Source organism: Cyprinodon tularosa, unplaced genomic scaffold, assembly GCF_016077235.1.
Source record: "Cyprinodon tularosa strain WSP-4 unplaced genomic scaffold, ASM1607723v1 ctg869, whole genome shotgun sequence".
Classification (NCBI taxonomy): domain Eukaryota; kingdom Metazoa; phylum Chordata; class Actinopteri; order Cyprinodontiformes; family Cyprinodontidae; genus Cyprinodon; species Cyprinodon tularosa.
Window position 1 is genome coordinate 57,442 of NW_024039639.1, and position 60,948 is coordinate 118,389.

At 42.1% G+C, this 60,948-nt stretch overlaps 3 protein-coding genes across 8 annotated transcripts in view; all 3 read left to right on the plus strand.

The window, feature by feature from the left end:
* LOC119775364 (NLR family CARD domain-containing protein 3-like) overlaps positions 1-5,598 on the plus strand; it is a 14,961-nt gene extending 9,363 nt beyond the window's left edge. Inside the window, exons 5-7 of the mRNA XM_038273312.1 lie at positions 286-459; positions 4,305-4,475; positions 4,619-5,598. Coding sequence (XP_038129240.1) covers positions 286-459; positions 4,305-4,475; positions 4,619-4,634 — 361 coding nt within the window. The 3' untranslated portion in view covers positions 4,635-5,598. The remainder of the gene's footprint in view (positions 1-285; positions 460-4,304; positions 4,476-4,618) is intronic.
* A 5,650-nt stretch (positions 5,599-11,248) lies between these two features.
* Positions 11,249-53,600, plus strand: LOC119775370 (protein NLRC3-like). Of its 6 annotated transcripts, XM_038273326.1 has the most exons (11): positions 11,249-11,382; positions 14,191-14,392; positions 14,491-14,610; positions 16,670-16,731; positions 19,827-21,618; positions 50,097-50,270; positions 50,399-50,569; positions 51,237-51,404; positions 52,911-53,084; positions 53,181-53,354; positions 53,420-53,600. In XM_038273326.1, exons 2-11 carry the CDS (start codon positions 14,265-14,267, stop codon positions 53,496-53,498), a joined length of 3,042 nt encoding a protein of 1,013 aa, XP_038129254.1. In that variant the 5' UTR covers positions 11,249-11,382; positions 14,191-14,264; the 3' UTR covers positions 53,499-53,600. The 6 variants fall into 6 exon arrangements, with proteins under 6 accessions (XP_038129254.1, XP_038129252.1, XP_038129253.1 ...); XM_038273324.1 differs by lacking the exon at positions 11,249-11,382 and having other exon boundaries at positions 14,167-14,392; XM_038273325.1 differs by lacking the exon at positions 11,249-11,382 and having other exon boundaries at positions 14,167-14,392; positions 19,830-21,618; positions 53,420-53,599.
* On the plus strand, positions 38,951-48,843 carry LOC119775371 (protein NLRC3-like). The gene is made up of 4 exons (XM_038273330.1): positions 38,951-39,252; positions 39,775-39,942; positions 44,652-44,725; positions 47,378-48,843. Exons 2-4 carry the CDS (start codon positions 39,824-39,826, stop codon positions 48,727-48,729), a joined length of 1,545 nt encoding a protein of 514 aa, XP_038129258.1. The 5' UTR covers positions 38,951-39,252; positions 39,775-39,823; the 3' UTR covers positions 48,730-48,843.
* Positions 53,601-60,948: the final 7,348 nt, after the last annotated feature.

Genomic DNA, 60,948 nt, shown 5'->3' on the forward strand with positions numbered 1-60,948 from the left:
TACGTTTGGCTCTGAGTTACAAAGGAATGGCCAGATTTGCTTTAGACTAGATATGAGTGATAGTTGAGAATATTTGAACTTATCTAGTGGATGACATTCTACTTTGACTCAGCTGTGCCTCTATAAAATGATATAAACAGCCATATCTCTCTGACGCATCGTCACAACGGTTTTAAAATAGTTTCTTACGTTAAATTCAAACAATTTTTTCTACAGGTTGATTATTTATTTACTGATATTGCAGTTTTAATGTGCAACCTGTGTAATTATTTTTTCTCTGTTCAGATTGCAGGCCTGTCGTTTGTCAGAGAAAGACTGTGTGTCTCTGATCTCAGCTTTGAAGTCCAACCCCTGCTATCTGACAGAACTAGACATAAGGAAGAACGATTTGAAAGATGCTGGAGTGAAGGAGCTCTGTGGCGTTCTCCAGTTGCCTCAATGCAAGCTACAGACATTAAGGTAAGATGTAGCATATTTGTATAAATAATATTACTCTGCTAATGTCAGAGTGAAGGTCAATCAGTGAGCTAGTACTGGTCGACAGGCCGGTTGATCAGAAGAAACACAATATTTCCATTGAAATACAGTAAAAAAGTTTTTCCAAACAACCATTAAGAAATATAGAAAATATAATTTACTTTGATATATATGTATTTAATCTTAGACATATTTTATTTTGTAATATTTTACACACAATTGTAAACAAAAAGAAATGTTGTTAAGAACAGCTCTCTGACTATTTCGATTTTTTAAAGTGCAGACTTGATACAAGCAAGCAACAGTAATAAAAACATTGGGATGGAAAAAGTGACGTAAACATATGACTGTATAGTAACAGTTTCAAAATTCAGGGTTTTTTTTCATAACCCATTTTACAAAACAGTTCTTGAGTGTGATGCAGCGTAACATTCATCAGTGTGATGGAGGTGGGGAAGAAGCTGCTGCAGAACCTGCTGGTCCTGCATTGAATGGTGTGAAGCCTCTTCCCAGAGGGCAGCAGGGAGAACAGTCCATGGTGGGGGGGCCGAGGGGTCATTGATGATGTCACGTGCTCGGGACACGCTGTTGCTTGTATATGTGTATATATATATATATATATGGCTATAATCATTAACGTGGCTATAATCATTAACATCAATAAAGGGATTTTACATAACATAAAACCACAGTAACATTAACCAGAACCATCTATGGCTGCTTATGCACTTTATCATTTATGCACAGCCCTTCAGGAAAGTTTCTCCACATGATGAAGCATGAAACCTGATTGGCAGCTAAATTAGTAAGAAACGACTAATCTGACACAACAACAAAAAAACTGTATGAGCTGGACTGGAAACACCATCTCACTGGTCCAAAGGGCCCAGAAGCGCTTGGACTTCCTACGGAGGATGGGGAGAGCCCACCTGCCCCCCCCCATCCTCACCACCTTCTACAGAAGCACCATAGAGAGCAATCTGACCAGCTGTCTCACTGTGTGGTGTGGTTAAATGCAAAGAGGGAATTTAATTGCGCTGTACTTGTGAGAGCAGGGCCGGTTCTAGCCCTTTGGTTGCCCTAGGCGAGATTGAGTTTTGCCCCCCCCTCACTTTTGCCGTGCGAAATACCACTACTGTTTTCAGCATCTGTTTAGTGCTTCATTGTGTTGTGTTTACAGTTCCACAAAGAGTGCTGTGTGGTGAATTGTGCCTACAGTTGTGCAAAGTGTGTGTTACAAAATTGCAAATTGAGTGCAAAGCAGTGTTTGTTCTTTTAGTTTTGTGAACTCAGTGAGTGGATTTGCTATAAGTATTAATAGTTTTAGAAATTGTGCTACAAGAATCAAGGTTGTGTTTAAGCATTCAGAAAAAAATGTAACTTAGCATGGAGTGATGCATAGACAAATACCAGAATAGGTTTCGGTACCTTTTCTTTTTTATTATTTTAAATAATTTATTACACACTCAAAGTTAGGACTGTGCAAAAACACTTTTAACCATCTGTAAGGACACTTAGGTAAAGTATAACTAAAAAACTGGATTGAATCAATGAATGAATTTATTTCAGACAATTAACAAATTTAACACACATTAAACAAATATTAAATAAATCAATTTCAGAAGTTACCAAATAACAATAAAAAATAATAAATTTAAGAAATTCTTCAACCAAGGACTACATAAAAAAGTAATTGATAAACATTAAATTAAATTTTCTGTTCCAGTTCAATTAAATCATTTGAACATAAATAGAAATGAGATAAACAAAATTTTCCTCTAAATAAAATATATCAGGTATATTTACCCTGATTTCTGACATTGATTAGTGATTAAAGAAAGGATTAACCCTCTACAAACAAAAGTGCTTTTATGAATACCATTACAAAATTAAAAGTTTGAAGTTCTTGTAGTTCTATCTATCAGTTGTTTCAGGTATTTCTATTCACCTTCAAAATTGATGCAGCATTAAAATTTGACTCGTCTGGACTTCCTAATGGCAAATTCGTTGATGGTATCATCAAATGAGATTTTATTTGAGACCTCTTGGTTGATGCTCATCAGTGCAAGCCCATTTTGATGATTATTTGTACATCCCTTTTGAATACTCAATGCAGATAATCACTACAAAATATTTTATTTATATTAGTATCTTCTACCCATTCTCAAGCTAATAATATAGCACATAATTCTGCTGCATATATACTGAGAAAAAAATGATGTCAACATACAAAAAAATTTTTGAACTGTTAAAAGAAAAAACTTGTCCTACCATTCATCTAATCTCCAGGTGTTATGCCCAAATGCGCATCTACACAGCACAGCGTTCACAGACCAGTGAGATGCATAAACAAAAAAAAAAAAAAAATACAATACAGTTCAGTAAAATACAGTTCTGTTTTATGCCTCATTCTTGTAAGTTTGAAATGTTCCAATGCTCCTGAATGCACCATAGCTTTCTGACGCGCAGCGAACGCATCTCACTGGTCTGTGAACGCTGTGCTGTGTAGATGCGCGTTTGATTTTCCACTTAAGAGAAACCTTTGCAAACTCCAAACTCACGTCGGCTATCACGGTTTAGTGTTGTGTGTAAATAACAAGAGACCACAACAAATAAATCAGCCGTACCATGGTCAAAATCTTTGGATTTAATGTTGTTCAAAAAATCCGTACTTTTGTAAATTAATCTGCCAAATAACCACAACTTTTTTCCCACGAGAGGTATTTTTAAACGTTTTTATATCATTAATATAAGAACCTAAGCTCCATTGAACATATTTTAATCCGTTTTCCTCGTCGATATGCAGTTCAACAGAGCGAGGCGCGCTCCCGCGACTGGGGATGCATATTTCGGCAGGCATGCACTTTTGGGCATAACACCTGTTGACTTCCAATCTCCACTCATTGTCCGACTCGCTGTTGTTCGTCCGCTGCCTTCTCTTCATCTGAAACATCTGGGTCGAACATGTGAGGCTCCAGACACAAATATTCTTCCTCCGATACATCAGAATGGTCTCCTGGTAGGAATCGCTCGGTTGAAGTCGAAATTTTGCTTTCAGATTTCTCATTTTGGCTATCGCATTTAGTGCAGTAGATCGCCATGAACGCTCCCGTTCTGACGTCACGACTTCCGGGTTGGAGGGCGCTTGAAAAGTGATCAGAATCTTTTCCGATTTTCTCTTAAATGTGAAAAAATAAATAAAAAAAAACGGTGGTATATTTATTTGTTCATATTTTGCTATTTATATATACGTAAGGTTAAGTCAAACTGACGGACGCTTCATAACCGGTTTAATTCGCTTTTTTTTCTAATTCTATGATTAATGGGAAGTAAGCCTAAGGGCGACGCTAGAGGGCGCCCCCAACACATTTGTCGCCCTAGGCAATTGCCTATCTCGCCTATAGCAATCGCCGGCCCTGTGTGAGAGTGACAATAAAAACACTGAGAAAAAGAAATTTTCTTTCTTAAAATTAGAATTTCCCTCCAAACTTTCAATTTTGCAAAGTTGAGAATTATAGAATGGTCGTTTATAATGCATATTTTGGATTATTGGGCTTCCTGAATGCTGTGATTCTGGTTTTGGATGTATTGAGTAAAATGTAGGAATCAAATTTGCTGTAAGGACCCAGGTGCCACTACCCTTAGTTTTCAAGCAACAATGAACAAATATATTAATGTATGTATTCATAAATATACCTTTTCACATACACATTAATAGAGACATCTGTAGTTATAGAATTACTGCCCGTAGACTACAGTAGCCATTTGCACTAATGAAGAGAAGCCATTGATGTTCCCTTCCATTTCTTATCTTATCCATTATCCAGCTTGTTTTGCTGCGGTTTGTCAGAGATCAGCTGTTCTTATCTGGTCTCAGCTCTGAAGTCCAACCCGTCCCATATGATGGTACTGAAACTTGGAGGGAACAACCTGAAGGAGTCAGACGTTCAGCAGCTGATGGATCTTGTGAAGAGTCCAGACTACAAACTGCAGAATCTGTAAGTAGATGGTTGGAGTGAGTCCAACTGCTCTGAACAGGACTGATGTTCATGCTGCTCCTCATCCTGGATGTGCTGCAGATGATGGAGATATGCTGGAAACACCCACTGATCTGCTCTGCTGCTGTTTCTGATCTCTGCAGGTTGTGGAGCGGATGATGTTTCGAGAAGCTGATGTTTCCTGATGATCCACAGAGGCGGAAGCTGCAGCGGTTTGTGTTTAAAGAGACTCTGACTGGATCCTGATGATGAACTCTGAGATTAGAAATGTTCCTCCTCTTTATTTGACCCTGTCTGTGATTTATTGTCTGACATTGTTTATCTCTTTGGAACAATAAAGGTGAAATTCAAAGTGAGCTCCATTTAGTGACTCCATGGAGGTTTTAGCTGAATTTGATGCAGCTGTGAAGTTGATCATTTATCCTCTCTGATACATTTCCTGAAACCCAGAAATCTGAAATATAATTCTAAAGTTTTCAGGCTGCATGTTTGCTTCATTGTAATGCAGTTTTTGGATTATTTTAATTTTAGTTTAGATGTTTGCTGCAGGTGTTTAGGCAGCTCTGTTCTTTTGATCTTCTTCAGGATTTTACTTCCAATATTTCCATCACCTTCTTTCTGATGTTCAAATATCTGATCTGTAATGTACTGAGTAAAGATCATGTTTCATCTGCTACAGCGTCTCCATTAGTTAGCATTGGAAACACTTTCTAGAGCAGCTCAGATCTTTTTTAGAGGATTTCCTCTGTTTGTCCTGATCTTCTGGTTCTGTTAGGTGTGTTTCCATTACCTTCCTCTGAGTGGTGCTACATGCCATTAAGTTTACCAGGAGACTGAGGAGCAGCTATACTGGGCTCCGTTTAAATAAGCACATTTACTGAAAACTCTAACTTTTGATTAACCTGAAATCAGGGAAACTCTTCAGTTTCCATTTAACAAAGAGAGCTTCCTCATCCTCTGTCTCTGTTGCCATGGTAACATCCTCCCAGAGCTATGCTGGTGAGCAGAAGGTTTTCTTCAGGGAGAGTGTCCTATGTCCTTACAGCCAATCAAGCTGTTTAATTTCCTGACTGATTCAGATTTTTGTCTTATTTTTTATTTTTTTGTATTATTTTTGTCTTTTGTTTTATTTGCATAAAAAAGTCATACCGAAATCATCTTTAAATTTCAAATGTCAAATCATTCTGGCTTAAACATGTATATAAATGTACTCTTTATCAGACCATATTGTCCCAAAAGTTAGAAAATCTGTATAAAAAAAAAATTCCTGTCTTAAAATCAGTGTTTTTTTTCATTATCTTCTGCAGGCCAGTTAGTTCTACGTCAGCCTGAACACCTAAATTCGGACAATCATATATCAACGGTCATCTGTCAATCAAATTTTTTCGGTCATAGCATCTTGATTCATGTGTCGCAGCTAATATACGCAACGGTTGAAACCAGAATCCTTTCCTTTCCCATTGAGTTGCGTCCCAGTGTTCACGGGGATGGACGTCTGTGTCTTCGGCAGGCGTAGAGCTAACAGAACTGGCAGCGTTACGAGGCAAGGGCTCAAACATGTACGGCTGGAAGCCTTCTACACCAAACCAAGCTTCTGCCGCCCTGGCGTCCTCTTCCACAACATCTTCGTCCCCGCTTTCCTCCTCTAAATAAAAAATGGATGACGGAGGAGACTCATCCACGACCTCCGACACTAAACTCTCCTCCTCTTGCATGTTTCCGCTGTCCATAGCGTTCCTTGACAGCGTCGTTTCTAAGTCACCAATTTAGTGCTACTTGGTCCCAATGGAATTTCCCATTGGGAACCTGCTAGCACTAAGATGCTAACCAGTTAGCAATTTAGTGTTACTTGGTCCCAATGGAATTTCCCATTGGGAACCTGCTAGCACTAAGATGCTAACCAGTTAGCAATTTAGTGTTACTTGGTCCCAATGGAATTCCCCATTGCGAACCTACTAGCACTAAGTTGCTAACTGGTTAGCAATTTAGTGCTAGCAGGTTCCCAATGGAATTTCCCATTGGGAACCTGCTAGCATTAAGTTGCTAACTGGTTAGCAGTTTAGTGCTATTTGGTCCCAATGGAATTTCCCATTGGGAACCTGCTAGCATTAAGTTGCTAACTGGTTAGCAGTTTAGTGCTTCTTGGTCCCAATGGAATTTCCCATTGGGAACCTGCTAGCATTAAGTTGCTAACTGGTTAGCAGTTTAGTGCTACTTGGTCCCAATGGAATTTCCCATTGGGAACCTGCTAGCACTAAGATGCTAACCAGTTAGCAATTTAGTGTTACTTGGTCCCAATGGAATTCCCCATTGGGAACCTGCTAGCGCTAAGTTGCTAACTGGTTAGCAAGATGCTTCCTACAAACCGGCCACAACCAAACTTGCTTGCAAACCTTCCGCCACAATGATCCCGCCCCCTTGATAAACGACCAATCACATTCACTTTATTCACTCGTGTAAAATCGGGCACCACTCGGCAGAATTCAGAAATGCAATGTTTGGAACAACCATTTTAACAACTTTAAAGAAGAAAAAAAATAATACTCTCAATGCTTTACTTGTAGCATGGATTCGAACCCTCGGGTCTTACCTGGCAGTTGAGGATGTTCTTCACACCAGAGACATCAATGGGATCAATATTTTCAACCATCAATGGGTTCTTCTTCTCCCTGGCTTTCAATCTAGTCTAAGTGTACATCTGTCAAAAAAAAAAAGATTTTTATTTACATTTTCATTTCAATTTTAACTCATTTTATTCTATTTTATTTTCATTCTATTTTATTGCATTGTGTTTATGTATTTTAGCTTTTATTTTTTTTAGCTTATTTGCTGCAATTGTGATATCTGTGCAACACTCTGGTCAACCCCGGTTGTTTTAAATGTGCTTCATAAGTAAAGTTTGAGTTGAGTCTGTTTGGTCATACAAAGCATCTAACTGTTTGGGGTGTAAAAAGTATTTGCTCTTTAACGCCTTCTGGTTCCTCCAGCCTTGCTTATATCACTGCAGTTTTTGGTGCATCAGAGATGGACAGAACCTGAGGACAGGGAACTCATGAACCAATGTGTGCTGACTGCAGACCTTATAGGAGAATATTTATCTGCAGTTCCAATTAAAAGTTTACACCAACTACATATAATTATTACAGATAATTATTTTCCTTCCTTATAACCAGTTATGAAATCTGAATGTTTTCCACATTTAGATCTTTAAGAATTAGGCTAAGCTTGAGTGTCTGACTTTTTAATCTCTACCGGGGAGTGTTGGCCTAGTGGTCAGAGCAGAGCGCTGTTCTCTGAGAAGGTTGCAAATACCTGGTTTGATTCCCACAGACTGCCACTCTGGGTCCCTGAGCAAGACCCTTAACCCCACACTGCTCCCTGGACGCTGCATGATGGCAGCCCACTGCTTCCCGGGGGGGTTAAATGCAGAGAGGGGATTTCTCCATTGTGGGACAATAAAGTAATAACATTTGCATTCCCCTTTAGTTTTTCCATTTCAGTCTGACTGCAGTGATTATAGAGCCGTCTGCAAGGCAAGGGGAGCAGATCTCAATCTGAGCAGATTAATTTCACTTCTGTCCCAGTTTCCCATAGAATGAAACATTGCCCCGCATCTGACTGGCTCAGATTGTGAAAAGTTAATAATGAAAAAAATGTTCTTTATTTTTTTTCTGACTGCTTAGTAGCCACCTTTGCTGTGTTATTAAAGGGAAACGCAGTTTTTTTTCCATTGCGCCCTTGATTTTACGTTATTACATCATGTTCTACTCCCCTATATGAGTTTTGTGTCATTTGGAGCCGTTCTGAAGATATTCTGTTAGGTTATATCCAAGTAACCTCTTCCTATGGGCAACGACTTGAAGGCACAAACTAAACTGTTCATCATTTATTCTTTAAATTCTGGGGGCGACAGTGGCGTTGGATGTAGGAGTTTGCCCTGAAATCGAAGGATTGACGGTTCAAGCTCCGACTCCGACTTTCAGTGTCGTTGTGTCCTTGGGCAAGACACTTCAACTGTATTGTCTACTGATGGTGGTCAGAGTGCCCGGGGGCGCCAGTGTACGGCAGCCCCGCTTCTGTCAGTGAGCCCCAGGGCAGCTGTGGCTACAATGTAGCTTGCCACCATCAGTGTGTGAGTGTGTGCATGAATGGGTGAATGAATGTAGTGTAAAGCGCATTGGTCAAGTCTCCTGACTTGAATAAAGGCGCTATATAAGTAAATGCCATTTACCATTTATGGTATGCCAGCATTCATAACATGTAGGCCAATCACTGTCCCCCAGACATCCGCTGTTATATTTTTATATTTGTATTTTTTTAAAACAAAGCGGAGTGTGTATGACGTCATCCATGCACCGGACTGGAGTTGTGACAGGCGGCTATGCTTCATTAGGCTAGCTAATCTGAATCGTTCAATTCCATCTGGAGAGCGAGATCATCTGTGGTAGTAGCACTAGGCATCTTCCAGGCATGTGAGGAAAACTAGCAGCAGTTCAGCGGACAGGATGAATGAATGGTAGCCGGCGCGCACTGATGACGTCATATATACTCTGCTTTGTTTTTAAAATATAAATATAAAAAATATAACCGCAGATGTCTGTGTCAATGTCAAAGTTATTTATATAGCACTTTAAAAACAGGTATTAAACTGCACCAAAGTGCTTTACAGGAAAGACAAGAACATCAAATTATCAAAACAGAATGTGAAACACTGCTTCAATTAAAAGCACAACAATAAAAATAAGTTTTAAGAAGCGATTTAAAATGATCCAGGCTGTGGGTGGATTTAATTTGAAGAGGTAATTGGTTCCACAGAATTGGAGCAACAACAGAGAAGACCTGATCTCCTTTCCTCTTAGGTCGAGTCCGAGGAACTGTCAGTAATAGTTGATTATTTGAACATAGACTTCTCGACACAGACTGGAATTTTAAAAGGTCTCTAAGATAAGAAGGATCTAATCCATTTAAGAGTTTATAAGTCAATAAGAGAATCTTAAAATCTATTTGGTAAAAGACAGGCAGCCAATGTAAAGAGGCCAGTATAGGCCTTATATGTTCACGCTTCCTGTTTCCTGTAAAAAGCCGAGCTGTTCTGGACCAATTGAAGTCGCTGCATCTGTGATTTATCCATGCCTCTATATAATGAATGGAAATAATCCAACCGAGATGTAATGAAAGCATGGATAAGTCAAAGTCCTTAAAACAAAAATAGGATTTAATTTTTGCTAAAATCCGCAGGTGATAAAAACTTGATCTAACTTCTTGTTCATCTAGCTTTAAACAGCAGTTGAAAGTTAAACCAAGATTCCTAGCAGAGGTCTGACAAACTTAGCTAAAGAACCAAGAATCAGATCTGGATTTGTAGTATGAAGATTCTGACCAAATAATATAACTTGAGTTTTACTTTGATTTAGGAGAAGAAAGCTTTGTTCCATCCAAGATTTGACTACAGCTAGACAATCTATCAATAGCTAAAGAGATTCATTTTTCCCATTTTGTAGTTTAGGGGGCATATAAATCTGAACATCATCTGCAAAGAAATAAAAAGAAACACCAAACTTATGGAAAATCTGACCTATCATCTGAGGAATATTGTAAAAATGAGCAATCTCCTGTCCAGGGGTGATACTAAGAAACTAGTCCATGCATTTGTTACTTCAAGGCTGGACTATTGTAATTCTTTACTATCAGGAAGTCCACAAACTGTAGTTAAAAGCCTTCAGCTGATCCAAAATGCTGCAGCCAGAGTTCTGATGAAAATGAAAAAGAGAGATCATATCTCTCCTATCCTGGCTTCTCTTCATTGGCTTCCTGTTAAATCCAGAATAGAATTTAAAATCCTCCTTCTCACATATAAAGCCTTAAATGGCCAAGCACCATCTGATATCAGAGATCTGATTGTTCCTGATGTTCCTAACAGAGCACTTCGCTCTCAATCTGCAGGTTTACTAGTGGTTCCTAGAACTTCTAAAAGTAGAATGGGAGGCAGATCTTTTAGTTCTCAGGCTCCTCTCCTGTGGAACCAACTACCAGTTTTAGTCCGTGAGGCAGACACCCTGTCTACTTTTAAGGCTAGGCTTAAAACTTTCCTTTTTGATAAAGCTTCTAGTTAGAGTGGCTCAGGTTATCCTGAGCTATCTCTATAGTTCTGCTGCTATAGGCTTAGACTGCTGGAGGACATAGGGACCCCTTTTTCATCATTCTGCTTCATTCTATCTCTATTCTCCCACTCTGCAGAATCTGTTAGTTCAATCTCTAACGTTCTGCTCTCTCTGCTTTTTCTCATAGTAGCTTCATCTGGTCTGTTCCTGTTTGGCTGTGACTCCATCCTGGAGAGAAATATCAGCTGTGCTGCTGCCATCAACACCTTTGTTTCTAGATGTTGGAGCTTGGCCTGTTTTCCAGTGTAGTCCTGTTTCTCTGACTGTGACTAACTGGATGTGCTCCCTTCATCATCTGACATCCTCCTACTTTTTTTTACATTCTACAACAATAATAAATTCTGAACAATTGTGGAAGAAAAATCTCCATATAGAAATGGCCCAGAATGTATTAGAGTGTAGAAATAACAAACAACAACATCCAACTAAACCTCTTAGATCTGCTCCCAGTATCTCTGCTGGGAAGTTTTTGGTTTCCAGAGGAAAAAAATAGCTACCTGCAATACATTTAGAACGGAAATACCAAAAACTGGGAGGTCTTTTAGAAAAAACGAAAAGTTTAAACTGGACCTTATTGTCCTACAGCTCAGTTCCAGAGAGAAGAAGGAAGGAAACGTGTTTAGAAGATGAGCTCAGCTCGACGTAGGCAGAGCCTCAGGGGAAGCAGGTGGAGTCAGGTACCAGATCAGGAGGAACTGGTTCCAACTCCAACTGGTGGCAAAACAAAGAGAAGAGTCTGGATTAAGGTGAGTTTTATTTTTGTTTTGCTCTTAGTTGAGATCACCGTGGATCATGAAGGGAAGCGGAGAAGAAGAACTCAGTCTGGTTCTCCTCCAGAACCAAGCTGCTGGCTTTATGCAGCCTGTGGTTCTGATCAGAGTCTGATTTATATCTGATAAACACAGTTTCCTCTGCTAGTTTCTAGTTTCTTTCTTTTAGACAACAACTGATTTTGTGGAAACAGGAGAGAAGATTTCGAACAAATGTTCTACAGCAGAAGTTCTTGTGTTTGTTGGATAACGCTGACCTTGTTCTATTTTTAGATCAATAATTGAGCTTAACTAAGAGACCTGATTTCCTGCTCTGCTTGTGTTCGTTCTAACTGCTGTAGCCGGGAGGCTAATGATCCCGGCACATTAGTCTCACTTTACAGACGCTTACAGCGTGAACAGGAAGCATCAGACCAGTCTGCACCAATGGGAAGGAGTGAGAACAATAACAGATAACCAGGCACACCGATCGCTTTTATTCAGTTCTACTGCATGTATGCCTGAACCTGACCTTTACCCTGACCTTTACCCTGACCCTGACCTTTACCCTGACCTTTACCCTGACCCTTACCCTGACCTTTACCCTTTCTATAACCTTTACCCTAACCCTGACCTTTTCCCTGACCTTTACTCTAACCAGTGATGGACGAATTACTCAACAGTAATACTTGAGTAAAAGTATTGATACTCATAGTCAAATCTTACTCAACTACAAGTAAGTTATTCAGTAAAACATCTACTCAGATGATTAGATTAAACAATGTAATGATCAAAATCTGAGCAACCCACTGGTTACATTTTTAACCTTTAGTATTTAGTAGTAGTGCTTTCTGGTGAACAGTTACTATTGCTAGTGGTGTGAGCTTTAAGACTCCAATGTGTTGCCAATGTGACCAATTTGTGTTGGTTTTCCCTTTTACCAATATAGATTGGGTAAAACACGGCTAAACTAGATTGTTTAGTTTAACCAGAAGATTGGTCGGACACATAACTTCCAACCAGATTAAAAACCAAACTGTGGAAAAAACTATTATTTTGAATAAAAATGACTAACACCTTTCATTTTGCTCATCATTGCTCAATTTGCACATTCACTGTTTGCTTGAGCTTATTTAACTAAAATGACAGAAAAACAGTAAACCTTAAATGATTTTTCTCTTCTAAGACATTTTACACACAAAAAACTGACAAAAGCTTTTATTATACATACAATCATTAACAATTTCAAAGGGACTTAAATAGGGAAAAAACAAGAAAAATAATTGCAAAACATCACCGATTATATTGCTAACTGTGGTTATAATTTCCACCAGTAGGTGGTGACATGTTTACATGAAGCTTCATGAACTGTGCGGATCATTGCAGCAATTTTCCCAGAAGGTTAAATCCCTCACGAGGCTTCATCTCACTATAGAGGACATTAGGGAGGAATATACCTAAAAAATGAAGAGGATCCACCAATGAGGAACTGAACAGGAGGTGTATATATGGGAGACAGAAACAATGGAGGGGGGGGGGGACTATTTAGATAATAGGGAGAATGTGGAGACAGAAGTAACTAGAAGGAACTAAGAGGAAGGACACTAGGGGGCAGCAGAGAATAACCAGGGTGAAACAACAGGATCTAAAGGTAACTTGAAAATAATTTAAATAAGGCTAAAGGGGAATAAACCAATGACTAAAAAATAAGTAATGACCAAGTGGTTAACTAGAGGATAAGAGAAGAAACTGGAGATAACTGAAGCCATAGAAAACATAGACAGAAGATAAGAGAAAGAATAACTATAAATAAAACTAGATCAAGGAATAAATAATATCAAAAATGTTGAGATAACCAGGAAGGGTAAAAATAAGAATACAAAATTCACCCAAATCTAGACAACACAGAACAAAAAAAGCAAACCTGAGAATTTAATAATAAACAGTTTAACATAAAAAAAGGTCCAGAACAAAAGATCGACGGAACCTGTTGGAATTAGATTCTTCTGGTCCTCTACAGGACTCATTTCCAGAGTTAGGGGTTGAACCCACTGAGTTTCCTTATAGGCGCCTGGAAATTCACAACAGAAATTACATTATAAGGACAGAATCCGCTGCTTTACCTGCTGAGGATGTTTGTCATGATCAACATTTCAGGACTTTTTGGTTCTGTTTGTTTTACTTTTTGGTTTCCCAGTTATATTTTATTTTATGTTATTCTGTGTTTGTCAAGATTTATGTAATTTTTGAACACTAAATTTTACTCTCTCTTGTTATTTCTTTCAGTTCTTTCCTTTTCAGCATTTTTTGGTATTATGTACTGTTTGGTCTAGTTTTAGTTTTAGTCATCAGTTGTATTTCCCTTTAGCTTTGTTTAAGTTATTTTCCAGTTATAGTTAGATTATGTTACTTTTCTTTGCTGCCCCCTGGTGTCCTTTCCATCCTTTGCTTCTTTCCACACCTGCTCCCTATCAGCTGATTAGCCCATTCTAGTCTTAACTCCCATATATACACCTCCTTTGCAGTTCCTCATTGCTGGATTCTCTTCATTCTTATGTTTGTTTCTCCTGAGCGTCTTCTAGTTTTGATTACTGACTTCATTAAATTAGCAAGAAACTCTCTCAGCTTCCTGTCTCTACATTTGGGTCCCCTGACAATGTCTGATTCATTTTTTTGACTTTTTTTTATACTCAACCTACCTGTTTGGTCATAAGTCAGCTCTGGTATGATGTTGTGGGCCAGGAGCTGAAAAGTGTGGGACACTCTGCTCTACACACATGATGGGATCAACTTTCTGTGTTACAGGACACTTATTGGACCAGGACCCCTACGAACTGACTGGTTCTGGTTTCTCTACCAGATCGCCTAAATTCCAAAAGATGGAGGATGCTGTTTCAAAGAAGAACAGGGCCAAACCTCCAGGATCCAGCTGTCCGTCCATGTGGCGAGGCTGGTCTATGGAAAAACCTCCAGCCTTCAGTAATAAACCGGAACCTTCAGACCAGGAGTAAGAAATAGATTTGATTCTCAGCAAGAGATTGTAATTTTCTGAATCAGTTTCTCAGTGTAGTTTTAAGTCATTTGAATAACATGTTTTCATTTCAGAGGTCAGAACCATAGAGAGAAAGTGGTACATCCAGGATCCAGCTATCCAGCTATGTGGCGTGGCTGGTCTATGGAAAAACCTCCAGCCTTGAGTAATAAACTGGAAGCCTCAGATCCAGAGTAAGAAATAGATCTGATTCACAAGCTTGGTTTATACTCACCGTGTCGCACAGGGCATGAGGGTGCGCACACCAAAAGTGAAACAATCACCCCACCCCCGCTTCTGATCGCAGATGGTGTGCGCCAGCCTCATTCCTAATGGGAGAATATTAAGTTATTCTTAAAGAACACAAAACACACACTAAAAACATCAACCAAGGGGAGTTTATTGGCCAGGTTTGTGGTACAAATAGGGATTTAAGCTTCTCCTTCCAAATAAAATTGAAAAACAAACCACTGGACTTTGTTTTTTCAGGTTTGAAGACATTTTGGTTCCCATCCAGAAAGATTTCTTAATTCAAAATGTCTGGAGTAGCATTGAGTTCCGGGCTTTATAGAGTAGCCCAACAAAAGTCTTGTTAAGGCTTAGAAATCATGCATATTAAACCGAACCGGTCAACCCCTTAATAAAGGGAAGTCGTTGATTTCCTTTGTGGCCTGCAAATTAACCCCAAAGTGGCCCATGCCGCTGTATGGGGGAGTCATTAGGGTCGTCGCACACCTGTTAAACAGGTACAATGTTTTTGATCACCTGCATGGTGGTGAGGATTAACATGATAGCGGAAAGGAATCAACTCTATGCATTGTAGGTTTTCGAGAGTTGAATCCTGAGTCCCCCCCCCCCCTGTTTAAGGTTGGTTTTTCTTAACACAGATGGTTTCCTCCATGCCTTTCTCAAACCAACTGTCTTCTTTGTCCAAAATGTGAACATTCTGGTGCTAAACAAGTGTCCTTTGTCTAAGGTGTAGCTGGACAGCAGAGTCTTGTCTGGAGGACAAGTGGCTTGGTGGACTTTGTTATTGACAGACATTAAGAGATGTTGAATGAAGTTAAGTAAGAACTAGATATCTGATGTTGAACATCAGAGCCGTGGGATGAGATTAAGCAGCAGATTAAATCTATAGTATGTCACAGAGTCTGTCATTTTATGTTTGGAAACCCAGAAGTTGATGATACCCAAAGTTTCCAGGCAGGATAAAAAGTCTTTGGTGACGGTAAGACTATAATCAAGATGTGTGCTGAGATCTTCCAGTAGTATAATATTGGAGACAATTTAAAAAATCACTGTTAGGTTTATGGGATCAGCAGTGTTTGGTCAAAAATGTTGCCAGCAAGACATTCCATGGCGGTTTAGGCTAGGATGGAGAACGTTGAAGGTCTCTTGGTAGAATATCAGGAGACTGTTTCAATGGTCTGACTCGCAATGTTTGGAGATGTAAACAAAGCCAGGCGGTGTTGAATCACTGAGATGAGAGGTTTGCCAGGTTTTTTGTCAAGCAGAGAAAGTCAAACTTATGATAAATGAGTAAATCCTGGAAATGTTCCCTGTGTGGGAGAATGGAAAGTTGACGAGTCCAAAGTTACTGGTGGTTGTTGAAGAGGTTGACTGGAGGATTAGCCCATCTAGGTAGCACACTGTTATCAACAGTGTGGGAGGATTTACTGTGATGGCATAAAGAGGAGGACAGGAAGGATTTGATGGTCTTGGATGTGGTTGAAATGAAAATCCCGTCAGGAGTCACCGTGAACATATCTCTGGAGCAGTAGTGAGGTGATCTTTGGGTGGAGATGTAGATTTGTTGGCGGTGGCTCTGACAACTAGGAATCGATCCAGTGGATTTTGGTATTGTAAGCAAACACATGAACCCCATTATTAATACAATCAAAATAAAGGCTTAAATGATTGATTACCACTAAATTAACATTTTTGTTGTTGTTTTTTTTGTTTTCTGCTGTTAAACTTGATAAATAGACATCGCACCATACAGTCTACACCACCCAGGCATTACAGTATTTTTGATCATATACGGCACATTTGTGGAAATCCTGCTTTTGTGTTTAAATCCGCCTTTTCGTGACCTGCCCAACTTAAAAAGGGGTTTCTCCAATCTGATTTTTGCTATCGAATTAACCTGAGATGTAATGTAAATTGATATGATGCCCTGCAGAGGACAGCAATGGTTTACTGACAATAAAGAAACAGATGATAAACTGAATGATTTGTTTTTTTTTAAAATAGAGATGAAAATAAGCTATCAAGATCAAGACCAAGAAATGGAGGTGGACCACTGACTGCAGCAGGTAAGACTGCGGGTGGTGAATGGGGGAGCAATGGAATCATGATGTCATTTGATAACAGGTAGACATTTTAAAACAGTTATAGTTTTAAGAACTCAGATATATTACAGTCACGCTGTTCTATTCTGAGTGAAGACTTTGAACTCTGGTTACACCCGAGTTTAATGATACCACCAGAATTAAAGTAGGAAATTTCATGTTTGTGGTAATTGTGTCCCATTAACCCTGATTGCTCACTGATGGTGGTCAGAGGTAGCCTGGGTGCCATTCCGAACTTAGTCCCGCCCACAAAGTTTGAGGTCGGGAAGTTCGGTCTGGCTCTGCTCCATAGTAGCGCGAGTATGATCGCCCACTGTCAGGCGATCCAATCAAATTGTCAGGGCGGGCTTTATACGATGATGGACAGATGACCAACAGTAACGTACTCAACCACGTGACCAAAGCGCGCTTGGGTGACAACAACAATGGCTGCCGCTGGAGAGTTGAGGTGAGTAGATTCTGCTATTAGGTCTGTTCTAGAAGATATCGACAGCAAATTAATTTTAAAAGAGGAACAGAGAAACGCGATCAAGGCTCATCTTCTTATTCTAGGCGTGCAACTGCACGCTTTGATTTTTGTTCACAACAACTATGCGTCGCTTAACATACGTCCCGCACTCCGTTGCTCTTATTGGTTGTAGGTCTATCCAATTGAGTGCAGAGGCATTTTTTTTCCTGGTTCGTTCGAAACACGCCCCATAATCACAGCTCTATGGAGCAGCATCAGACTCATTCTGACTAGAATTGAGTCGGACTACGTCAGGCTAGGTCAGAGGGTGGTACCGGTGTTTATCACATCACTTCCCATTTTGGTTGTTGACCTACTTTTCCTTAGTGCTGCCCAGGGTCTCTCCATTTGAGCCAATCACTGACCTGATCTGTAAAACCCTAAATGATGTATGGTGTTTTACAGAAACCTGGCTGCAACAAATGGACTATGTTAACATAAATAAGGTGACCCCTTCAGCTACTCACATTTTCATATGCCCAGAAATTCTGGGTGTAGAGAAGAGGTAGCAAAAATCTTTCAGCCTGACTCATTGATTATTCCTGAGCCAGTTAATAGTTACAGTTCTTTTGAACATCTAGACTTAGACAAACGTTATTGTCATCTTGTATAAACAGAGTAAGTATTAAGTAAGTAATTAAGAAATGTTTATTTATATATCACCTTTCACAGACATAGAGGTCACATAGTTCTACTCCTCTTCCTACCCAGAATTTCTTGGTTTGTGAAAATGTAAATAGCTTGAAGGAGTTGCCTCATTTATGCTCACATAATCCTCTTGCTGCAGCCAAGTTTCTGTAAGGTAACATAAATCAATGTGATTATCACAAATCCAGTCATTAACTAGCAGACTTTTTGAAGATAGATCTTATGTTAAATAGACCAAATTTAATTGTTTTAACATTTTACCAAATTGGGGTTATTTTTATTTTTATGAGCTTATCATTGTATGATGTATTTGATTGTGTTCGTGGGCAAGACACTGTCTGGATGGAGTATTGAGTGGGTAACAGTTGAGAAGCTGCAGAGAGGTGTGATAAACTATGACTCTGCTTCCTAAAATGTGCCCGGGGTGTTCCTCACATTTTGAATTGAAAAAAACTTCCTAGATGGGAAGAAAATGTCTCCAAACTTGGAACCCAAGTCCAATGGATTGTTTTTAAATTTTTACAGAATGACTATGACCTGGATGACTGAGAACTTTCACCAGCAGTTCACAACAGTTACAATATACTGACAGTTCTGACAGTTGAACACTGTTACTGATAAAGGAATGATTTGAATATTTAGCACCAAATAATATGCAGGAAAAGACCATATAATGATAGGCTCCAGCTACCTAATTTTGGGAAATTCTCGCCTATTTTGGATACCCACATGAAACATCAAATAATTTGTCAACTGTTAGCTCCAATTACATGTGCAAATCTACAAAGCTAACACTTTGTAGATATTTGATATATCAATGGAAACTGGGTGAGTAGAACACAGACCAAGCTTCATCAGTTCAAACATGACTCAAAGTTGTTTTTATTTTCTTGAAAATACTAGGTCTTTTTAGTACAACAGTAATAAAGAGAATAAGCATTTCTCATTGTATTACGTGTGTTTTAAGTCATGTCATACACAAATGTAGAACAGTTCAGACCACTAGCTACAACAGTTCCAGAGCTGTTGGGCTTTGAACTTTTAGTGTCACCTGCATGTCCAAATCTTTCCAAAAGTGCCAAATTTTGCTAAATGCTTTTACAATGTTTTGCTCCATTATTTGACCCATAGAATAACACTGAAGCATTTTGATGGCCACAAAACATTTATGAAGTGAGTATTTTCCACTTTATTGCAGAGTCAGGGTATATAACAAAATGTAAAAATTTTACACCTACAGCATAATAGTCTATAAAAAATAGTGAAACTGCTGCTTTTCAAGGTAAAATAAGCTGCTGCGCCTTTTCTTAGCTGTGTTTTGTTTTTTGTTCAGCCTTTGGCATTGTAATAAAACAAAATCAGCGCCCAAACTTAAAAAAAATAGGACCATTGTTATTATTCAGTTTGGAGCTAAGCGCTTTGATCCAATCTCAGCTGTTTTTCACTTATGCAAGCCGGTAACTCAGCTCTGCTTTATATTTCCCAGCCATGTCTAGTCTGGTTTGAAACCTTATTTCATTGGCTACAAAGCCAAATAGCCCATGTTGTCTTAGACAATAACAGCAGGACTCTAGGAGGCGTAATATTGCTCTACTCGGTGCATCACTGGCTGACAGGAAGTGGCCGGAAGTGAGACTTCAGCAACCGTCCCTGGATAAAATCACATCATACAAAGATGCGGACACTTTTGTTTTGTACAGGGGTCTCAAAGTGGTTCCAGAAAGGCCGTGTGGCTGCAGGTTTTCTTTCCAAGCAATAGCACCGGACTCCATCATCTCATCAAGTAATCATGTTAAGTCTGGACTTAATTGATGAGATGAATGGAGTCCTTTCTGGAACCAGTTTGAGATGCCCGGTCACAAATAATTTATTTTCTTCAGCCGTCTTTTCTTCTTTGTTTCAGCAGATGTCATCCTGGAGAAGCTTCTAGAAGAACATAAGATCAGTCTGAGGAAGAGATGTGAACATGTGACTGAAGGAAGTGATGAAACAGGAAGTAGAACCCTCCTCAACAGGATCTACACTGATCTCTACATCACCGAGGGACAGAGTGAAGAGGTTAATACCCAACATGAGGTGAAGCAGCTGGAGGGAGCTTCCAAGATCCAGAACCTCCATGATTCTCCAATCAGGTGCCAGGACATCTTCAAAGCCTTACCTGACCAACATGGAGCCATCAGAGTGGTTCTGACCAACGGCGTCGCTGGTGTTGGAAAAACCTTCTCAGTGCAGAAGTTCACTCTGGACTGGGCAGAGGACTTGGAGAACCAAGATGTCAGTGTGGTGGTTCTGCTTTCCTTCAGGGAGCTGAACCTGATCAGAGATCAGCAGCACAGTCTTCTCACGCTGCTCCATGTTTTCCATCCAACCCTCCAGAAGCTCCCAGCAGAGAAGCTGGCTGTCTGGAAGCTTCTCTTAATCTTTGACGGTCTGGATGAAAGCAGACTTTCTCTGGACTTCAACAACAGTCTGATTGTTTCTGACGTCACACAGAAGTCATCAGTCAACGTTCTGCTGATGAACCTCATCGAGGGGAACCTGCTTCCCTCGGCTCTGGTCTGGATAACTTCCAGACCTGCAGCAGCCAATCAGATCCCTCCTTCATTGGTTTCCAAGGTAACAGAAGTACGAGGCTTCAGCGACGCCCAGAAGGAGGCGTACTTCAGGAGGAGGTTCAGTGATGAAGAGATGTCCAGCAGGATCATCTCCCACATCAGGACCTCCAGGAGCCTCCACATCATGTGTGGGATCCCAGTGTTCTGCTGGATCACTGCTACGGTTCTGGAGAACCTGTTGACCACAGAGCAGAGAGGAGAGCTGCCCAAGACCATGACTGACATGTACTCACACTTCCTGCTGGTCCAGACCAGGAGGAAGAAGAACAAGTACCATGAAGGACATCAGACGAGTCCACAGGAGCTGATGGAGGCTGACAGGGAAGTTCTCCTGAAGCTGGGGAGGCTGGCGTTCGAACATCTGGAGAAAGGAAACATCATGTTCTACCAAGAAGACCTGGAGCAATGTGGTCTGGATGTCACAGAGGCCTCCGTGTTCTCAGGAGTTTGTACAGAGATCTTCAAAAGAGAGAAGGTGATCTTCCAGAAACCAGTCTACTGCTTTGTTCACCTGAGCATCCAGGAGTTTCTGGCTGCAGTCTACATGCTCCACTGCTTCACCAGCAGGAACACAGAGGTGGTGGGAAACTTCCTGGGAGAAGACTACAGTGAAACATCATTTGATGACTTCATGAAAGGAATCATGGAAAAATCCCTTTTCAGTCCAAATGGCCACCTGGACCTGTTTGCTCGTTTCCTTCATGGCCTCTCTATGGAGTCCAACCAGAGACTCTTAGGAGGCCTCTTGGGTCAGACAGAAAACAACCCAGGAACCATTCAGAAGGTCACCAATAATCTGAAGGAGATGACAACTGATTATATCTCCCCTGAAAGAAGCATCAACATCTTCCAGTGTCTGATGGAGATGAAGGACCTCTCAGTTTATCAGGAGATCCAACAGTTCATGAAATCAGAGAATAGATCAGAGAAGAAGCTCTCAGAGATCCAGTGCTCCGCTCTGGCCTACATGCTGCAGATGTCAGAGGAGGTTCTGGATGAGTTGGACCTAGAGAAGTACAACACATCAGAGGAAGGACGACGTAGGCTGATTCCAGCTGTGAGGAACTGCAGAAAGGCTCGGTGAGTCCAGGTGTCTTCATGCAGTGGTGCTGATTCAGCTTTATCGTCCTCCTGGTGCTTCTTTCTTGTTTGATTTCATTCAGGGTGGTTTTGGCTCTTTAATGTCTTTCTTCACAAATTGAAAGGTTTAAACCTTTCAACTTCTAAACTTTAAGGTCGTTCAGGAAAAAAGCTGATCTAGCTTTTGGTATGTAGACATTTGTTTTTACCAATTTATTAATATCATACTTTTGATCTGCTTCCATATTTATTCAATGTATTTATTTATTATCAATCTAATATTCATATAATTTCATTTAATTTTTTCCATCACATCAGCATCAACCCTGGACAGGAGATTTCTCATTTTTGTAATATTCCTCAGATGAAAGAAGGAAATTCTAGAAACCTCTTTGATCTGGGATTTAAATGACAGGTCCTGATCAAAAACAACACCAAGATTTTTTTACTTTATTATCTGAAATCAGTTTAATCCCATCCAAATGAAGTGACTGGCTAATCAGCTTCTTTTTCAGAGACTCTGGTCCAAAGACTATAACTTCTGTTTTGTCTGCATTCAGAAGCAGAAAGTTAAGAGTCATCCAGGTTTTTATGTCTTCAGACATGCCTGTAATCTATGTAATGGGTTAGCTTCATCTGGATTTATAGACAGATATAGCTGGGTATCATCAGCATAACAGTGGAAATTAATCCCATGCTGTCTAATAATTCTACAAATTGGCAGCATATATATATAGTAAAGAGAATTGGTCCTAGCACTGATCCCTGTGGTACTCCACAGGTAACCTTTGAGCATGAGGAAGATCTATCATTAACATGAACAAACTGAATTTGATCAGATAGATCAGATTTAAACCAGTCTAGTGCTGTTCCTTTAATTCCAACAAAATATTCAAGTCTTTCTAAAAGAATATTATGATCAACTGGATCAAATGCAGCACTGAGATCTACAGCAGTAATAAGTTTGTTTCTCTTAATAATTAGCTTAGCTAATGAGTAACACAAGAAGAAAAGTGTTTACATTTTGCTCCTGGTGACCCCAGCAAAGCGGAAATTTCTATTTAGTTTTTATGTATCTCTGACAGAGTTCTGCCAAGATGTGGATTTTCTATTCACTCGCATTCTTTCTTGGTATTCTCTTTGTGCAGATCAGTTATCAGCTAATCATTCCTCTGGCAGGTTATCAGTCATTGTAGTAACAGATCTGGAACAACATCGCGCTCATGTCCAATGCTGCATCAAAGGCTTTATAAAAGAGGACTGAGCTTTCAGCCCATCTGAACTTTTCTTTTTAAAGTTCAAAACACAGGATGTTATTAAGCTCAACACGTGTCACATCACTTCTATTGTACAGGTTTTATGTTTTAGAGTCAGATATTCTTTATGATTATATTCTTTAACAACTCTTTGATCTTTTTACAGACTTTCTGGCTGTAGACTATCAAAATCTGAATGTGAAATTGTGGCATCAGCTCTGCAGTCTAACCCCTCCTATCTGACTGAGCTGGACATAGATCAGATCTATGGAGATAGATCCTTTGGAGATTCCGGAATGAAGCATCTGTGTGAAATCTTGGAGAGTTCAATCTGCAAACTGAAGAAACTGAGGTTAGTTTTCTCTGTTAATCACAAACCAACTCCTTCACTATTCCTATGTTTTTTATTACAATAATATCCTGTTTAAAAACAGCCTGTTTTCCAAATGCAAAGTTACATATTTTTATGTATATTATTTTCCCTTTTCAGTTCTTGTATTTTTTATATGTTACAAAGTTTCAGAGTGAGGGATAAAAATTAGGTGTTGAAGTCAACTGATGTGAAGTGATGATTGAGATGTTGATCTGGGAAAGATTCAGACTATGAAGGAAAATGTCCTTCTTTCTCTTTTCTTATTCTTAGCATCGACATGGTTTCTCTGAAGTCCAAATAAACGTAGAGCCAGCATGCTGGTGAAGATTCTCAGTCATTGACATTAACACCTTATGGGGGGCAGTGGTGGAGGGATGAGGATGTTAGAAGGGCTGCGGGTCTGGCTGCCTGTCTTGGTCCTGGTCCATGCCGTCCCCTGGTGGGGCTGCGTCCGGGCTGGGGGTTCTGCATGGTATTTATTTTTTTTTTCTTTCATTTTTTTGGATGGACAGGATGGAGGGGGGTGGCAGTGTCGGCACTGGTGGCCGGCGGGCTTGTGGGCCACTTGTGGGCCTCACCACGGTCGGCTCCCCCGACCCCCTCTCGCATTTAGACATTGAGGGTTCAGGGTTGTCGACTGGGGGGGTGCACTGGCACCGCCTGTCTTCCGGAGGGGGGATGGACTGTGCTGGACACCCCCTTTTGGTACTCCCAGTTTTAATTACACCTGAGAGCAACATGCAACAACATTCGAGCAGGCGCAGGGAGGATGGGGTCTTCTCACACCCCTGTTCTCTTGTTGCCACCTGGAGTCTGGGGCCTGGAGGAAGAGCAAGCCGCCTGGTATGTGGTTTTGGTGGGGGGTTTGCTGTGGGGCCTGGGTGGCCTGCCGGTGGCGGGGCTGTCACTTCTGCTCTCTTTAAAAGAGGGTGGAGGGAGGGGCAAGTAGCAAACCGAGGGGAGAAAGTGGCTTGGTGAATTAGTTAGGAGGAGTGGGGGGCTATGGTTGGGTGACCTGTGTGGGGTGTGTGGTCCCCGAACCCGGGAGGGCTTTTGCTGGGGGTGGTCTGGTCCAGGTGGGGGGCCTGGCCCGAAGGAGGAATGAGATGGGTTGGTGTGGTGGTGTCACCGCTCCCCCCATCCGAATTTTAGGTTCACTTATTGGGTCATCCCATAATCCCGGGACCGAGCACTGGTGCCGCTGGGTCTTCAGTCCTGGGATTACTGATGTGAGTGTTATGTCTGAATGTGCGTCCACTTTTTTTTTTTTTTGCTCATCTTTACAGAGACTGTGTGGTGTGAGTGGGGGCACTAGGGGGGAACGCGTGATTGAGACTGAGTTTTTGTTCTCTCCAGGTTGGGGTCTGAACTGCTCCCTCTCCCAAGCACATCTCAAGTGTCCGCTAAGTGCGGATCCCATTCTATGAAGCTCAAGAAACACTTACAGGTGCTGGTCATAAAATTAGAATATCATGAAAAAGTAGATTGATTTCAGTAATTCCATTTAAAAAGTGAAACTTGTATATTATATTCATACATTACATACAAACTCATATATTTCAGATGTTTATTTGGTTTAATTTTGATGATTACAAATGACAACAAATGAAAATCTCAAATTCATCATATCAGAAAATTAGAATATTACTGAAGACCAATAAAAACAAAGGATTTATAGAAATGTTGGCCAACTGAAAAGTATGAACATGAAAAGTATGAGCATGTACAGCACTCAGTATTTAGTTGGGCCTCCTTTGGCCTGTATTACTGCAGCAATGCGGCGTGGCATGGAGTCGATCAGTCTGTGGCACTGCTCAGGTGTTATGATAGCCCAGGTTGCTCTAATAGTGGCTTTTAGCTCTTCTGAATTGTTGGGTCTGGTGTATTGCATCTTCTTCTTCACAATACCCCATAGATTTTCTATGGGGTTAAGGTCAGGAGAGTTTGCTGGCCAATTAAGAACAGGGATACCATGGTCCTTCAACCAGGTACTGGTAGCTTTGGCACTGTGTGCAGGTGCCAAGTCCTGTTGGAAAATGAAATCTGCATCTCCAAAAAGTTGGTCAGCTGCAGGAAGCATGAAGTGCTCTAAAACTTCCTGGTATGTGGCTGCGTTGACCCTGGACCTCAGAAAACACAATGGACCAACACCAGCAGATGACATGGCACCCCAAACCATCACTGACTGTGGAAACTTTACACTGGACTTCAAGCAACGTGGATGAAGTGCCTCTCTTCTTTTCCTCCAGACTCTGGGACCTTGATTTCCAAAGGAAATGCAAAATTTACTTTCATCAGAGAACATGACTTTGGACCACTCACCAGCAGTCCAGTCCTGTTTCTCTTTAGCCCAGGCAAGACGCTTCTGACGCTGTCTGTGGTTCAAGAGTGGCTTGACACAAGGAATGCGACAGCAGAAACCCATGTCTTTCATACGTCTGTGTGTGGTGGTTCTTGAAGCACTCACTCCAGCTGCAGTCCACTCTTTGTGAATCTCCCCCACATTTTTGAAGGGGTTTTGTTTCACAATCCTCTCCAGGGTGCGGTTATCTCTCTTGCTTGTACACTTTTTTCGACCACATCTTTTCCTTCCCTTCGCCTCTCTATTAATGTGCTTGGACACTGAGCTCTGTGAACAGCCAGCCTCTTTAGCGATGACCTTTTGTGTCTTGCCCTCCTTGTGCAAGGTGTCGATGGTCGTCTTTTGGACAACTGTCAAGTCAGCAGTCTTCCCCATGATTGTGTAGCCTATAGAACTAGACTGAAAGACCATTTAAAGGCTTTTGCAGGTGGTTTGAGTTAATTAGCTGATTAGAGTGTGGCACCAGGGGCCATCAATTTTGAACCTTTTCACAATATTCTAATTTTCTGATATGATGAATTTGAGATTTTCATTTGTTGTCATTTGTAATCATCAAAATTAAACAAAATAAACATCTGAAATATATGAGTTTGCATGTAATGTATGAATATAATATACAAGTTTCACTTTTTAAATGGAATTACTGAAATCAATCTACTTTTTCATGATATTCTAATTTTATGACCAGCACCTGTATATTACCAATTACAAATTACAAATGAATTATAAACAATTGCATTTGTTAATGTCCACTGAGCAATGGCTCGTAAATTTCGTCTGGTCTTAGTCTCATTAATGAAAATAGTTTTTTATTTTTGTCATATTTTTATTTTCTGGAAACAATTTTTGTGCGTCATCGTTTCGTCATCGTCACAGGAAAAAGGGATGTTGACAAAATATTTTTGTCATCGTCCTGGTTGACGAAATTAACACTGGTATGCATCACACTGATAAAACCAAACCAAAATACTGCATATTTGCACCACATATATATTAATGCTCTGAACTCCCAGATAAATTTGTTTGTTTTTTTGCACCATGTTGTTTTTCCCACACTGTTTACATTTGATCACTGTTGCACTTTATGGATGGAAATGTCATGAGAGCTGTATAAAATTTAATTCTGTTTTGTACACTCTTTGTGTCAGCTAATGTTTCATTCTTTACTCAGATTAATGGGCTGCACTCTGTCAGAGACCAGCTGTGCTTCTCTGGTCTCGGCCTTGAAGTCCAGCCCCTCCCATCTTACAGAACTGGACCTGAGTGGAAATAAAGGTCTAAAAGATGCTGGAATAATGGCACTCTGTGATTTTCTTCAGACCCCACTCTGCAAACTACAGATGCTGAGGTAAGATGGAGTATGTGTGTTTTCTGATAACATCACACTGCAAATAAAGGTGTTAAGATAAATCAGTGACCTAGTAATGGACCAACTGGGAAGCCTATCAGAAGAGCAGGTTCTGAGCAGACAGAGACTCCGGGTTTTGTTTCTACTTTGAATTTATAATTGTCTGTGTATGCTGAAACGCTGATGGTTGGGTACTTCGGTGGCCGCTGTGTCATTCCTGATGGCTTCATTCCCAGACCGGGCCTAGACCTCCTGGCCCTTTGCAGTCCCCTGTAGGGTCCCCCGCGCCTTGGACCGCTGGGCTCTCATCCAGGCCAGTTGCTGACGGAGTCAGTGTCCGGCCCCACTGGACCCCTTTTGGGTTTGGCCCCACGCGTGTTGGCTCTGGGTGCTCCTGTCTGCCCTTCTGTGTTGGCCAAAGCCATCTCTATGTCTGCCCTTTCTCTTCCCCAGTGCTCTGAGGTGCCTTTGGGGTCTGGGGTTTGTGTTGGCTCTTTATCAGTCCTGGGACTAGGATGATTCTGGGGGCGCTCACACCTGCTATGGAGCATATTTTCCTTCAGAAGAAGCTTTTGGAATCCTTTATACACAAGCATGCTCACACATACATACCATGGGAGTTTGGTTCCAGGTGTACACACCAGATGTTAGTTTCCTTAGAAAAGTTTGAACAAATCTGACTGGATGATTTGCTGGATGATATGATTCGCTCTCACTCTGTATGTTTACTAGTGGTTCCTAGAACTTCTAAAAGTAGAATGGGAGGCAGATCTTTTAGTTATCAGGCTCCTCTCCTGTGGAACCAACTACCAGTTTTAGTCCGTGAGGCAGACACCCTGTCTACTTTTAAGGCTAGGCTTAAAACTTTACTTTTTGATAAAGCTTATAGTTAGAGTGGCTCAGGTTATCCTGAGCTATCTCTATAGTTCTGCTGCTATAGGCTTAGACTGCTGGAGGACATAGGGACCCCTTTTTTTCATCATTCTGCTTCATTCTATCTCTATTCTCCCACTCTGCAGAATCTGTTAGTTCAATCTCTAACGTTCTGCTCTCTCTGCTTTTTCTCATAGTAGCTTCATCTGGTCTGTTCCTGTTTGGCTGTGACTCCATCCTGGAGAGAAATATCAGCTGTGCTGCTGCCATCAACACCTTCGTTTCTAGATGTTGGAGCTTGGCCTGTTTTCCAGTGTAGTCCTGTTTCTCTGACTGTGACTAACTGGATGTGCTCTCTTCATCCTCTGACATGGGAGCTGGCTCGGAGCTCGTCTGCCTGGCTGTGTGTTTCCTGGACGGGGCCGCCTGTGGAGCTGGTTGACAGTTGCCTTTTGTATCTATGCTTCTTTTTCTATGTCTGCTTCTGTCTCCTTGAACCCCAGTGGGCCTCAGCAGATGGCCGCTCACACTGAGCCTGGTTCTGCTGGAGGTTTCTTCCTGTTCAAAGGGAGTTTTTCCTCTCCACTGTCGCTACAAGCATGCTTAGTGTGAGGGATTGCTGAAGAGTCAATGAGTCGATGCAATCAGCTGGTTTTCCTTAGATAGAAAACTTTGAATCAATCTGACTATGATCTGGTTGGACTGTAAAGTGCCTTGAGATGACATGATGTGAATTGGAGCTATAGAAATAAACTGAATGGAATTGAAATAACTTAAATTTATTAATTGAATTATTTGTCAATGTGAATGTTTAACTCAGGCATGAGCAAATTTTGTGGTGGAGAGCTGCAGTCCTGCAGGTTTCAGAGGTTTCATGCTCCATCACAGCTGATTTCTATTCATAACTGATTATCAGACTTTTCTGAACTGAAATCATGAGAATCAGCTGAGCTGAAGCTAACCTCTAAAACCTGCAGGACTTCGGCCCTGGAGGACCAACTCTGGACAGGCCTGGTTTAACCTGATTCCTGTTTGCTTCATTCACGTTTCTGTTCTTCGCTCAGATTGGTGTACTGCAGTCTTTCGGAAACCAGCTATGCTTCTCTGGTCTCAGCACTAAAGACCAACCCCTCCCATCTGACGGAACTGGACCTGAGTGGGAATGAAGACCTGAAAGATGGTGGAATAAAGGAGCTCTGTGGTTTCCTCCAGACTCCCCTCTGCAAACTGCAGACCCTGAGGTCAGATGTACTATATCTGTTATCATTATAACATTAGACTAAAATATAAGTTAAAAGATATCAGCCACCAGGAGCAGGTTATGACTTAAAAAGGTGTAGATGGAGACTGGAGGTTATGAATTTTAAGTGGAACGCATCTATCAAGAAAATGTGCGTTTTCACTGTAAATATATTGTACAGCTCCAAATGGTCTTTGACAAATATTGCTCACCTAAAGTGGATATAAGTGTCAATCTTAAGCTTATCTTGTATATTTCAGAGTTCATCAGTACAGATTTCTGTTCAGAAGTGGTCCAACGATCTTTCCGATCTACTTTTAGTTCATTGAACCCTGTTAAATCCAGCGGGGTGGAAAGCACCAGAAACAAATAAAAAGACAGATGTAATTAGACGGAAATGCTGGTAGGCTTAAAATATATGTAACGAATTAAAACTAATTTAGATCCAATTAGCCAACAATCAAAGTAACTGTAAAATGGTAAATAGTCTGTACTTTTATGGTGCTTTTTTCATGTCAGGACACCTGAACAAAATGCTTTAATCTACATTCATTTATTCACCCATTCACTCACACACTGATGGTGGTGAGCTACATTATAGCTACTGCTACCTTGGGGCCAGTCAAAAAATACGAATTAGGATAACCTCTGAAACTTCAAGGACTTTATATTCCCTGAAAACCTTGCATAGTCCGTCAGATTAACTGTCAGCTGTAGAGCTGCGACACCAAGCTCACACACACTCATTACAATCAATGAGACTAATGAGCTAACCTCAGCAAACCTCAGGCATGAAGGATCCATCTATGTTAAGAAAGAAAAAACAGCCATAAAGAGAGGTTTAAGAACTTCTGCCTAAGGACATCCAAACTTCTGCATAACGCATGGCAGCGTAATGCAGAAGAAGATATTTTTCCGATATTGTTCTTTTAAACTGTGGTAAGCCTCGTGTGTTGTTTAAAGTTATCAACTCTGCTCTGAATGCACCTCAGACTGTGATTGAGGCCTCCCCTGCTGTGTGTGAGAACTTTCTTCACTACTTTATTGATAAAGTCACTTCTACCAGAGCACTTATTTCACCTCCTGCTTCTGATCCTTCGGTGTTTGTCCCCTGCTCTGCTGTGTTTGACATGTTTGAACCTGTGACCCTGCCTTTTGTGCAGGAGATTGTGGGTCACTTGAAGCCTTCAGGGTCTCCAGATGATACTGTCCCACCCCGATTTTTTAAGGAGGTATTTCCCACTATCGGGCCATCGTGTCTCACAATTATTAATAGCAGTCTGTCCTCTGGAGTAGTCCCTTTAAATCTTAAACATGCAGTCGTGCAGCCTTTATTAAAAAAACCTGGGCTGGATCCTACTGTTCTGTCGAATTTTAGGCCTATCTCTAAGTTGCCTTTCTTCTCAAAAATCTTAGAGAAGATTGTTTATTCTCAGCTCATGGACTTTTTAAATGAACAAAATGTTCTTGAGATTTTCCAATCTGGTTTTAAAACATTGCACAGCACAGAATCAGCGCTTTTAAGAGTTTTTAATGACATCTTTTTAGCTACTGACTCTGGACACTGTGTTGTCCTTGTACTTTTAGATTTGACTGCAGCATTTGATACAGTGGACCATGAAATCCTGATTGCTCGTTTGGAGCAGTGGGTGGGCATCAGGGGCTTAGCACTGGAATGGTTCATGTCCTACCTGTCACATCGGACTTTCTGTGTCAGCCTTGATGACTCTGTGTCCTCCACTGCTCCTCTCTCATGTGGGGTCCCACAGGGCTCCGTGCTTGGCCCTCTTTTATTTTCTCTCTATCTACTCCCACTTGGCTCCATTCTCAGGAAACATGGCATTTCCTTTCACTGTTATGCTGATGACAGCCAGATTTATGTCCCCCTCAAAAAGGCTGATTCCTACTCTGTTGAACCACTGTTAAGGTGTTTACATGACCTTAAAGGAATAGTACACCCAAAACATGATTAGCCTTCATTTTCTACTCACCCCCATGCTGAACAACACTCTGGAGTACTTTTTTGATATCTCAAATGCATCTGGAGATCTGGGAGGCTTCTTGCTGTCTGCTGACATTCAAATAATGGAGGTCTATGGCGCCCGAGGCAGAAAGGTCCATAAAAGTCCACAAAAAACGTGTCAATATTCCTCCATACTGCTCGTCCAATGTATTCCAAGTGTCCTGAGTGGGTAGCATCCAGAATTTACTCGAAACGAAGTCATTTAGAATGTTTTTAGAGCATAAACAGTAGTGTATAGGATTTCCTAATAGCGCCCCCATGCGCGCTCACGATTCTACGGAAGCCGGCAGACCAAACCAGATGAAAGTGCGCATTCAGCATCTGCTCTGCCGATAATGCAAGCGTAGAAGAAGAAATGTGCTGTTTACCTGTGCAAAGAAAGAAACAACGAAAGAAAAATGTCTGAGGACTTCAGTGTTGAGGAAGAGCATGAGTTCTTTGCCGAGCTGAATGCGCTGGTTTGGTCTGCCGGCTTCCGTAGAATCGTGAGCGCGCATGGGGGCGCTATTAGGAAATCCTATGCACTACTGTTTATGCTCTAAAACGTTCTAAATGACTTCGTTTCGAGTAAATTCTGGACGCTACCCACTCAGGACACTTGGATTACATTGGACGAGCAGTATGGAGGAATATTGACACGTTTTTTGTGGACTTTTATGGACCTTTCTGCCTCGGGCGCCATAGACCTCCATTATTTGAATGTCAGCAGACAGCAAGAAGCCTCCCAGATCTCCAGATGCATTTGAGATATCAAAAAAGTACTCCAGAGTGTTGTTCAGCATGGGGGTGAGTAGAAAATGAAGGCTAATCATGTTTTGGGTGTACTATTCCTTTAAAGCTTGGATGTCTTTAAATTTTCTGAATTTTAATGAAGAAAAGACAGAAGTCATGGTCTTTGGTGGCACATCTGTGACCCCCTCCCTAGTTGATCTCGGTTCTCTATCGCAATACAGTAAACCAACTGTAAGAAACCTCGGGGTAAAAGTGGACTCAGACCTCAAATTTGACAGCCAGATAAAAGCTGTAATGAAATCTAGCTTTTTCCAGCTAAGGCAGCTGGCAAAGATCAAACCAGTCCTTCAGAGACGGCACTTTGAGACAGTAATCCACGCCTTTGTGACCACTCGGCTGGATTACTGTAATGCACTTTATGTGGGGATTGCTGGGTCCTCAATTGCTCGTCTTCAACTTGTTCAAAATGCTGCTGCACGTCTTTTGACTGGCACACGCAAGTACGAGCACATTTCACCTGTTTTAGCTTCACTCCACTGGCTGCCCATCCATTTTAGGATTCATTTTAAAATTCTTTTATTTACTTTTAAAGCCTTGAATGGCCTTGCCCCAATTTACCTCTCTGAGCTTCTGCACCCCTACACTCCCAGCCGATCTCTCAGGTCAGCTGATCAGCTGCTCCTGGCGGTGCCTAAAGCAAGGCTTAAGCTCAGAGGGGATCGAGCGTTTTCTGTTGCAGCTCCAAAACTCTGGAATGGATTGCCGCTGCACATTAGACAGGCCACCTCTCTGTCTCATTTTAAAACTCTTCTTAAAACCCACCTCTTTTCTTTGGCTTTTAACACCATGTAGAGTGTTGATTTTATGTACACATGTTGATTTTATGTACACATGTTGATTTTATGTATACACATGCATATTTTTATCCTGTGCGGGCAGTGCTTTTATTTTATTTTATTTTATTACTTTTATTTATTTTAGTTATTTTATCTTTTTGTGCAGCACTTTGGAAACCTTGTGTTTATTTAAACCGTGCTATATAAATAAAGTGGATTGGATTGGATTGGCAGCGTAATGCCCAAGAAATGATGCACAGTGACCTGAGGGGGGCAGCGATGCGCCTGGAGGCGCCTGGCCTGCAGAAAAAGATTTCTTTGATTGCGGTATTAACCTGGCTGCTGTTTACTGCTAGCCCAAAATAAAAAAAAAGAATAAAAGAAAGAAAAAAGGCTTTTGGTGGCAGCAGATTGAGCGTCATGTCTGCTTGGAAGTGTGTTGGTGGTGGGCGTGAACGAAGGGAGGATCAATCACCTTCTGGCTCACCCTATGATGGGGATGAAGTCTGGAGGAGAACTGACGGTTTCCTCCTGTGAACCCCCTTTATACCAAAACGCTGCCAATACGCCATTATACAGTAGCTGGAAGGTAGAAACATGTCTGGAACACGTCGATATGCGTTGGAGAGAAGTTCTGGATAAGTTACGCAGAAGTTACTCAGAGGTTTAGGATAAGCTAGACGCCACGACTGATGAGGAACTGACACTGAACGGATGTCAACTTTCAGATAGCTGACCTGGAACTGATGACCCACAGATGGCAGACGCTGGCAGACGCATCGTGACGTACTTTCCTTATGTCGACATGCTGATTTTCGGTAAATCAGGCATATGCTGGCTGAATCGTCAAGGTGTGACAGAGGCTTAAGCTACTACAACACCGCTTTTTTAACCAGCTTTTTAGTATCTTTTAGGATCAATGGAAGGGGAAAAAATGAGTGTTGGTGGGAGGTTGGGAAGGTTAAAATGAAAAAATGCGATTAAAAGTTTAGAAAATAAAACGGTTAGAAAAGGATCTGTTAGCAGACGGCAATTATGTCATTAATGTGGTATAATGCTGCTTGTTCGTTTACAGGGTTCTAGGTTCATGTCAGGTTTCTGCCTTTTGATTAAGTTTATTTGTTGTTGTTTTCTGCCAGTGTTTAGTTCTTGAGTTACTCTCTGCTGCCCCCTTGTGCTTGTTTCCTTTCCCTGTGGCTTGCTTCTAGTTACTTCTATTCACACCTGCTCCTTATTTAGCTCAATAGTCCATCCTTTGTTCTGTTCCCCTTATATACTCCACCTCTGCAGTCACTCAGTGACTACAGGATTCACCTCTGCCACTCAACGTGACATTTCACTGAAACAAAACAGAACCTGGATCAGTGTATTTGGCTTTAAAATTTCAGATTCAGAACAGATAAAAAGCTTAAACAATACGACAATTAAAAAAATTGTGTGGTTTCTAGTCATTCTATAATTAGACTTTAATATAAGAGGAAATAAAGACACTGAGAGGAGTCACAATACATGGGAGCTTGATTCCCACCATCTGTGTTGCCAGTTTCTCCAAAAAGAGCATAAACATGGAAAAAAATGCAATGAGGATCTGAGGATTTTACTAACTGAAACCCTCCTGTTAAAATAGTTTTATTATCCCAAACTATTTGTCTACAGAAGCCAAGTTTATGATTGGAGCATCTGGTGGAGCTGACAGAGCTCCAGAGCATGTTATCCTTAATGAACCTCCTTCCTCAGCTCACATCCTTTTTCTTCATTCAGGCTGAAGGACTGCGGCTTGTCGAAGATCAGCTGTGCTTCTCTGAGCTCAGCTCTGAAGTCCAACGCCTCCAGTCTGACAGAACTGGACCTGAGGTGGAACAAGCTGACGGAGTCAGACGTTCAGCAGCTGGAGGAGCTCGTAAAGAATCCGGACTACAAACTGCAGATGCTGTGAGTCAATGCTGGAAGGGAGTCTAGCTGCTGTGGTCAGAAGGCAACAATCAGCCAATCAGATAAGTCAGAAGCTCTTTGTGTTCCTGTGAAGAAGACTGTCGATGATGCGTTCATCTCTCCACTTGTTGAGCGAAAACTTTATATCTGCCTCTCCTGGGTTTAATCCTGGAGAAACTGAGGGAATAGATGTCCTTTAGCGGAGCGGCCTGCAGATGTTAGAGAGCAAACACTCCTTATGCTCCATGTTAGATCAATTTAAATCCCTATTCACGTTTTTCTTTTTATCATAACTGTTATTGCAAAACAATAATTTATGTTTACACAATTTCTGCCTAAGAATCCCTGATAAGCCCCAAAAAGGACATGTTGAGTCAGTAATGTAGAATTATATTGCTTCTGATCAACATGAGCTTTTATCTTAATATTCCATGATGTTAGCTCCCTCTGCTGCTAGAGAGGAGAATGACCGAACCCAGCATCCAGACTCAGATTAGGACGTTAGATTTTCCCAGTTCTGAAAATCCCAAAGCACAGTATAGGAACTCAGGAATCTGCTCCTCATTCTGGCTAGAGCCCTGAACGCACCGACTGCGTACAACTTTTTAATCTCCAGTCTGATTTTTTTCCCTGTCACACTGACTGTGTGTAGAGACGCTCCAACTAGACAGAATGAGCAGATCCTGTCGCTGTGCTATGCAGAAGTTAAAACAATTGACCACATTTCACTTGAACAGATTATGAAAAGTTATAATTAAAAAAACATTGGTGCCTTCTATAAAGCTCCAGTCTGTCCTGCTTACGATAAACGCGATGTGCAACTCTGACTATATCCCTGTGAGATGAAAAGATTTTATTTTGGATTTTCCACCAAAGCGGATGTGTTTTACTTTGGAACCGCGTCTCTCTTTCTGTCAGACCCATGAAATTGATGCTGAATTGCTGCGTAGTCTGACTAAAATAGACCTGGGCTCTGTCAGGAGCCTTACTGCCCCTGCAGGAAATCATCCCCATTGACTTTCAATCAGCGATATTTGACCTCTGAAGCACGATTTTCTGTGGGATTGGTAGAAAAAAATCAGATTGGATGTTCTCTGAGCTTTAGTTAGGTCTGCTGCCCAGGAAATAAGCTGCATCTAGCTCTGCTAAACATCTAATCTGAACAGGACTGAAGTTCCTGCTGCTCTCATCCTGGATGTGCTGCAGATGATGGAGAGATGTTGTTTCTGCTCTCTGCAGGTTGTGGAGGGGATGATCTTTCTAGAAGCTGATGTATCCTGATGATCCACAGAGGCAGAAGCTGCAGCGGTTTGAGTTTAAAGAGACTCTGACTGGATCCTGATGATGAACTCTTTCTTCCTGTCTGACACTGTTTGTCTCTTTGGAACAATAAAGGTGAAATTCAAACTAAGCTCCATTCTGTGGCACCATGGAGGTTTGAACTGAATTTGATGAAACTGTAAAGTTGATCTTTTTCCTCTTTCATTTTCTGCCTGTAACCCAGAAATTGGAAATAAAGCTCAGTCATCATTTTAACGCATTTTTCCCCCCGATGTTTTCTGTTAATTGAACCTGTAGGTCAAACAGCTCATTAAGGAAGTGATGGTTTCTTCTATGAAGCTTTTTTTTTCATTTTAAATCCGTTTTTTTATCATTATAAAGTTTAATCTCCTCCAGGCTTCTTCCATGGTGAACTTTTCTGGAGCAGCTCAGACGCCTTCAGAAGCCCAGGGGGGCTATCGGGGGACCTGGACAATTCCTGGTGGGCCGGTCTAATTTAGGCCTGATATTAAGCCATGAGTGAACGCTGCTACCTCCATCCCTGGGCTGCCTCCGTCTCCACTGCCAGCTTCTTCCTGATGCAACAGGTCGTTGCCCTCAGGTGGTCAGAGGCATCTGAAAGGCGGCGCAGAGAAACCAGAACGAAAGAGAAAAGCTCTGGAAACAGACGCTGCTGGATGAACAGAAATTAGAAGTTTTTTAGAAAAACAAGCTGCAGGTTTGAAACTCTGAAAGACATCGATAAAATAGGATGTTTGCCTGCAAACCATTGAATATGCTAATCATGCAGTCATTGCATTTTTTGTTGCATATTGTAATGTAATATAGTCACTGAAAGCGTTACTAACGCCATTACCTTTTTTAGTAACGAGGTAATCTAACTAATTACTTTGACTGTAACTATAACGCAGTTACCATTGCAGACACCCCGTTACTGCACGTTACTCAGGTCGCACAATTAACCTTTTTTTCATGATAGGACTCGTGCGCGCATTGTCATGAGAGAGGGGAGGATGAGATTGGCTGATGTATAGTGAGATTCCATCTGTCAGTTGGGTAGGTGGGTGTTTCTGCTGGCGGGTGTTAACGTACAGCACACACAGAGAGATGGAGAGTGAGGAGGACTCCAGCAGCAGATGGAAATACCGGTGTTACGTCGAGCTGCGTTTCCCCATCAGATACGGTTTCCCCTGCATCTCCGCACAGCGCAGGCGGCATGATTAACCGCGCAAGCGACAGGAAACGGCATTCTAGCTAAAGGCGCGTAACAGCCACCCTGCGCTCTCGCCACAGGGGAACGACGAAGAGCGTGAAGGATCAAATGTTAGCCTATATGGAGAAATGGAGAAATCAGGATGGATAGATAGATAGATAGATAGATAGATAGATAGATAGATAGATAGATAGATAGATAGATAGATAGACTAACTATAACGCAGTGGAGAGGAAAAACTCCCTTTGAACAGGAAGAAACCTCCAGCAGAACCAGGCTCAGTGTGAGCGGCCATCTGCTGAGGCCCACTGGGGTTCAAGGAGACAGAAGCAGACATAGAAAAAGAAGCATAGATACAAAAGGCAACTGTCAACCAGCTCCACAGGCGGCCCCGTCCAGGAAACACACAGCCAGGCAGACGAGCTCCGAGCCAGCTCCCATGTCAGAGGATGAAGAGAGCACATCCAGTTAGTCTCAATCTGACTGGATGATCTGGTGAACTGGAAAGTGACCTGAGATGACATGATGTGAATTGGCGCTATAGAAATAAACTGAATAGAAATTAACCTGAATTTTAGAGCTGTATCATAACAGCAATACGATGGTCGATAATTAGCTTGAAACCTCTTGCAGGAGCAGCAGACTCAATCTGAAGCCATTCTATGAGACTGATCATTTATAGACTTAAACTCAGCTTTATTAATCCTTGGGATTATTCCTTCCGGGAGATTCTGCTTCCAGTAGCTTATATAGAACACAAAGAGATAAAGCAAGATGCCATTAAAGATGAAAATGCACAGACAATATAAAAAGAGTGTATATAGTATAAAAAAGGATTTAAAAAAAGCAACCCTCTTTAAAATGGTCGTGGGTCGTGTTGTTTTAAATTCTCAGATGGATTTGAAGTGTTCAACATTTAATGTCTTAAAGTTTTAATAAATAAGTTAAAAACTTTGTCTATACAGAATAGTATATCTTAAAACTATTAACAAATCTAATTTTTTGTTAAACGTTAGAAAGAATTGTCACATCTCTTTTTATTTTGAAATTGCTCGTGTTGGATAAAGGAAGTCGTGTAGAGCAGAAGGATTTTACTGGTTTGTCATTGGTCCATATACAGGAAGTGGGAGGTGCTAGAGGAGAGACAGGAAGTTAATGAGAGTTTGTAGCTTGACCACGGAAAAAACGTTCTGAAGTTTGCTAAAAACTGAGTTTAGTTGATGTTTTATGGGTTTTCAACTCGACAGTCATTTCTAAATATCAGCTCTACATCGTTGTTATTATTATTATTATTTCAACCCGAACTTTTCTTTATAGAAGCTTCAGTGCTCGCTAATGCATTAGCATTCACCAGCCAAGTGAATGCATCTTTAGCACTGGGAGCTAGCTCAGCTAGCTTGTTTTATTTAGAACTATATGCCGGATTAGGTGTGAGTCAGGATGTTTGGGCCCACATGTTTTAGTTAAAGTTGGACAATTGAAACTCAAACTTTTTTACAGTGTGAAATTTATTTTCATTTTATTTTTTGAAAACATCCCAGTTGTATTGTTTTTTTTTTTTTGTTTCTTTTTGTTTCTTTTGCTCAATATTAGTTCAAAGAAGCATAAACTGTTGTGTTGTTTGGTTATTTGCAATAAGTAAAATAATTGCATAAGAAATAAGCAGAAATCAGGCTGGATTATAACCTATAACTGATTACCTTAGGTTGTGTTTGAAGTTGTTACTGTCCTCAGAGGTGAGCCAAACTCAAGTCAAATCATAAAGAATAAATAGAGTTTAAGGGGTTTTTTTTTTTACAAACTCGGGGGGGCCTTACCTACTTCCGTGGGGTATAGGTGGGCCACAAAAAGTTGTAATGTCCTGGAATATGTTTCCTTTAGATATAACAATATCTGCTCAGTAGAGAGCTGAGGGAAGCTACACCACAGGTGGCATGAGGTATTGCTCAGTGAGAGAGAAGAATTTTGCACATAAGCGACAGCAGGTCACCTCCTCCTTCAGAGGTCGTTTAATGGGCTGATAACATTCAGAGTGAGTTCAATTCCCAGGGTGGCGTTGATGAGCAATCCCTCCATCTGAATGTTCCTGAAGCACCAATCAATCAGAATCGACTTTATTGGCCATCATCGTGCACACTGAAGGCATTTCACTTTGCTTACAGCAGGTATGTACGGCAGAACGGACAAGTGTGAATGTTAGTGTTCCAAGTGTGAATGTTAGTGTTCATAAAGAAAAACATGAGATTGTTAGTGAACGATTAATCCAAGCAATGCAGCCGAGTACTCAGGCTGTTAGGTGTTTATCAGAGAAACTGTCTCTGTGGAGGCTTGTTTCTGTAACTAGCTCTCTACGGCCAGGAAAGGTCGAAGGTCAGAAGATTGGAATCCATTAGAAAGAAATAGTTTAGCAGAATCATTAAAAGATTTGTATTTCAGGACTGAGGGAGGAAAATATTTAGAAAGTTGGAACTAAACATGGAAAAACAGCAGATTTAAGGGAAAAACCAGAAAGTTTAACAGATGCTGAGAACTTTCAGCTTCTTTTTAAGTTCAGAGTCTCTGAGAGCTTCAGATGTGAGATAATAAAGAGACGGCGGAGAGCAGCTGTGCTCACTGCCAGGAGGTAACCAATCAGCAGGTTTCCTGCCATGCTGCCTCTGAGAGACCTGCTTTTCCTGTTTCACCAGGTTGGCAGATCTGCTTCACGGCTCTAACTGCCAACCTGACGACGCGAAGATGAACGACTGTTTGGAGAAAAATGAGGACGGAGCAAAACCTGCAGGATCCATGAGGAGCAACTGGTCCAAAGATTCACCCCCATACTTCAGCGATGGACCTGGATCACCAGAAACAGGGTGAGAGAACGGCTAAAGGAGGTTTAATCTGCCTCCTAGCTTATTGTTAATAAAGTGTTTTTGTATCAAACACTGATTCTCTTATTCTATCCTAGATTACAGACACATTTTATTTACTTTTATTAGATGTGAATGTAATAATCAAGCAGCCCTCCAGCTGCATTAATCTGTCCTTTCTCACTAATGTTATTCTAATATTGTAGTTTTTAAAACGCTCCCAGTCTCTGATGAACAATAACTGACTGCGGATTTAAAGAGTAGTTTTTAAACTATAGGCCTATATTTGATGGAACGTATTTCCTGGTTATCAAATGTTAGTTGTCTTCTCTGATACGCCGTTGCTAACATTGTAAAGCCCATTTCATGGCGTCACGCTGGAGCCTCTGCGGTGTTGGTGTCGCCCTGAAGGCTGAACAAAGTTCATCATCTCTCCTCACTGCGAATCAGCTGCTAAAGGAGATAATTCACTAGAAACCATAGCGAGTAGTGAGATGGTGATGATAGTGATGATGATGGTGATGATGGTAGCGATGATGATGATGGTAGTGATGATGATGGTGATGATGGTGATGATGGTAGTGATGATGATGGTGATGATGGTAGCGATGATGATGATGGTAGTGATGATGATGGTGATGATGGTGATGATGGTAGTGATGATGATGGTGATGATGGTAGCGATGATGATGATGGTAGTGATGATGATGGTGATGATGGTAGCGATGATGATGGTAGTGATGATGATGGTGATGATGGTGATGATGGTAGTGATGGTAGTGGTGATGATGGTAGTGATGGTAGTGGTGATGGTGATGATAGTGATGATGATGATGATGATGGTAGTGATGATGATGGTGGTGATGGTGATGATAGTGATGATGATGATGATGGTGGTGATGATGGTAGTGATGGTAGTGATGATGATGGTGGTGATGGTGATGATAGTGATGATGATGATGATGGTGGTGATGATGGTGATGGGTGATGATGGTGGTGATGGTGATGATAGTGATGATGATGGTAGCGATGATGATGATGGTAGCGATGATGATGATGGTAGTGATGATGATGGTGATGATGGTGATGATGGTAGTGATGATGATGGTGATGATGGTAGCGATGATGATGATGGTAGTGATGATGATGGTGATGATGGTAGCGATGATGATGATGGTAGTGATGATGATGGTGATGATGGTAGTGATGGTAGTGGTGATGATGGTAGTGATGATGATGGTGGTGATGGTGATGATGGTAGTGATGATGATGGTGGTGATGGTGATGATGGTAGTGATGATGATGGTGATGATGGTAGTGGTGATGATGATGGTAGTGATGGTAGTGGTGATGATGGTAGTGATGATGATGGTGGTGATGGTGATGATGGTAGTGATGATGATGGTGGTGATGGTGATGATGGTAGTGATGATGATGGTGATGATGGTAGTGATGATGATGGTGGTGATGGTGATGATAGTGATGATGATGATGATGATGGTAGTGATGATGATGATGGTGATGATGGTGGTGATGATGGTGATGTGTGATGATGGTGGTGGTGATGGTGATGATAGTGATGATGATGATGATGATGGTAGTGATGATGATGATGGTGATGATGGTGGTGATGATGGTGGTGATGGTGATGATAGTGATGATGATGATGGTAGCGATGATGATGATGGTAGCGATGATGATGATGGTAGTGATGATGATGATGGTAGCGATGATGATGATGGTGATGATGGTAGTGATGATGATGGTGATGATAGTGATGATGATGGTGATGATGGTAGCGATGATGATGATGGTAGTGATGATGATGGTGATGATGGTGATGATGGTAGTGATGATGATGGTGATGATGGTAGCGATGATGATGATGATGATGATGGTGATGATGGTGATGATGGTAGTGATGATGATGGTGATGATGGTAGTGATGATGATGGTGGTGATGGTGATGATAGTGATGATGATGGTGATGATAGTGATGATGATGATGATGATGATGGTGGTGATGATGGTGATGGGTGATGATGGTGGTGATGGTGATGATAGTGATGATGATGATGGTAGCGATGATGATGATGGTAGCGATGATGATGATGGTAGTGATGATGATGATGATGATGATGGTAGCGATGATGATGATGGTGATGATGGTAGTGATGATGATGGTGATGATAGCGATGATGATGATGGTAGTTATGATGATGGTGATGATAGTGATGATGATGATGATGGTAGTGATGGTGATGATGATGGTAGTGATGATGATGGTGATGATGATGATGGTGATGGTAGTGATGATGATGGTGATGATGATGGTGATGATGGTAGTGATGATGATGGTGATGATGATGATGGTGATGGTAGTGATGATGATGGTGATGATGATGATGGTGATGGTAGTGATGATGGTAGTGATGATGATGGTGATGATGATGATGGTGATGGTAGTGATGATGATGGTGATGATGATGGTGATGATGGTAGTGATGATGATGGTGATGATAGCGATGATGATGATGGTAGTTATGATGATGGTGATGATAGTGATGATGATGATGATGGTAGTGATGGTGATGATGATGGTAGTGATGATGATGGTGATGATGATGATGGTGATGATGATGATGGTGATGGTAGTGATGATGATGATAGTGATGATGATGATGATGGTAGTGATGATGATGGTAGTGATGATGGTGATGATGATGGTGATGATGATGATGGTGATGGTAGTGATGATGGTAGTGATGATGATGGTGATGATGATGATGGTGATGGTAGTGATGATGATGGTGATGATGATGGTGATGATGGTAGTGATGATGATGGTGATGATAGCGATGATGATGATGGTAGTTATGATGATGGTGATGATAGTGATGATGATGATGATGGTAGTGATGGTGATGATGATGGTAGTGATGATGATGGTGATGATGATGATGGTGATGGTAGTGATGATGATGATAGTGATGATCATGATGATGGTAGTGATGATGATGATGGTGATGGTAGTGATGATGATGATGGTGATGATGATGATGATGATGATGATGATAGTGATGATGATGATGATGGTAGTGATGATGATGGTGATGATGATGATGGTGATGGTAGTGATGATGATGATGGTGATGGTAGTGATGATGATGATAGTGATGATCATGATGATGGTAGTGATGATGATGATGGTGATGGTAGTGATGATGATGATGGTGATGATGATGATGATGATGATGATGATAGTGATGATGATGATGATGATGGTAGTGATGATGATGGTGATGATGATGATGGTGATGGTAGTGATGATGATGATGGTGATGATGGTGATGATGATGATGATGGTGATGATGATGATGATGATGATGGTGATGATGATGATGATGGTGATGATGATGATGATGGTGATGATGATGATGATGATGGTAGTGATGGTGATGATGATGGTAGTGATGATGATGGTGATGATGATGATGGTGATGGTAGTGATGATGATGATAGTGATGATGATGATGATGATGATGATGATGGTAGTGGTGATGATGGTAGTGATGATGATGGTAGTGGTGATGATGGTGATGATGATGATAGTGATGATGATGATGATGGTAGTGATGGTGATGATGATGGTAGTGATGATGATGGTGATGATGATGATGGTGATGGTAGTGATGATGATGATAGTGATGATGATGATGATGATGATGATGGTAGTGATGATGATGGTAGTGGTGATGATGGTGATGATGATGATAGTGATGATGATGATGATGGTAGTGATGATGATGGTAGTGGTGATGATGGTAGTGATGATGATGGTAGTGGTGATGATGGTGATGATGATGATAGTGATGATGATGATGATGGTAGTGATGGTGATGATGATGGTAGTGATGATGATGGTGATGATGATGATGGTGATGGTAGTGATGATGATGATAGTGATGATGATGATGATGATGATGGTAGTGATGATGATGGTAGTGGTGATGATGGTGATGATGATGATAGTGATGATGATGATGATGGTAGTGATGGTGATGATGATGGTAGTGATGATGATGGTGATGATGATGATGGTGATGGTAGTGATGATGATGGTAGTGATGATGATGATAGTGATGATGATGATGGTAGTGATGATGATGGTAGTGATGATGATGGTGATGATGATGATGGTGATGATGGTGACATGCATGCATCAGAAGGTCTCCCTCTCTAACGAAGATAAAAGCTCAGAGGAGTGACGGCCTTAGAAGTAGCGAATGCTATCGATGCTAACAGGAGAGAAAACGAGGCAGCGCGGTTCTAGGCGGTCCTGGAAGCTAACGACAATCTTCCTGAGTTCATCCTAACATCTGATTGAAGGACTCGGTGTGTTGATGCCAGTCTGCTCTCTGTGGGAGGAACTGGTTTAGCACCAGAAGCTACTGGTGATGCTGAAGCTCCACTTTATGGACGTTTCTGATCACATCTGCTTCATCTTCATTCATCTGCAGAGCATCTGAGCAGGTCTATGAGTTCCAGGTGCTTCTGACTGCTGGGTCTGTAGAGAGCCTGGAACTGGTGCAGGGACCCCCCCCACCCCCCACCCCCCGCCCACATCTGATCCATAAGCGCTGATTATTGAGGTTCTACGGACTGAGGGAGCATTGGTCTCTCCTGATGAACTTTGGTCCTTGTTTTTTTAGGCCTTCTGGAATCAAGCAGAGGAAACACATCGAGGAGGAGGAGGAGGAGCAGGACACTGTCTCCAGCAGCTGTGGTAAGTTTGCTTCATGCAGCAGAAGATATTAAAAAAATGAAACCAGGTGAACCTAAAACGTTTCCACTTGAGGAGTTCTGGGTTATAGAGGCGAATGATGGACAAAAACATGTTTTAATGTGAAATGCAAAACGTTTTCGTTATTTTTTTCAATCTTTGTATAATTCCTGCTCTAAGTGAGCTGCTCTGTGTGAGAATGCGGGTCTATATAGATGACGCTTTTATTCTAACATAATGCAGCCAGGTTTCTGTGAGACAGAATAAACCAATCTGATTATTAGAAATTCATTTCATGAGATGATGTGTTCCTTTTTAATGGATTCCTAATGTATTTGATTGTGGTTGTGGGTAAGTCGGTGCCTGAAAGGGCCAACGGGTGACGACATCCAGATAAATTATTGTTAATAAATGTGTCAAATCTAAACTGTGAAAATCAGAATTAAAGGGTTTGTCATTTTCCTCAAAATGCAACTCAATTTTTAACAGCTCAAAACAATATAAAACAATATAAATCAAAACAGTGCAGGCAAATAGTGGAATAAAAAGAAAATAAAAGTTATAAAGCTGGCGGTGCAGTGTCAGAAAATGGATTTCTATAAACATGAACATTAACAGAAATTGTGGTTTTGAACATGAGAATAGTTCTCTTATTCAGTGTTGTAGAGATTGGCTGTTCATGTGATTGTTGGAGGTTCCAGGGTATGTGAGGCGTTCAGGGAACCAGCAGCTCTTAGGGACAAAGCTGTTTTTCAGTTTGCTTTGATGCTCATCGCTTTAAAAACCTCCCAAAGGGCAGCATTTGGTTACCAGGGTGCAATGAAGCTGCCGGCTTACCTGAGGCGGTGGGTGGAGTAAATCTCTCCCAGGGAAGGCAGAGGGCAGCCAGTCAGTCTCTGGGTGGTGTTAATGAGCAGCTGGAGCTGCTTCCTCTCTGCTGCAGTGCAGAAGAGAACCTCAGCTCAGCAGTGCCTCCATAGAGCAGCAGCAGCTCTGATCTCGGGTTGTTCTTCCTGATAAGTCGTTGCATCGACTCATTGACTCTTCAGCAATCCCTCAGAGACAAAGTGTATGGGAAGAAAAGAAAGGCCTCAGAAGAAGCAGATGATTGCTCTGAGCGTAGAGCTCTCCTGGCAAAGCATTATGGGATTTGCTGTCACAGCCCCCCGCTGTCGCCATAGGCTGTCGCTACCCGACAGCGGCGACTAATAACAAAGATGGCGACGGCATCGTGCGGTGGAGGAGGAGTGGAGACCAATGGAGCAAAAAGCAGTGATCATCAGTCTGAACAGTCAGTTAACTGAGTTCACTATAAACTTCACTATATAGTCCCTGCTCTGAATAGTGAAGGAGGGATTTAGGGGTTAGAGCGGACGGTCGGAGACAGGAAGCTGGTATGAACTATGAGAACTGCAACTTTTAAGCAGATGGTGCTCGAGTAAAAATTGACTTTTGAGCGCTAGTTCACGCATCTAATAGGCAATCCCTCTCGAGAGCGAGCACAGGGTTGTGCATCTTTTTAAAGTGGAGAGAATACATCTGTGCTGCAAATGAGGCTGCAGATGGAGATTTGCTCTGAGCTGGTTCTTCATCAATGTCGGCTAGGTATGAGCGCACTCTCTGCTTCTAGCTACGTTACTTCCTTCATGGCAGAATGGAGTATGTGAAATCTTTCTCTTATGTCTGCAAACAGCGCAGCTACATTTCTCAGCCAACAGCTTCAACATTTGAGGAATGAGTGGGTTTTTATGGCAGCTGGCAGAGAGCATCATAGGTCCATTATCCCAAACAGCTGGTGAGGAGGGGATCATTGCAAACGGCAAAGAGAAAAAAACGGACATGTAACTTCTCTTATAGATAAACTAGGTTTTTGTCGCGGGTTGCAAAAGAGAAACACTTAGCAGCTTCTACAGGTCTCAGGCAAACACTCACAGAAGCTAGCTACTGGCGCCACAACTAGCTAACCAATATAAGTTAACTAGCCTATTGCTAACATTAGTTTCATTACTAATCACCAAATACAGCAATATCACAAACCAAGATTCTAACAAAGCAAGTAAAGATTCATCCACAGCTTTTCCATGGCAGGACGTCCCGTGATGCTTAGAGATGATTGAGTAAGAATGTGATTGGATGATGGCTGGACACAGACAGTAGACGCCCAATCAGAAACACTGTATGTGTCAGCAGGGTTGTAACTCATGACGTGTAGAAAAAGAACATTTTTGTTCTGAAGAGTCTATTTTCCCTGGTTTATCTTCTCCATTCCTTCCACCTGGATCTTGTTTGGAGTCTTTTTATGTCTTTCCTGATGGAAGCTAACGTAGCATGCGCTGCCTCATTGCTCATTGTTTATTTCTTCCATTGTGCTGTCCTTGAATTCATCTGCTTTGTTTTGTTTTTGTTTTTTTGACTATGGCCCTTCTCTCGCCGCCATCTTGGATCGTCTCCACAAAAAGTTATTTGTAACTCATAGATTTATGTATAACCAGTTAAAAGATTAAAACACCCGTGGTCACTGAGTTGTAGGCCGACCTGAAGTCTCTGAAGGTTTAGAGGAAGCTGCTATGTTCACAAAAGTAATGTAGTAGGAGCAGGATTTTCTCTAAATGTTTTTTAACTCTAAGGTTAATTTAAATGATCTCACCCTCACAGATGTCATCCTGGAGAAGCTTCTAGAGGAACATAAGATCCATCTGAGGAGGAGATGTGAACATGTGACTGAAGGAAGTGATGAAACAGGAAGTAGAACCCTCCTCAACAGGATCTACACTGATCTCTACATCACCGAGGGACAGAGTGAAGAGGTTAATACCCAACATGAGGTGAAGCAGCTGGAGAGAGCTTCCAAGATCCAGAACCTCCATGATTCTCCAATCAGGTGCCAGGACATCTTCAAAGCCTTCCCTGACCAACATGGAGCCATCAGAGTGGTTCTGACCAACGGCGTCGCTGGTGTTGGAAAAACCTTCTCAGTGCAGAAGTTCACTCTGGACTGGGCAGAGGGCTTGGAGAACCAAGATGTCAGGGTGGTGGTTCTGCTTTCCTTCAGGGAGCTGAACCTGATCAGAGATCAGCAGCACAGTCTTCTCACGCTGCTCCATGTTTTCCATCCAACCCTCCAGAAGCTCCCAGCAGAGAAGCTGGCTATCTGGAAGCTTCTCTTCATCTTTGACGGTCTGGATGAAAGCAGACTTTCTCTGGACTTCAACAACAGTCTGATTGTTTCTGACGTCACACAGAAGTCATCAGTCAACGTTCTGCTGATGAACCTCATCGAGGGGAACCTGCTTCCCTCGGCTCTGGTCTGGATAACTTCCAGACCTGCAGCAGCCAATCAGATCCCTCCTTCCTGTGTTTCCAGGGTAACAGAAGTACGAGGCTTCAGCGACGCCCAGAAGGAGGAGTACTTCAGGAGGAGGTTCAGTGATGAAGAGATGTCCAGCAGGATCATCTCCCACATCAGGACCTCCAGGAGCCTCCACATCATGTGTGGGATCCCAGTGTTCTGCTGGATCACTGCTACGGTTCTGGAGAACCTGTTGACCACAGAGCAGAGAGGAGAGCTGCCCAAGACCATGACTGACATGTACTCACACTTCCTGCTGGTCCAGACCAGGAGGAAGAAGAACAAGTACCATGAAGGACATCAGACGAGTCCACAGGAGCTGATGGAGGCTGACAGGGAAGTTCTCCTGCAGCTGGGGAGGCTGGCGTTCGAACATCTGGAGAAAGGAAACATCATGTTCTACCAAGAAGACCTGGAGCAGTGTGGTCTGGATGTCACAGAGGCCTCAGTGTTCTCAGGAGTTTGTACAGAGATCTTCAAAAGAGAGAAGGTGATCTTCCAGAAACCAGTCTACAGCTTTGTTCACCTGAGCATCCAGGAGTTTCTGGCTGCGCTCTACATGCTCCACTGCTTCACCAGCAGGAACACAGAGGTGGTGAGAAACTTCCTGGGAGTTGAGGAGGATGATGAGTATGGTGATGAAGAAGACAGTGACTGATATCTGGGAAGGTCGGTTCACCTCACTGCCTGATCTTTTGCAGATGATCATAAAAAAGTCCTGGACAAGTCCAAATGGCCACCTGGACCTGTTTGCTCGCTTCCTTCATGGCCTCTCTATGGAGTCCAACCAGAGACTCTTAGGAGGCCTCTTGGGTCAGACAGAAAACAACCCAGGAACCATCCAGAAGATCACCAATAATCTGAAAGAGATGGAGGCTAAGTTTGTTTCTCCTGACAGAAGCATCAACATCTTCCACTGTTTGATGGAGATGAAGGACCTCTCAGTTTATCAGGAGATCCAACAGTTCATGGAATCAGAGAATAGATCAGAGAAGAAGCTCTCAGAGATCCAGTGCTCCGCTCTGGCCTACATGCTGCAGATGTCAGAGGTTCTGGATGAGTTGGACCTGGAGAAGTACAACACCTCATGGATGGGTCGACTGAGGCTGATTCCAGCTGTGAGGAACTGCAGAAAGGTTCGGTGAGTCCTTATAGTCTTTAAACATCGATAATCGCTTCTAGTTCTGTTTTCTATTAACAGCCCAGAATGTTGCCGGGATAACCAGATAAACGTACTCAGAACGTGTCCTGCTTGTCCACCTGTCCAAGGTACTCCTGACTACTTATGGGCCTCTGCTTGCCACTGTGAGGATTCATGGTCTCTGCCGGAGGTCAAAGGAGTTTTTTTCACCAGATTTGACCAGAAACACCGGAGCTTGGTAGTCAGTAGTCAATCATCTCCTATCCTAACTCTTACCCATAGCTCTATGCCTCTGCTGTCCCCACTGATTCTAACTCAGGGTGTTCCTCTACAGAACTTACTGCTATATTTATGATAAGTATAAAATTGGGTCTACTTTGTAAGTGACTTTGTGCTGCTAAATGCATAAACATAAACAATAGAGCTTCAACTGGTCAACATTCAGTCTGGCTCCAGGAGAGTTTCTCCATTAATAGATTCAATCAGATCAGAGAGAGAATTCAGTGGTTTAATCTTAAGCAGTTTAACTAATCAGGACTTTAATTCTGCATCTAGGGGATTTAAAGCAGTTAAATTAAACGCTGTTAGGTTCCTTTGATGGAGAAAATGTTTCCAGCTGGAACTCTTCATGAAGTTAACGTATCCGCAGGTTTAACCAGAGACACTGGAGTTTTTCATACTATTGGTTCTGAGCAGCTCCTGCAGGCTCAGAGGTTTTCTCTTTAGGAATCGTCTCCATTCTTCAAACATCTGGTCACAGCTAATGTTTGATGGCCAGACTGGCTCTGTCTAACCCACCGTGATTTAGAGATCCTCCTGCCCTCCACGCCATCCCCAAAGCAGGAAGTTACTGATGAGTGACGTGACCTGTTTTTCCTCCTCAGACTCCATGAATGTTGGCTCTCAAAGACGCACTATGATGTCATTGCCACAACGCAGAAGTCCCGCCCTTCTCACCTGAGGCTTCTGGACCTGACAGGAAGTAAGATGCAGGATTCAGAACTGCAGATACTAATCCAAGGAATGGAGAGTCCATGCTGTGAACTCCAAAGCCTCCTGTAAGTCTGCTGGTTCTGTTTATTTGATGCTTTTGAGGTTAAGTAGATTTTATTCTGACAGACGTCTCTGTCTTCCTTCTGTCGAAATCATAATTGAATATTAATCCTTTTCCATTTGTTTTCTACAGACTGGCTAGCTGTAGACTCTCAGAGGTCAGCTGTGGAGCTTTGGCCTCTGTCTTACAGACCAACCGCTGTCTGACTGAGCTGGACTTGAGTTACAACGACAGCCTACAGGACTCTGGAGTCGCATTACTGTCTGCTGGACTAGCAGGTTCATCTAAACTGGAAACTCTCAAGTAAAATGTGTTTAAATCTACAATATCTGCAAATGTATGAATGAATGAGCATAAGTACTTAAAATATGACTGGAATAGCCGCAAATGTTCAAAGGACTCTTAACGAACAACAGTAGAAACAACATCCTAAACATAGAATATCACATCATGCAGCTTGTAAATCAGTATCATCAGTACCGTATGAACATGCAAACAAACAGCTGATCTTTTGGAGGAGATCGAAAGGGTCCTTCCATGATGCACGAAGAAGAAGGAGACATGGCTTCCATCCAAACAGAGCACACAATAGAATAATTATTATATCATTTAGAATGATCATTATAAATAATTAGTTTCTGCAGCTCAAACTCTTTCTTTTTCAGCTGCTGTTAGACGATGTAATCTGTTCGTTTTAATGGGTGGAACCAAATCAGTTTATTTTATTGGTATCTTTATTATCTATCTGTATTATTATTATTATTAAAGCGATGTTTACGGATCAGGCAGCCGTTCACTGAATGCATGGACTAAAATCACTAATAAACAGTTTGAAGCCTCTTATTAATTATTTGAAACTGAGACCTTCAGTGAGGCAGAGAGACGATCAGCTTCCTGTCCGGAAGCGTCCTCGGTCCAATCGCAGGCAGAACCTGATCCATGGTTCTTTTGTGTTTTGGTGTTTCTTCAGATTGAGAAACTGCAAGTTGACAGAGATCAGCTGTGCTTCTTTGCATCCTGCTCTGAAGTCTTCCCTCCTGAAACATCTGGACCTGAGTCAGAACAGAGTGGAGGATGCAGGAGTCCTGCAGCTCTGTGTTTCTCTGGAGGATCCTGGCTGCAGCCTGCAGAGCCTGAGGTCTGCTCTCTGGTTTCTGCTCTTTGCTCTAGTTTATTTGGTAATATCTATGTGTCATAGATCTGTAAGGTCAGGAATGAATGTCACTGTATTGTGTTTCTGAAGCGTTGGAAATGAGAACAGTATCTCAGCATCGGGGTGGGGGGGTAAAGTAAGTGTATTTACCCTTAAAGGAATAGTACACCCAAAACATGATTAGCCTTCATTTTCTACTCACCCCCATGCTGAACAACACTCTGGAGTACTTTTTTGATATCTCAAATGCATCTGGAGATCTGGGAGGCTTCTTGCTGTCTGCTGACATTCAAATAATGGAGGTCTATGGCGCCCGAGGCAGAAAGGTCCATAAAAGTCCACAAAAAACGTGTCAATATTCCTCCATACTGCTCGTCCAATGTATTCCAAGTGTCCTGAGTGGGTAGCGTCCAGAATTTACTCGAAACAAAGTCATTTAGAATGTTTTTAGAGCATAAACAGTAGTGTATAGGATTTCCTAAAAGCGCGTTCACGAGTCTACGGAAACCGCGGCAGACCAAACCAGATGAAAGTGCGCATTCAGCTCGGCAAAGAACTCATGCTCTTCCTCAACACTGAAGTCCTCAGACATTTTTCTTTCGTGGTTTCTTTCTTTGCACAGGTAAACAGCAAATTTCTTCTTCTACGCTTGCATTATCGGCAGAGCAGACGCTGAATGCGAACTTTCATCTGGTTTGGTCTGCCGGCTTCCGTAGTGTCATGAACGCGCTTTTAGGAAATCCTATACACTACTGTTTATGCTCTAAAAACATTCTAAATGACTTCGTTTCGAGTAAATTCTGGACGCTACCCACTCAGGACACTTGGAATACATTGGACGAGCAGTATGGAGGAATATTGACACGTTTTTTGTGGACTTTTATGGACCTTTCTGCCTCGGGCGCCATAGACCTCCATTATTTGAATGTCAGCAGACAGCAAGAAGCCTCCCAGATCTCCAGATGCATTTGAGATATCAAAAAAGTACTCCAGAGTGTTGTTCAGCATGGGGGTGAGTAGAAAATGAAGGCTAATCATGTTTTGGGTGTACTATTCCTTTAATTTGAGCAGGTAAATGAGGTAGTTTGCCAATGGGATTAGTATTTCTACTCTTAAAATAAGATATTTAGATAAAAGGCACCTGTAATAAGACATTGCAAATGCCTCTTATTTTAAATGTAAATTGTCTTGTTGGCAAAATGTTTCTTTTACCTTCTTAATTTAGGAAGAAATGCATTTATTTTAAGACAAAATAACTGATCTAGATTTAGAGTTTTTACAGTGTGGGTTGAATATCAGAGCTGCAGTGCATTGTGGGAGGTGTAGTTGGTCTGGTTATATGAGGTTAGGTCCAACAGATGTTCCATCATAGCGGACAATAAACTGATGAAGGCCTTGTGTCGGTGAAACATCGTCTGCAGGTTCATTAAACCCAAACCTCCAGGATTCTGCAGAACTTAGTGTGACTGACTGAAAACCTTGTGATTGTAGTTTGCATGACTGCGGCCTGACAGAAAGCTGCTGCTCACCGCTGTCCTGCGCTCTAAAAGGCCCAACCTCCAGCCTCAAACATCTGGACCTCAGCTACAACGATCTGCAGGACTCGGGGGTCCGGCAGCTCAGTCCTGGACTCGGGAGTCCAAACTGCAGACTGGAAAATCTGAGGCAAGTCACATGTTCACTTCTCTGAGAGAATGTGAGGTTTCTAGTGTTTCTGTTGGGACCTCCTAAAGATATCAGAACCTTCTGTTTCATTGGCAGCTTGAGCTGTTGTCAGCTCACCGATCAAAGCTGTGCGTCTCTGGCCGCTGCTCTGAGCTCCGCTCCTTCCAGTCTGCTACAACTGGACCTGAGTCACAACAAGCTGAAGGATTCTGGACTGAAGCTCCTGGCTTCCTGGTTAAAGGCTCCAAACTGTGGCCTGCAGGTCCTCAGGTAGGCCCTCCCCTCTCCGCCTACAGCCCAACATGGAGCCGGAGTCTAATGAATCCTGTCTGCAGGCTGAACGGCTGTCAGTCCACTGAGGACGGACGCTCTGCCTGCTCTCCCAGCGGTCCGACCCGAGTCCACTGGTTCTGAGTCCTCCAACCAGCAGGATGTCGGCTAACGAAGGAGAAATGTTCTGTTTTTTCTATGTATTTTTCTATGTCTGCTTCTGTCTCCTTGAACCCCAGTGGGCCTCAGCAGATGGCCGCTCACACTGAGCCTGGTTCTGCTGGAGGTTTCTTCCTGTTCAAAGGGAGTTTTTCCTCTCCACTGTCGCTACAAGCATGCTTAGTGTGAGGGATTGCTGAAGAGTCAATGAGTCGATGCAATCAGCTGGTTTTCCTTAGATAGAAAACTTTGAATCAATCTGACTGGATGATCTGGTGAACTGGAAAGTGACCTGAGATGACATGATGGGAATTGGAGCTATAGAAATACACTGAATAGAATTGAAATGAATAAGAAGCAGCATCTATTCTCCATTGATCTGGAACAAATTCTCAGCAGACTGGAAAAGAGCTGAAAGCCTGAGTTCTTTGAAGCCAGATTTAAAACCCGTTAGTTTAGAGCTGACTGATGGAGTTAAACTGATTACTAAAAGATTATTAGTTTTTTTATTTTTATTATTCATATAGAGCAGTTTGAACCAGCCTTTTACTGTAGAAATAAACTGACCTTCAATTTCCTTCTTTCATCTGAAGAATATTGCAAAAATGAGCAATCTCCTGTCCAGGGGTGATGCTGAGAAACTAGTCCATGCATTTGTTACTTCAAGGCTGGACTATTGTAATTCTTTACTATCAGGAAGTCCACAAACTGTAGTTAAAAGCCTTCAGCTGATCCAAAATGCTGCAGCCAGAGTTCTGATGAAAACGAAAAAGAGAGATCATATCTCTCCTATCCTGGCTTCTCTTCATTGGCTTCCTGTTAAATCCAGAATAGAATTTAAAATCCTCCTTCTCACATATAAAGCCTTAAATGGCCAAGCTCCATCTGATATCAGAGATCTGATTGTTCCTTATGTTCCTAACAGAGCACTTCGCTCTCAATCTGCAGGTTTACTAGTGGTTCCTAGAATTTCTAAAAGTAGAATGGGAGGCAGATCTTTTAGTTATCAGGTTCCTCTCCTGTGGAACCAACTACCAGTTTTAGTCCATGAGGCAGACACCCTGTCTACTTTTAAGGCTAGGCTTAAAACTTTCCTTTTTGATAAAGCTTCTAGTTAGAGTGGCTCAGGTTATCCTGAGCTATCTCTATAGTTCTGCTGCTATAGGCTTAGACTGCTGGAGGACATAGGGACCCCCATTTCATCATTCTGCTTCATTCTCTCTCTATAGTTATGTTACAGACTTTTAAGGCAAGGCAAATACTCAATGTTTCTGTGGGTTTGCTCTGTCTAGAGGTTCTGGAGTTTATTTTTTCTTTGCTCCTCCTTCCATTAAAAAAACTGAATGAACTGCCTAGTTGGATATCTGGAGTCTCTCTGGATGCTGATCAGTTAATAAACGGGATGTTTTTGTCCTAAAAGCCTTCAGACAATCAGACACGCGGAGGAAAACGGTACAGGATCCATCCAACCTCCTGCCTACTGTACAGATCTGACTGAAGCAGGAAGAGCCAGACTCCTGGATCAACATCTGATCCGTCTAACTTCCCACAGATGGACACTCGCTGACCAGGACAGGTTTTCCCTGCAGACTGGATGAAGGAAGGATGTTTGAATTCCTCTGGATTACTGGGATCATATCAGCAGAGCAGGCAGAACCAGACCTGAATGATCCAAGTGTGACTTAGTTCACATTGTTGAGGTTGAATCCTGCTAAAATGCACCATCTGCTGGTAAAATGGTACATTGCATTCAGCTTAGGAAGAGCAGGGCATTATGGGTAATCCTACCTACTATCAGGATCCCTGATGAGGTGACCTGTCTGCTATGTGATAAAGAAATATAATTTATGCATTTTATAAAAGATTTTATGGTTTTTATTTTTGCTTATTATTGAAATATGTTTAATCCAGGTTAATAATAATAATAATAACGAATTTTATTTGTAACGCACTTTAAATTTGAATTCAAATCTCAAAGTGCTACATTTAAAAAAAGGGAAAATTAAAACAAGGTTAAAAGACCATAACATTAAAAACAGAGTAAAAAGAAAATCATTAAAATCAATACAAGCATTTCTAATGTATGCATTTCTAAAAAGGAAAGTTTTCAATCCTTTCTTAAAACAATCCACCGTCTGTGGGGCCCTAAGGTGGTCTGGGTGGGCATTCCACAGACGGGCAGCTGCGGCTTCTAAGGCCCTGTCGCCCATTGTTTTTCACGCTTTTTTATGTTTAGGTTACGCTAGTCCTGCTATTATGTCATTTTTGTTGCATTTCAGAAATGTTTACGTCATGATAAAGTGTGGTGGGAATTTCCCACGCAGCAACACTGTGGCTCCTTATGGAAGACCATTAGGGCCACTGGAAGAAAGTAAACTGATTTTTAAATATTATTTCAATTAAATATGGGAAAAAGTCAGAATTCTGACTTTTTTCTAATATTATACCAAAATCAAATTAAAAAATCAGTAAATTTTTTTTTCAGTGGCACTAATCCTCTTCCATAGATCCTCCTTGCAGGAGCTTGTTTTATGCCAGAGACTGAATTCGATGATGCAGCTTGTTTTAGCAAATCTCTTCTGGCAGAGGTTAAAATAAAGCTGCATTTTATATTAAGACTTTTATATAAAGATAAGGTTGATTTATGTTTTTGCATTTTTCCAAGATGCAAGTTTATTTAAAGGAAAATATAAAAATGGCACCCAGTAAATAAAATGTCAGCATTTTATTTTATTTCTCAGAGCATTTTAATTAAAGATCTTCCCTTCTTTTCTATGCCATCACTGTCATTTTTAAGGATTTATTGGGGTTACTGGTTAATGGCTAATCCTAATCTGGTTTATGCCAGAGACTGACCGTACCTCCATGCCCATTATGTGAAATGCAGATGGAGAATTAAAGAAGAACTACTGATGCCAGCTTCAGCTCGCTGTCATTTATTGCCACACCGAGAGAGAAGCCACATAGGTTCCTCATTCAGACAGCAGGGGGAGCTCCAGACTCACCGATAGAATCACAGCAATGTAGACTCAGTTTAATTAATCCTTGGGATTTCTCCTTCAGGTAAATTCTGGTTCCAGTAGTTTATATAGAGAACAAATAGTTAAAGCAAGATGCAATTAAAGATAAAAAATACAACAGACAATATTAAAAGACTGTTTATGGTACAAGAAAGCATAACAAAGCTGTAAAGTCCTGGAATATGTTTCCCTTACATATAAAAATATCTGCACAGTAGAAAGCTAAGAGAAGATTACACAGCAGCTGATGGATTATTGCAGTTAGACTGCAGAGATGGACTGACCTTAAGTACAAAATGAGTTATTGCACAGTTAGAGAAGAATATTCCACATGAGGGACAATAGGACATGTTTTAGATGTCCAAGAAGTGGACCAGATTATTTCCCAATAAACTGATCAATCCGCTTCAGTTTTGCACCAATAATTACAACAATAATCCATCAGGAACCTGGAGGTCTGATGTTTGGTTCCTCCTTACATTTGGGGGGGGGGGGGGGGGGGGGGGGGGCGGTAGACTGAGGAGGAGGAGGAGGAAGATGAAGAAGCTGCTTGTCTCTGAGTGTTTGAGTGATTTATTGATGTTAAATCAGGAAGAGCAGCTGGTGTTCTTCCCTCTTCAACTCCATTACTGTCCTGCTTTCATCTCCACCTGATGGGGGGGGGGGTGAATCTGCTCAACACTTTGCTGCTGAATTGGAATATAATAAATATCCTACTAGCATTTCCATTTAATAACTAAATAATATAAATAAATCTGTTTACATGATAACTGAAAATAACATGGCGGATTTTTTTATGTGACATATTTCCATTTTCCGCCAGAGGGCGCCATCATCCGCTAACTCTCTTCTTCTTCTTCTTGGTTTTATCAAAAGGCCTTTAGATCGCGGTAGATTACGAAAAAAACTGTTTCCATTGAAGAGCAAAATATCAGAATTTCAAAATGACTGAAATTTCACGGCCATCGAATCGTAAGAAAGTTCTTAATGAAATAATGAACTTAATGGAAACGCAGCTTCTGTGGGAACCAGACAGAAAAGAGAAAACCAGAACCGACCCAAACAAGGTCCAGATCCACCATGAAAAGATCCACCACCAAAGAAAGCTAGAAATGAAACTGGGAACGCTCACTTTGATCGGGGAGTCCTGATTGGCTCTTCTGACCAGTAGGGGGGGGTAAGCTAACATCATGCTGCTTACTAGCATGAAACCACAGAAGAAGAACAAGCAGACCCTGAGGATGCTGGAGATAAATGCAGGCTGGAGAGAAAATGTGGATTGGAGGGAACAATCCTGCAGGACATCTCGACCAGGGGGGAAGGATCAGGAGTGAATCAGGGGCCAATCAAGGGGATGATAAGGGGCCAATAGCGGGCCGATTGGGGGGCAATCAGGGACCGATCGGGGTTGGACCAGGGGCCAATAATGTGCCGCTTAGGGGCCGATCGGGGAAGGATCAGGAGTGAATCGTGGGCCAATGAGGGGCTAATCAAGGGGATGATAAGGGGGCAATTGGGGGGTAATTAGGGACCGATCGGGGGTGGATCAGGGGTCGATCGGTGGAGGATTAGCGGCAGATCAGGGTCCAATCGGGCGGACCACAGGCCGATTGGGGACTGATCAGAGACCAATCAGGGTCCAGTGAAGGACCAATCAGGATGATTTATGATACCAGAGTTTTCCTTCACAGGGGACTAATCGCTGAATCAGCTTTTCTCCTGTCAAAAAGGGGGCGGAGTCTATACAGACATCTGTGACCAATCCGGTAGAAGCACCAGAATGCATCAGGTCTCACCACAGGCGTAACTTTCTAAAGGACTGGTGTGGACGTGTGACTCTAGTAAACAGACCAAAGCTCTCAGCAACATCTGGGACAAATTTCTACATCTGATTTAGCTGCTTTTGAAGGAAGATAATCCCTGATGGAGCTGAAAGGTTAAAACATCCATCGATCCATCCAGATGTTCCTGGATCCATTGATGGATGAATGAAACTGTTCCTACGAAGGAGACTGTTGGCATCAGAATCAGCTGATATTCATCCTTTTTTAATACATTATTCTCTGACTCCCCATAAATATAAATATTGCTGCATTTTGGTTCTCTTGTGTTCAGGAAACAGGAAAGAGTTAAATAAATAGATATTTGAGCTCATTTTTAAAAATATAACCCCTATTTAAAAGGGTTTGTGTGGAGTAACTGTAGGTCCATCAGCCGCCCACCAACTTTCATCACTAATTTTCACCCCTGGGTCTCACTATTAGGTGATGTCTGAATACGACCAGAGGAAGAGGAAACGTGGACGCAGCGTTCCGGTCCCGTTTACAGCAGATCAGTCATTTGACCCGTTGATGAACTCGGTTCTGCCCTCAGGAAGAACTGACAGCTTTTCAAAGAGCCCGGGAGGATCCGCCTGACGGGCCTGTTAGAACCGAACCGAGCAGCGGGTGGCTTCTATGGACCCAAACTCTGAGTTTTTCCTTCCTTCCCAGCGTCGGAGCTGCTCTCCGATCAGCTTTCATCCCCCCCCCCCATTCCTGCAGCTGCCTGCTTGTCCTCCTGATGGCCTCTTGTTTAGTCTCAGAGCTGCAGGCCACCTGCTCCCCTCCTCTTCCTCACTCACCCCCCTTCATCTCTGAGTGTTTCTGTTTGCTCCTTTCTTTTATTTCAAGATGTTATAAAATAAAAACCCGGACAGTTCGGCTCAGACTCTTTGGACCTGACCTTTACCCTCCAGACGTCCAGAACCTGTTCTGGTTCTGCTCAAACGTCTCAGTAAAACCTGCAGCTAGCATGAGAGAGGAGCCTTTCCTGCTGACGGGGAGCTGAGGTGGCGCCGCTCCAGTGCATGCTGGGAACGGGCAGGAGAAAGTGACAGCTCTGCACTCTGCATGTTTACAGCCAACAGGAGCAGGACAGGTGAGTTTCCAGGTGTATCCCGGCCTCTCACGTTACCTGTTTGGATCAAACACTCAGATCTTGTTGTGGTTCTGATGCTTCATTAACTGCAGGAACATGGTGGACGCCTGTCTTCTCCTCATGGCGTTCCAGCGGCCCGAGTCGGCCCCCCGTGTTTAGGTCTCACCCCCATCCAGCCACCGTTTAGTTTACAAAGAACCAGCTGATAATCAGAACCCAGCCTTTAGAGTCCAGAGGAGCGCAGGTCAGAACCAGAACCAGCTGAAGTGGGTCCATCCTCACCAGGCCAGAACCCAAACCAGTAGAACCAGAGGCGGCTCCTGTGACCTAGACCTTCAGAACTTTCAGTCTAGATCAGAACCTACAACATGCAGAGATCTGACGCATCTATTTCTACCCTTTCTTTCTTTTAAATTCATTTAGGGAACCAGAACTTCTCTGGTTCTAAATTCTATGTTTTTAGATGATACATCCTTCTCAGGTCAGTATCCACACTGCTGTGATAGAACTTCATCGAAACGGTTCTGATCCAACGTCAGAAAGAAGATTCCCATCACCTGCAGCTGGAACTACCTGCTGCAGCGCTCTGAAGGGTCATGTGACCACAGGTGAGCAGCCGTGAGAGGCCACATGCCACGGCGCCGTCGGCATAGCTGACATTCCTGCTCTGGATCAGTGACGGTGGCAGAGAAACAGCATCCATCATGCGGTGGCAGGTCCAACACCTGAACCTGCTTGGTACCAGACACAGCCAGCCAAGCTGGACCAGACCGGACCGGGCCGGGCCACACATCAAACAGAAACCTCTGGTTCTGAACAGGTTCTGAGAAGCTGAGCGTCTCTGACCCAAACAGAACCGCCTTTAGAAATAAGGGACTGCAGTGGCCACTGTCGCCCCTTAGGTGGAGCTACGCCGTTTCTCGCTGCCGTTTCTGGTCCTGGTCCAGTGAGGTTCTGAAACCATCAGAACGCGGTGGTTAGTGGCGGCTATGAAACCAGGGTCTGATGTGAACCATCCAGGACTCTAATGAAGCAGAACTTTGGGCCGATCCTTTCATCTGGTTCTAATTAAAACTCATTAAACTGTTTCTTCTTCTTATGCTTGAGATCCAACCAGATGAACCTGATCCAGACCTCCAGAGACTGACTACATCCAAACCTATCAGAACCTGACAGAACCAGAACCAGACTTTAGCCAACGGTCTGCAGTGGGAAGAGAAATGGGACAGAAGCTGGTTCCTTGGTGTGAACAGGTTCTGGTTCTGGTTTAAAGAACAGGTTTCCATCCTGACTCAGCCGGTAACCTGGCGCTAACCTCGCCTCCCTCTGACTGACTAAGGAATGGTTCTGGTTCAGTGATCTGCCTCCATATTATCTCTCTCTCTCTCTCTCTCTCCATGTGAAGCTAGTGTCTCTCGCTCTCAGGTCCAGACTTGTTCTGTGAGTCTGCTTTTGACTCTTCAAAGATAAACTTCAACGTAAACCGACTTCATTCT

What these genes read in the sequence shown, in the direction of transcription:
- LOC119775371 (XM_038273330.1), top strand. Translation starts at nt 39,824, where the DNA reads ATGAACGACTGTTTGGAGAAAAATGAGGACGGAGCAAAACCTGCAGGA. An exon ending in CCTGGATCACCAGAAACAGG is followed by an intron (nt 39,943 to 44,651) that starts GTGAGAGAACGG and finishes TTGTTTTTTTAG; the next exon opens with GCCTTCTGGAATCAAGCAGA. An exon ending in CACTGTCTCCAGCAGCTGTG is followed by an intron (nt 44,726 to 47,377) that starts GTAAGTTTGCTT and finishes TCACCCTCACAG; the next exon opens with ATGTCATCCTGGAGAAGCTT.
- LOC119775370 (XM_038273326.1), top strand. Translation starts at nt 14,265, where the DNA reads ATGGAGGATGCTGTTTCAAAGAAGAACAGGGCCAAACCTCCAGGATCC. An exon ending in CCGGAACCTTCAGACCAGGA is followed by an intron (nt 14,393 to 14,490) that starts GTAAGAAATAGA and finishes TTTTCATTTCAG; the next exon opens with AGGTCAGAACCATAGAGAGA. An exon ending in AGGAACTGCAGAAAGGCTCG is followed by an intron (nt 21,619 to 50,096) that starts GTGAGTCCAGGT and finishes TTTCCTCCTCAG; the next exon opens with ACTCCATGAATGTTGGCTCT.